The 72089-nt window shown below is 45.7% G+C and overlaps 1 protein-coding gene across 1 annotated transcript; it reads left to right on the top strand.

Moving 5' to 3' along the window:
• The first annotated feature begins 25323 nt into the window (after window positions 1–25323).
• Window positions 25324–56276, top strand: LOC144508627 (src-like-adapter 2). Its single transcript, XM_078236830.1, has 8 exons — window positions 25324–25603; window positions 38239–38365; window positions 40082–40184; window positions 43013–43099; window positions 45073–45176; window positions 51538–51687; window positions 53464–53593; window positions 55726–56276. The coding sequence occupies exons 2-8, from the start codon at window positions 38287–38289 to the stop codon at window positions 55961–55963; spliced, it is 891 nt and encodes a 296-aa protein (XP_078092956.1). The 5' UTR covers window positions 25324–25603; window positions 38239–38286; the 3' UTR covers window positions 55964–56276.
• Window positions 56277–72089: the final 15813 nt, after the last annotated feature.

Here is a 72089-nt window from a genome sequence, read left to right as displayed (position 1 = left end):
CGTGTTCATCTTTTTTTAATTCATTTGTGGGACATGGGTGTCGCTGGCTGGGCCATCATTTATTGCCCATCCCTAGTTGCCCTTGGAGGGCAGTTGAGAGTCAACCACATTGCTGTGGCTCTGGAGTCACATGTAGGCCAGACCAGGTAAGGATGGCAGATTTCCTTCCCTAAAGGACATTAGTGAACCAGATGGGTTTTTCCAACAATCGACAATGGTTTCATGGTCATTGGTAGATTCTTAATTCCAGATATTTTTTATTGAACTCAAATTCCACCAGCTGTCGTGACGGGATTCGAACCCGGGTCCCCGGAACATTAGAGTTTCTGAGTTTCTGGATTAATAGTCTGGTGATAATACCACTGGGCCATCGCCTCCCCTTGCCTGCCCTGCTGCCCAGCAGGAATCACGCCAACTTTGCCACCTGCCACTGCACTTAGCCTCCAGAATGGAAAATTCTGCCCTTGGGAAACCAAGAGGTGGAGAAGGGGCAGGAAAATGGAATCGATGATCAGCTGGAATCTTATGGAATAGTGGAGCTGATCCTGGGGCCATGAGGCCTGTTTCTGCTCCGATTTTATTCCACTCATGATCAAATCCAATGTGGAATTCAGGGGGAGTGTCTTTACACCAGAGAATGGCTGGAACATTGGACTTGTTTCCACGTGGAACAGTTGAGACAAAATAATACATTGAAGGGGAAGCTGGATAAACACATTGAGATTGAGAGGAATATGTTGATGAGGTATATAAGATGATAAAAGGTCTGGATAAAGTAGACGTGGAGCCGATGCTTCCCCTTGTGGGACATTCCAGGACGAGAGGTCTTAGGATAAGGGGTAACAAATTTAAAACACAGTTGAGGAGAAACTACTTCTCCCAAAGGGTTGTGAATCTGTGAATTCGCTACCCCATACTGCGGTGGATGCTGGGACAGTGAGTAAATTTAAGGAGGAGTTAGACAGATTTTTAATTGGTAATGGGTTGAAGGGTTACGGGGTGAAGGCAGGAAACTGGGGATGAGGAGCATATCAGCCATGATCGAATGGCGGAGCGGACTCGATGGGCCAAATGTCCTAATTCTGCTCCTATATCTTATGAACTTATGAAGTGAATTGTGGAGCATAAACACTGTTCTCTGGGGCTGAGTGATAATACAGGTGATATGTTATATTCTGCACAAAAAACGAAACTGATAACCATAACTAATGATAATATTTCCCTTGTCCATTTTGCACACCAGCCCCTGTGGTGTTTAACAGTTATGAAAGGCGGACAATGTGGGCTGCCATTCTAGATCCACCCAGGCATGGACAAGAGGGTGGGAGAGAGAAAGGCAGAGTGACCCTATGGGCTGAATCCCCCATTGACCTGGTAATGACCTCATTGAGGCCCATGAGGTTGGCCTCTTAGAGTACGAGCTCCCTGATTGAAGTCATAATTGCCTATCCAATCAGGGAGCCTCACCTGTGTATATATATTGAGGAGGGTCAGGTCCACAGGCACTTCAGATTCTGACTTTGTACCTGAAGCATTGTAGAAGTGGATTAGAGTTTGTAAATAAAGGGAATCTGGTGAAGGGACACCGGCCGCTTGAGGAATCATTTCAGACTGAAGTTACGGGATAAAGTGCTTGCTGTTCTTTTATCTTTTCCTGCTAATAACAGGTGTGCGCTCAAAATATTAATTTCTCTTTTCTCTTTAAAGATGTAGGGTTTGAAAGTTCTTCCACTTCTGGTCACATTTTTGGTGGGCATAAACCAAGCGAGGCCGGGTCCCAGTCTATAGCAGGCTTTCCTGAATGGGTCTTGTTGGACCATGAGGCCATTAGATGTAGGAGCAGAAGTAGGCCATTCAGCCCATCGAATCTGCTCTGCCATTCAATGAGACCATGACTGATCTGATGTGATAATCCTCAACTCCATTTTCCTGCCCTATTGCCATAACCCTTGATTCCCTTATTGATTAAAAATCTGTCTATTTCAGCCTTGAACATCCTAAAAGACCCAGCCTCTGCAGCTCTCTGCGGGAAAGAATTCCACAGATTCACTCCCCTCTGAGAGAAGAAATTCTTCCTCATCTGTCTCTTATGAACTTATGAAACTCTGAGCTTCTCTGGCCTCTGGTCCTAGACTCTCCCACAAGTGGAAACAACCTCGCAGCATCTACGCTGCCAAGCCCCCTGAGATTTCAATATGTCTCAATAAGGTGTGGTGCCTCTGCCAGTCCCTTGCAGGGACATTGACCTGACGAGTGCGATGGGTTTGGGGGGGGAACCAGTGGCACAGTAGTTAGCGCTGTTGCCTCACAGCACCAGGGACCCGGCTTCAATTCCGGCCTCGGGTCACTGTCTGTACAGAGTTTGCACATCCTGCCCGTGTCTGCGTGGGTTTCCTCTGAGTGCTCCAGCTTCCTCCCACAGTCCAAAGATGTGCGGGTTAGGTGCATTGACCATAGTAAATTTCCCCTTAGTGTCCAAAGATGTGCACGTTGGGGAGATTAACAGGGTAAATGCGTGGGTTTAAGGGAATGAGTAAGGGTGGGCCTGAGTAAGATGTCAGAGAGTTGGTGCAGGCTCGTGGGCTGAATTGCCTCCTTCTGCACTGTAGGGATTCTATGATTCGTTGACTGAGGCTGCACTGGGGGAGATAGCAGTCAAAGTAGAAATAAAAGCAGTGTTTTGTCAGGCTGATATGGTTAAAGCACTCACCCAGTGTTTATAGTTGGAAGACATACCTGAAACTAGTATCTCACAGCTAGAGGTAGTAAAACCTCAGTTGCAAATGAAGCAGCTTAGAGAGAGATAGGGAGAGGCAGAAACTTGAACCAGAGCTTAAAAAAAAGAGAAATGAGAAATCAAGAGAAAGAAAAGTATAGATTAAAAGAAATATAAATAAAAAAGATTGTATAGGTGATGCGCGTTATCAAACACGAGGCTAGATGCTCGGGAAATAAAGGCTTTTATTTACTGTAATGAAGCAGCCAATAATTATATACACGATCCCAGACTGAGGGGTCCCAGCCAGAGCAGGGACTTTTATACCTCTCCCAGGAGGCGGAGCCCGACTGGGATGTACCACAACACTACAGTACAAAGGTGTAACAACACCACCCTAACCCCAACAGCAACAAGTAGCACAACCCAACAGTAACATATGTACATCCTTGTAGTACTGGCCAGACCCTGGCTCAGTACTATCCAGTGGGAACCAACGATGGTTCACCACAATAGGAAAAGGAGAAGAAAAGGTTTCAAGAGATAGAAATGTGAAAGCTGGAACTTGAACTTCAGAGGGAGAGAGAAAGTTAGTGATCAAAGAGAGGGATATGGAAAGAGAGAGAGAGGTTCAGGGAGCGAATGAGGCCAGACAGCCTGAAATGTCCAAAGTGAAACGCAAAACAAAGGAAAAAAGGATAGATAGTGGCCGAAAATTTCCAGCCATTCCTGCCAAAGAGATCTTCCAGTCCCGCCGGCAGCGAACCCCCACCATGGGTTTCCTGGTGGCAGGGTGGCATACAACAGGAAGGCCAGTTAATGGTGGCCGGACCAGAAGATCACACCACCGGCCAATGGGAGGCTGCCTCCGCCGTGGCGAGACAGACCGCGAGGGCGTGCGGAAAATCCCGCATTGATTCGGATAGTGACATCGATCCCGGTGAGGAATTTGATTTGACGAAGAATCTTTGATTGGTGTTTAATTATGCAGAGGGTGGAGTTGAAAGATATTTCACCTCATTTGGAAAGATAACTATGAAATTGCATTGGACAACAAGGGCGGCACGGTGGCACAGTGGGCGGCACGGTGGCACAGTGGGCGGCACGGTGGCACAGTGGGCGGCACGGTGGCACAGTGGGCGGCACGGTGGCACAGTGGGCGGCATGGTGGCACAGTGGTTAGCACTGCTGCCTCACAGATCGTACGGTCAAAACTACGCAAGTGATTGTGATTGAGGCATTCCATTGATGTTGTTTGCGATTCAAAACGTCCCTAATACATCAACAGGTACAATTCCTTTGAGTTAATTCATGGTCATGGAGTAAGGGGACCACCCAAATTGAGAAATTAGTGAGTCGAAGTTCTGGAACTACTTTCCTGGATTATGTGACAAAATTCAGAGAAAGACCAAGCAGGCATGTAGTTACCGTATACTTAAAGATATCACAACAAGTGATAAAAGCCAGGGGAGATAAGAGGGAAAAGAGTGTAAGAGTGTGAAAACTCATGTGGTATACCATTACTAAAGTGACAGCAGTTTTGCTTTGGGTAATATTAAGGCATTCTTTAGATTTAAAAATCTATAAGGGAGTGTTGATAAGAAGGTGTTTGTTTGTGTGTTCTGACCAAGTGGGTTCTTTTGGGGGTGTTTTGTAAGACTGTTTTAACTGTGTAACTTTAATTGTGTGTGCTTAAGTTTTCTTTTCTTCTTGTTAATAATTTTTTTTTTTAAAGTCCCAGAAAGTGTGACTGGAATTCTATATTTTGGGATCTGTTGCTTTTTTCCTTGTTTTCAAAAATAGAAAAAAAAAGGTTATGATCTGGAAGACAGGTTTCCCTCTGGGATTTAATTTTCTCAGCAAGTAACATCCACTGTAGTCATAATAACATACATTGCAACTCACATTGCCATTAGCACACACTGTACCTCACACTGTCATTAGTACACACTGTAACCTCACACTGTCATTAGCACACACTGTAACCTCACACTGCCATTAGTACACATTGTACCTCACACTGCCATTAGTACACACTGTAACCTCACACTGTCATTATTATACACTGTAACTTCACACTGTCATTATTATACACTGTAACCTCACACTGTCATTAGTACACACTGTAACCTCACACTGTCATTAGTACACACTGTAACTTCACACTGCCATTAGTACACACTGTAACCTCACACTGTCATTAGTACACACTGTAACCTCACACTGTCATTAGTACACACTGTAACTTCACACTGTCATTAGTACACACTGTAACCTCACACTGTCATTAGTACACACTGTAACCTCACACTGCCATTAGTACACATTGTACCTCACACTGCCATTAGTACACACTGTAACCTCACACTGCCATTAGTACACACTGTAACCTCACACTGCCATTAGTACACACTGTAACCTCACACTGTCATTATTATACACTGTAACCTCACACTGTCATTAGTACACACTGTAACCTCACGCTGTCATTAGTACACACTGTAACCTCACGCTGTCATTAGTACACACTGTAACCTCACACTGTCATTAGTACACACTGTAACCTCACACTGCCATTAGTACACACTGTAACCTCACACTGCCATTAGTACACACTGTAACCTCACACTGCCATTAGTACACACTGTAACCTCACACTGTCATTAGTACAGACTGTACCTCACACTGCCATTAGTACACACTGTAACCTCACACTGTCATTAGTACACACTGTAACCTCACACTGTCATTAGTACACACTGTAACCTCACACTGTCATTAGTACACATTGTACCTCACACTGCCATTAGTACACACTGTAACCTCACACTGTCATTAGTACAGACTGTACCTCACACTGCCATTAGTACACACTGTAACCTCACACTGTCATTAGTACACACTGTAACCTCACACTGTCATTAGTACACATTGTACCTCACACTGCCATTAGTACACACTGTAACCTCACACTGTCATTAGTACACACTGTAACCTCACACTGTCATTAGTACACACTGTAACCTCACACTGTCATTAGTACAGACTGTACCTCACACTGCCATTAGTACACACTGTAACCTCACACTGTCATTAGTACAGACTGTACCTCACACTGCCATTAGTACACACTGTAACCTCACACTGTCATTAGTACACACTGTAACCTCACACTGTCATTAGTACACACTGTAACCTCACACTGCCATTAGTACACACTGTAACCTCACACTGTCATTAGCACACACTGTAACCTCACACTGTCATTAGCACACACTGTAACCTCACACTGCCATTAGTACACACTGTAACCTCACACTGTCATTAGTACACACTGTAACCTCACACTGCCATTAGTACACATTGTACCTCACACTGCCATTAGTACACACTGTAACCTCACACTGTCATTAGTACACACTGTAACCTCACACTGTCATTAGTACACACTGTAACCTCACACTGTCATTAGTACACACTGTAACCTCACACTGTCATTAGTACACACTGTAACTTCACACTGCCATTAGTACACATTGTACCTCACACTGCCATTAGTACACACTGTAACCTCACACTGTCATTAGTACACACTGTAACCTCACACTGCCATTAGTACACATTGTACCTCACACTGCCATTAGTACACACTGTAACCTCACACTGTCATTAGTACACACTGTAACCTCACACTGTCATTAGTACACACTGTAACCTCACACTGTCATTAGTACACACTGTAACTTCACACTGCCATTAGTACACATTGTACCTCACACTGCCATTAGTACACACTGTAACCTCACACTGCCATTAGTACACACTGTAACCTCACACTGCCATTAGTACACATTGTACCTCACACTGCCATTAGTACACACTGTAACCTCACACTGCCATTAGTACACACTGTAACCTCACACTGCCATTCGTACACACTGTAACCTCACACTGTCATTAGTACACACTGTAACCTCACACTGCCATTAGTACACACTGTAACCTCACACTGTCATTAGTACACACTGTAACCTCACACTGTCATTAGTACACACTGTAACCTCACACTGTCATTAGCACACACTGTAACCTCACACTGCCATTAGTACACACTGTAACCTCACACTGCCATTAGTACACACTGTAACCTCACACTGTCATTAGTACACACTGTAACCTCACACTGTCATTAGTGCACACTGTAACCTCACACTGCCATTAGTACACACTGTAACCTCACACTGTCATTAGTACACACTGTAACCTCACACTGCCATTAGTACACACTGTAACCTCACACTGCCATTAGTACACACTGTAACCTCACACTGTCATTATTATACACTGTAACCTCACACTGTCATTCGTACACACTGTAACCTCACACTGTCATTAGTACACACTGTAACCTCACACTGTCATTAGTACACACTGTAACTTCACACTGCCATTAGTACACACTGTAACTTCACACTGTCATTAGTACACACTGTAACTTCACACTGTCATTAGTACACACTGTACCTCATACTGCCATTAGTACACACTGTAACCTCACACTGTCATTAGTACACACTGTAACCTCACGCTGCCATTAGTACACACTGTAACCTCACACTGTCATTAGTACACACTGTAACCTCACACTGTCATTAGTACACATTGTACCTCACACTGCCATTAGTACACACTGTACCTCACACTGCCATTAGTACACACTGTAACCTCACACTGTCATTAGTACACACTGTAACCTCACACTGTCATTAGTACACACTGTAACCTCACACTGCCATTAGTACACACTGTAACTTCACACTGCCATTAGTACACACTGTAACTTCACACTGTCATTAGTACACACTGTACCTCACACTGCCATTAGTACACACTGTAACCTCACGCTGCCATTAGTACACACTGTAACCTCACACTGCCATTAGTACACACTGTAACCTCACACTGTTATTAGTACACACTGTAACCTCACACGGTCATTAGCACACACTGTAACTTCACACTGTCATTAGTACACACTGTAACCTCACACTGTCATTAGTACACACTGTAACCTCACACTGCCATTAGTACACACTGTACCTCACACTGCCATTAGTACACACTGTAACCTCACACTGTCATTATTATACACTGTAACCTCACACTGTCATTAGTACACACTGTAACCTCACACTGTCATTAGTACACACTGTAACCTCACACTGTCATTAGTACACACTGTAACTTCACACTGTCATTAGTACACACTGTAACCTCACACTGTCATTAGTACACACTGTACCTCACACTGCCATTAGTACACACTGTAACCTCACATTGCCATTAGTACACACTGTACCTCACACTGCCATTAGTACACACTGTAACCTCACACTGTCATTAGTACACACTGTAACTTCACACTGTCATTAGTACACACTGTACCTCACACTGCCATTAGTACACACTGTAACCTCACACTGTCATTAGTACACACTGTAACCTCACACTGTCATTAGTACACACTGTAACCTCACACTGCCATTAGTACACACTGTAACGTCACGCTGCCATTAGTACACACTGTAACCTCACACTGTCATTAGTACACACTGTAACCTCACACTGTCATTATTATACACTGTAACTTCACACTGTCATTATTATACACTGTAACCTCACACTGTCATTATTATACACTGTAACCTCACACTGCCATTATTATACACTGTAACCTCACACTGTCATTATTATACACTGTAACTTCACACTGTCATTATTATACACTGTAACCTCACACTGTCATTATTATACACTGTAACCTCACACTGCCATTAGTACACACTGTAACCTCACACTGCCATTAGTACACACTGTAACCTCACACTGCCATTAGTACACACTGTAACCTCACACTGTCATTAGTACACACTGTAACCTCACACTGTCATTAGTACACACTGTAACCTCACACTGTCATTAGTACAGACTGTACCTCACACTGCCATTAGTACAGACTGTAACCTCACACTGTCATTAGTACACACTGTAACCTCACACTGTCATTAGTACACACTGTAACTTCACACTGTCATTAGTACACACTGTAACCTCACACTGTCATTAGTACACACTGTAACCTCACACTGTCATTAGTACACACTGTAACTTCACACTGCCATTAGTGCACACTGTAACCTCACTCTGTCATTAGTACACACTGTAACCTCACACTGTCATTAGTACACACTGTAACCTCACACTGTCATTAGTACACACTGTAACCTCACACTGTCATTAGTACACACTGTAACTTCACACTGCCATTAGTGCACACTGTAACCTCACTCTGTCATTAGTACACACTGTAACCTCACACTGTCATTAGTACACACTGTAACCTCACACTGTCATTAGTACACACTGTACCTCACACTGCCATTAGTACACACTGTAACCTCACACTGTCATTAGTACACACTGTACCTCACACTGCCATTAGTACACACTGTAACCTCACACTGTCATTAGTACACACTGTAACCTCACACTGTCATTAGTACACACTGTAACTTCACACTGCCATTAGTACACACTGTAACCTCACACTGTCATTAGTACACACTGTAACCTCACTCTGTCATTAGTACACACTGTAACCTCACACTGCCATTAGTACACACTGTAACGTCACGCTGCCATTAGTACACACTGTAACCTCACACTGCCATTAGTACACACTGTAACCTCACACTGTTATTAGTACACACTGTAACCTCACACGGTCATTAGCACACACTGTAACCTCACACGGTCATTAGCACACACTGTAACCTCACACTGCCATTAGTACACACTGTAACCTCACACTGTCATTAGTACACACTGTAACCTCACACTGTCATTAGTACACACTGTAACCTCACACTGTCATTATTATACACTGTAACCTCACACTGTCATTAGTACACACTGTAACCTCACACTGTCATTATTATACACTGTAACCTCACACTGTCATTAGTACAGACTGTACCTCACACTGCCATTAGTACACACTGTAACCTCACACTGTCATTAGTACACACTGTAACCTCACACTGTCATTAGTACACACTGTAACTTCACACTGCCATTAGTGCACACTGTAACCTCACTCTGTCATTAGTACACACTGTAACCTCACACTGTCATTAGTACACACTGTAACCTCACACTGTCATTAGTACACACTGTACCTCACACTGCCATTAGTACACACTGTAACCTCACACTGTCATTAGTACACACTGTACCTCACACTGCCATTAGTACACACTGTAACCTCACACTGTCATTAGTACACACTGTAACCTCACACTGTCATTAGTACACACTGTAACTTCACACTGCCATTAGTACACACTGTAACCTCACACTGTCATTAGTACACACTGTAACCTCACTCTGTCATTAGTACACACTGTAACCTCACACTGCCATTAGTACACACTGTAACGTCACGCTGCCATTAGTACACACTGTAACCTCACACTGCCATTAGTACACACTGTAACCTCACACTGTTATTAGTACACACTGTAACCTCACACGGTCATTAGCACACACTGTAACCTCACACGGTCATTAGCACACACTGTAACCTCACACTGCCATTAGTACACACTGTAACCTCACACTGTCATTAGCACACACTGTAACCTCACACTGTCATTAGTACACACTGTAACCTCACACTGCCATTAGTACACACTGTAACCTCACACTGCCATTAGTACACACTGTAACCTCACACTGTCATTAGTACACACTGTAACCTCACACTGTCATTAGTACACACTGTACCTCACACTGCCATTAGTACACACTGTACCTCACACTGCCATTAGTACACACTGTAACCTCACACTGTCATTAGTACACACTGTAACCTCACACTGTCATTAATACACACTGTACCTCACACTGCCATTCGTACACACTGTAACCTCACACTGTCATTAGTACACAGTGTAACCTCACACTGCCATTAGTACACACTGTAACCTCACACTGCCATTAGTACACACTGTACCTCACACTGCCATTAGTACACACTGTAACCTCACACTGCCATTAGTACACACTGTAACCTCACACTGTCATTAGTACACACTGTAACCTCACACTGTCATTAGTACACACTGTAACCTCACACTGCCATTAGTACACACTGTACCTCACACTGCCATTAGTACACACTGTAACCTCACACTGTCATTAGTACACACTGTAACCTCACACTGCCATTAGTACACACTGTAACCTCACACTGTCATTAGTACACACTGTAACCTCACACTGTCATTAGCACACACTGTAACCTCACACTGTCATTATTATAGACTATAACCTCACACTGTCATTAGTACACACTGTAACCTCACACTGCCATTAGTACACACTGTAACCTCACACTGTCATTAGCACACACTGTAACCTCACACTGTCATTAGTACACACTGTAACCTCACACTGCCATTCGTACACACTGTAACCTCACACTGTCATTAGCACACACTGTAACCTCACACTGTCATTATTATACACTATAACCTCACACTGTCATTAGTACACACTGTAACCTCACACTGCCATTAGTACACACTGTAACCTCACACTGCCATTAGTACACACTGTAACCTCACACTGCCATTAGTACACACTGTAACCTCACACTGCCATTAGTACACACTGTAACCTCACACTGCCATTAGTACACACTGTGACCTCACACTGCCATTAGTACACACTGTAACCTCACACTGCCATTAGTACACACTGTAACCTCACACTGCCATTAGTACACACTGTAACCTCACACTGCCATTAGTGCACACATTGCAATCTCACATTGCCATTAATACGTGCACTATACCATCACCCTCCCACTAAAACACACAATGGAACTCATAAACCATTGACATAGTTGGGGTAATCTCACACTATCATTGAGTTACCTATTCCTGTATATTCCGTGCATGCATCATGGAACCCAAATTTGCCAATATATTATCTTCAAAAAGGTAAACTAAAAGTTTATTTATTCGTCACAAGTAGTCTTACGTTAACACTGCAATGAAGTTACTGTGAAACCCCTCTAGTCGTCACACTCCAGCGCCAGTTCGGGTACACTGAGGGAGAATTTAGTATGGCCAATGCATCTAACCAGCACGTCTTTAGGACTGTGGGAGGAAACCGGAGCACCCGGAGGAAACCCACACAGACACGGGGAGAATGTGCAAACTCCACACAGACAGTGACCCAAAGCCGGGAATCGAACCCAGGTCCCTGGCGCTGTGAGGCAGCAGTGCTAACCGCTGTGCCACCCCTCACATAAATAGGTAGTATGGAAGTATTATTGTTTGCCTGTTGATGTTGTTCAGTTATTTTCTCCTTATCTTCAGTGTAATGATTGATCTCGTTGCATATGAAAACAGAAAATGTGGCTTAAACGTGTGAATCCATTCACGCATCAAAAGCAGCTGGAAACTCCAGCCAGCGCTCTGATCTGTCTGCCTGTCCAGTATTGTTGTCTGTGGTTCGGCAGCCGGTCCCAGCTCAGGGTCATGTAACACTGGATGATATTCTTGTCAACACAACAAGCCGTTTTTTTGATAGCGTTGTGGTTTCCTCATTTTGCATAAAAACCTACTCCCAGCTCTCCCTCTTAACGAGCGGGTGAAGCAATGAGACAGAAGCTGAGGTCATTGCTTGTGACCTGATGTTTTAGGAACTGTCTGTGCATTGGCTTCTGCGGTAAGTTGTGAGCCCTGACGTCCTCAGACAGCATTACGGGGTTAGAGACATTACATTTGTGGACAGGGTGTTAGCATTAATAGTTTGACTGGTCCAGTTGATACAGATCTGAACGACCTACGGAGAGTTTCCTCCCAACCCCCTCTTAAAAAAATGCAAACTAATACGCTGTGTTCATTTTTAACAGGATTGAGAAACACTTTTGCTGAACTTACATCAGTTAGAACACACTTAGGACACCGTGTACTGTTCTGACGCATGTCTCAAATAATGCCCTATAAAGGGAGGAAATCTGCCGTCCTTACCCGGTCTGGCCTACATGTGACCCCCAGAGCCACAGCAATGGGGATGACTCTCAACTGACCTCCAAGGGCAACTAGGGATGGGCAATAACTGCTGGCCATCCAGTGACGCCCATGTCCCACGCATGAATAAATAAAAGGAAATACAGAACATGCTGGGATTCTGTGACCTAATAAAGGTCTTTAAAATTTTGAAGGGGTTTAATGGGGTCAATGTGGAGAAGGTGTTTCCACTTCTGGGAGAGTCCAACATTGGGGACAAAGATAGTCGCCAAAAAATCCAACAGTGAATCTAGGAAAAACATTTCTAACCAGAGGGTGGTAAGAAGAATAGGAATACTTAAGGGGATGCTGGATAACTACATTTGGGAGGAAGGAATTGAAGGACATGCAGATAAGGTGAGATGAATTTTGATTTGATTTATTATTGTCACATGTATTAGTATACAGTGAAAAGTATTGTTTCTTGCACGCTATACAGACAAAGCATACCGTTCATGGAGAAGGAAAGGAGAGGGTGCAGAATGTAGCGTTACAGTCATAGCTAGGTTGTAGAGAAAGATCAACTTCAGGAAGGAAACCTGCTTGGGGTGGCATGGTGGCACAGTGGTTAGCACTGCTGCCTCACAGCGTTGATCTTGGGTTTCAACTCCATTTTCCCGCTGGCTCTCCCTACCCCTTAATTCCCTCAGAGAACAAAAATCCGTGAATCTCAGCCTTAAATGTATTTAACGATGAAGCACCCACAATCCTCTGGGGCAGAGAATTCCAATGATTCACAACCCTTTGAATGAAGAGATTTCTCCTCATCTCATCACCCGAACGATAGGCCCCTTGTCCTGAGACTGTGCCCCCATATCTTTGGGTTTTGGAGCAGTACAGTGGCACAGTGGTTAGCACTGCTGCCTTACAGTGCCAGGGACCCGGGTTCAATTCCCTGCTCGGGTCACTGTCTGTGTGGAGTTTGCACATTCTCCCCATGTCTACGTGGGTTTCCTCCGGGTGCTCCGGTTTCCTTCCACAGTCCAAAGATGTGCGGGTTAGGTTGATTAGCCATGCTAAAATTGACCCTAGTGTCCGGGGATTAGCAGGATAAATATATGGGGTTACGGGAATAGGGTCTGGGTGGGATTGTGGTCAGTGCAGACTCGACGGGCCGAGTGGCCTCCTTCTGCACTGTAGGGATTCTGTGATTCTATGATTAATGCGAGGTAGATCCATTCAAAAGTCTGATGGCAGATGAAGTAGGGTAGAAAGGGAATCACGTGGAGCATAAACACACACAAACGTTTCGGGCCGAAGGGCCTGTTTTTGCACAGTGGATGCTGTAATTCTGTGTAAACATATGAACCTGCAGTTTCTTGTTTAGTCAGAATGAAAGAAAAGTGGTGGCAGAATGAGCTAGTTTAGAATTGGAAAATGCAGGTGCAGCTGATCCTCTCGAGCTGCTGGCTATGACCCTGTGAATTCTCCACTGCACGGTATTTTGATGCTGACTCTATGGGCAATTACTGTAACTAATTGGGCGGGAGTTTCCGTCTGCACTCGCCCTGAAATCGGAAAATTCCGCCCGAGGTCAACGGACTTTTCCACGGTCCGCCCCTCTCCCAATACGATTCCCGTGGCGGGCGGAGCGGGAAAATGCGCTCCATTGTCTAAGGTTTTTATCCATCAATGGGATGTGGGGTCACGGGCAAGGCCAGCATTTATTGCCCTTCCCTAATTACCCTTGAGAAGGTGGTGGTGAGTCACTTTCCTGAACATCCAAAGTGCTTTCAGACGGGAGTTTGGCCCAGAATAACAATGGTGCAGTGATGTAGTTTCAAGCCAAGATGATGTGTGGCTCGGAAGGGGGCTTGCAGGTGGTCCTTTGATTCTGCCGTTTTTGTTGATCTACTCACTTGTTGCTACCCTTGATGTCTACAGCTTGAACATCACAAGAAGAAGGTACAAAGAAGTCTTTCTCCCCGTTACTGAACTATGTACATATTTACAGGGAGGGTAAATGTATGGAGAGGAAACCATACCCGGTCCTTACATATTGCTACCTATCTCTAGGCTACCCTTAGCTCTTGGTCATGTGCCTTCTTGCATCATCATGTGGGCAGTACTGTACTCAGTCCCATGTTAGCCCTTTAAGTACCAGATCCTTCTCCAATACCACCCCCAAATTCTTTATCCCCTGATATGGACTGACATTAGTTTGCTTAAAATTTTCTTCGATTCTTACATTGCTACAAGTCTTTTGTACTCAGCTCTGGTGTTGCAACTATAAATAATTCAAACTCTAAACTGCTTAATGATTAACATTACCACATCAACAGCATGCATTAACAATGTTCTTATTACCCCATCTCTCCCTTTCAAATCTTTGAAATTAGAATCATATCATAAAATCGACAGTGCAGAAGGAGGCCACTTGGCCCATCGAGCCTGCACCGACAACAATCCCACCCACACCCCATCCCGTAACTCCACATATTTACAGTCCTAATCTCCCTGAGACTAAGAGGCAACTTAGCATGGCCAATCAACCTAACCCACACATCTTTGGACTGTGGGAGGAAACTGGAGCACTCGGAGGAAACCCACGCAGACACGGGGAGAATGTGCAGACTCCGCACAGACAGTGACCCGAGGCCGGAATTGAACCCGGGTCCCTGGCGCTGTGAGGCAGCAGTGCTAACCCACTGTGCCACCGTGCCCCCCAAGATTTGGTGGTCTGGAGATCTTGTACCCCTGACACGTCTCGTTTGCAGTCCGGTGGGGCGGGGGGGGGGGGGGGGGGGGGAGTGGGAGGCGCTTGATCTTGGTGATGGTTCGGAGGTTGTATCTGTTTGTAGATATGGCTTCATGTAATTTTTCTATTGAGGGATGCTGCACCATGCCTGGTTGGTCTGATCGATGTGACAGTGACTTGTGATAGTGACTGGTGATTGCTTCTTTCTGGGTGGACAAGAGCGACGTTCATCAAGTTGTGAGTCTTGTTTCTTCTTCTTCCGGCATCCGGAAGCTCTCTGCAGTCGAGAGAGAGGAGTCCAGTCGGTGGAAGAATAGTGGGGAGGTGGCTCACCTTTGTGTGGTTGTGTTTGTGTGAGGTTGCTATCTGGTTCCTGTTGATGCAGTGGTTTCGCCGTGTTCATTGGCAGTTGTTGGTATCTCTACCGTCTGCACTCTGGTCGCTGGTGGAGAGAGAGGCTTCTTGGGAGATTCTTCCAGCTCTGGCATCACCTCCACAGGAAGGTGCTGTGGTAAATTCCCGCAGGGTAATTTGGACTGGCCCTTGGATTGGCTTGAGAAGCTGCAATGAAGAAGGACAGATGTATTCTGCAAACACAGAAGAGTGGTTACCAATAAAGCAATCATTTGAATGGTGGCTTCTGGTAGCGGCAAGTTGCTGTGGCTTGGACCTGAAATACTTGGCAAAATGATTCCACTTACCACAAACGTTGCAACATTTATTAAATGGGAAACACGCGGTTATTTTTTGTGGGTGCTGCAGTGCAGGCTGGGTGTGTTCTGCACCGAAAAACCTTCTGTTTATCTCTTTAGTTCACTGGTGCTTCTCTCCGACTCCTCACTTAGCAGCAGATACTAATGGCGGACTCTAATGTGAGGTTTTTTTTCACTGCTTGCACACATCATCACTGTGTATCCCACAGACTATACGGTCTCTTATGAGTTCATCAGTGAGAGCACCGAATATGCACGTGGTCGTGCAGGGGAGAACACCCCTGACATTTCCTGTGCACAGGTCATCACAGTACACACATGAACCCTCACTCTACTGTGGATCATCTGTCCTAACATCTCTTTACGTGACTCTGTATCAATTTTTATTCTCTGAGAACTCCTGTGAACGCTCCTCGATCAGCCATGGTCCGATTGAATGGCGGAGCAGATGCGAAGGACTGAATTTGCCTACTTCTGCTCCTAATTCCTATGTTCCTATAAAGCACCTTTGGATGTTCTACCATGTCAAAGGTGCTAGATAAATGCAGGTTATTTTTGTTTCTACCATGTGGTTACGTGCTGCTCAGGTTAGGACTAGCACGGTGGCACAGTGGGTTAGCACTGCTGCCTCACAGCGCCGGGGACCAGGGTTCAATTCCCGGCATTGGGTCACTGTCTGTGCGGAGTTTGCACGTTCTCCCCGTGTCTCCGTGGGTTTCCTCCCGGGTGCTCCGGTTTCCTCCCACAGTCTGAAAGGCATGCTGGTTAGGTATATTGACCCGAACAGGCACTGGAGTGTGGCGACTAGGGGAAATTTCACAGTAACTTCATTGCAGTGTTAATGTAAGCCTTACCTGTGACTAATAAATAAATAAACTGAATAAATAGGTTAATGAAATGAAAATAAGCCACATCTGTTGTTCCTGAGCTCCAGGCAGTGGAAGTATGCACGAGAACCAATTGAGGCTGTGATGCCCCCATGGTCGGATAGCCAAAGGCACTCGCTATCAAGGTAGGCCCATGGACAGTGATGCGCTGGCAATGTTGTAAAGGGACCCCTGGCCACTCAGGGTAGTCAATGCTTTCAGGAGAGGAAGGATGGAAGTAAATTGGGCATTTGAACAAAAGCTATCGCATATAATTCAATAATGAGGTTTATCAGGTTTATTTAACATGTAATGATGGAAGGTGCCTATTCAGCACGACATCATTGGATGAACCATTTGACTTCAGGGATAATCCCTGTGAAGGGTGCAGATGTGGGGGATGTTCTATCCTGTTACAGCACTGTCCATTCATCCCACACAGAGCGAGAGGATGGTTTCTTTCTCTGCTGGTTATAAAAGTCTGGCAGTGTGGGAACTCCTCCTGAAGCCCAGTACCAATTGGTGAATACATTACCTGTCTCTTTTGGAGTGGCCACAATGTGTGGCTGACTGAATCTTTCTACATCCCGCACCGTAGCAGCGCACTGCACAGATATTCCCTAATGTGCCCAGGAAGCAGAGTGGCACAGTGCTTAACACCGCTGCCTCACAGCGCCAGGGACCTGGGTTCGATTCCCGGCTTGGGTCACTGCCTGTGCGGAGTCTGGCGTTCTTCCCACGTCTGCGTGGGTTTCCTCCGGGTGCTCCTGTTTCCTCCCACAGTCCAAAAGACTGTGCTGGTTAGGTGCATAGGCCATGCTAAATTCTCCCTCAGTGTGCCTGAACAGGCGCCGGAGTGTGGCGACTAGGGGATTTTCACAATAACTTAATTAATGTAAACCTACTTGTGACACTAATTTAAAAAACTCAGGGTATAAAAGACATTGTGAGATTGATTAAGAGACCCATAATTCTGAACTGGATCTGCAGGCAGGATTGATAAATTCTGAGATATATCATAGAATCCCTACAGTGCAGATGAGGCTATTCGGCCCATCGAGTCTGCACCGACTCACTGACAGAGCATCTTACCCAGGCTCTCTCTTCCACCCTATGCCTGTAACCCCACATGTTTGGCATGGCTAATCCATCTAACCTACACATCTTGGGACTGTAAGGGACAATTTGGAAACATAGCAACATAGAAAAACTACAGCACAAAACAGGCCCTTCGGCCCCACAAGTTGTGCCGAACATATCCCTACCTTCTAGGCCTACCTATAACCCTCCATCCTATTAAGTCCCATGTACTCATCCAGGAGTCTCTTAAAAAACCCGATTGAGTTTGCCTCCACAACCACTGACGGCAGCCAATTCCACTCGCCCACCACCCTCTGTGTGAAAAACTTCCCCCAAACATTTCCCCTGTACCTACCCCCCAGCACCTTAAACCTGTGTCCTCTCGTAGCAGCCATTTCCACCCTGGGAAAAAGCCTCAGAGTCCACCCGATCTATGCCTCTCAACATCTTCTATACCTCTATCAGGTCTCCTCTCATCCTACGTCTCTCCAAGGAGAAAAGACGGAGCTCCCTCAGCCTATCCTCATAAGGCATGCCACTCAATCCAGGCAACATCCTTGTAAATCTCCTCTGCACCCTTTTAATCTTTTCCACATCCTTCCTGTAATGATGCGACCAGAACTGAGCACAGTACTACAAGTGGGGTCTGACGAGGGTCTTATATAGCTGCATCATTATCCACGGACTCCTACACTCAATCCCTCGATTGATAAAGGCCAGCACATTTAGCAATTTAGCGTGGCCAATCCACCGAACCTGCACATTGTTGGACTGTGGGAGGAAGTCCACAGTCCCACTATCTCACCTCATCTCACAATCAATTTATCTGCAAATTCCTCTCCAACTCTTTGCTCGAATCTCCTGATGTGACCCCCTCCCCTCAATGCCTCCCATTCATTTACCATCCCCTACATCAAGTTTATAAATTCTCCCCCTCCCTAGCTTGAGGCTCTGCTCGCGTGTTGTGGAGTCTGTCAGCATGTTAACCACACCTGTTCTAAATTTCCACATTGTACACTCCTGGCTTGGGCATTCAGCCATGGCACAACTGATAGCGTGGGAGCCTACAGCCCAGCAGGAGGCCATTCGGCCCATTGCACCCGTGCTGGATCTTTGAAACGGAATGTTTAGTCCCACACCTCAGTTTTACTCGTAACCCTATCGTTTCCTTACCTTCTAGTATCTGTTTGTAATAACTCCAGGAGTCGGCTGTAAAGAAACGATGCTTTATTGCACAAAGTAAAGGAAAACCACAAGCCTGTGGTGAATACAAACAGGTCTCAACTGGGACAATACAATAACAGACCCACTCGGGGGCCTGCTTTATACAGGACTCGGGGTATGAGTACCACCTGTTTAGGTAATTACAAATCACCCGGGAACTCATATTCTATGTGTCCCACTCGGAGTCAATCAGGGATTCCCCTGTGCAAGTCATGGGGGTGATCATAGTATTCAACTCTTTTTAAAAAAAATAATTATGGCATTAGTTTTGGTGGCCTTGTTATAGAAAAGATGTTATTAAACTGGAGAGAGTGCAGAAGAGATTTACAAGGATATTGCCAGGACTCAAGGGACTGAGTTATAGGGAGAGATTGGACAGGCTAGGACTTTTTTCTTTGGAGTGTGGGAGATTGAGGTGTAGTAGATCATGAGAGGCATGGATAGGGTGAATGCACTCAGTCTTTTTTCCCAGGGTTGGGGAATCAAGAACTAGAGGACGTAAGTTAAGAAGGGAAAGAATGAATGGGAACCTGAGGAGTAACTTTTACCACACGGAGGGTGGTGCGTGTGTGGAATGAGCTGCCGGAGGAAGTGGTTGAGGCGGGGACATCGACAACATTTAAAAAGGCATTTGGACAGATACATGGATAGGAAAGGGTTAGAGGGATTTGGGCCAAATGCAGGCAAATGGGGTTAGCTTTTGGTCGGCCTGGACCAGTTTGGGCTAAAGGGTCTGTCTCCGTGCCCTAGATTCTGTGATTCTATGATCTCGCAATTCAGCAAGTTTCAGTTAAGTTAACTCTTAATCTTATCAGTTCCAAGGACAAAAAAATCTGTTCCAAGAAAAGTTGTTCCAAGGACTGTAGGGATTCTATTATTCTAAGATTCTGCGGCCTCTCCCCAAGACTGAAGTCCCTCGTTCCCCGCTCTGAGGCAGAAGCTTCTGTGTTCTCATTGCAATTTAGTCTCACCTCTCCTGAAGGAGGTGCCATCTTTAAATTGAAGCCTAGTTTGCCCCATCAAGTAAAGTCAGTTGAAGTAAGAATGGAGAGAGATATAGATTGGGCTGTCGATTTGCTATCACTTGGGTTACAGTAGTGTTTCAATTCAAAATCGATGTCACTGTTTGTTACTAAATTAGTAACACATTTTCTGCTATTTAAAGATGTGTTAGCCCGCATAATTTAAATTTGCTACATGCCAGTTACTCATATTTCATACCAAGATTTCAATCTCAAGGTTCTGGTGTAATGTTCAAGCCACATTCCCACTTAAATTAATTTATTTCCAATTGCTAACCACAATTTAATTCAGACGTATGATTCAGAAGTATTGGTGCCTCTACCAGTATCTGGGTGCGACACATGACAGATTCTATACGAGCACAAATGGTTCTTCCCCTGATAACCATGCGGCCAAAACTCGTTTCTTCCATTACATCATTCTATAGATTATATACTCATCCTGAAATGTGTCTATTGCTAACGAGTCTTTGCTCGTAAAGATTAATTTTGATTAATCTTTTCCACTGCGTTAGTTAATTGAACTCTTTAGTTAATACCAGTGGTAATCAGCACACTCGTTGTGGCTGCTTTGGTTAGGTTCACATGGTTTTGGCTGAATTTTATTTTATTGTTCATTCATGGCATGTTGGCCTTGCTGGCTAGGACAACATTCATTGTCCATCCATAGTTGCCTAAGAGAAGGTGGTGGTGAGCTGCCTTATTGAACCACTGCAGTCCATGTCATGCGTAGGTACACCCGCTGTGCTGTTAGGGAGGGGGTTCCAGGATTTTGACCCAATGATCATCTTTACCTGGTCAGGCCTACATGGATGTCCTATTTACTGCAAAAACTCCCCATGTTTACTTCCACAGCACCTACCAGTTGCATGACCTGCATATTAGAAAAGGCAAGAACAACAACATGATGAGAACACCATAACCTGCCTGTACTTCTCTAGAACATTCCGAAAATAGGTGAGACAAAAATGCAGAGTTGTCAGGTGAGATTTTCTGGTCCCCCCCCCCTCCACAGTGTGTTACTGGTGTGACAATACTGTGCCTTTAAGACATGCATTTGCGTCATGTTTCTGGTGCAGGATTTCTTTAGGCAGCAAGCTCTATTATCAAAGAACATAGAACATTACAGCGCAGTACAGGCCCTTCGGCCCTCGATGCTGCGCCGACCAGTGGAACCAATCTAAAGCCCCTCTAATCTACACTATTCCAATATCATCCATATGTTTATCCAATAACCATTTGAATGCTCTTAATGTTGATGAGTCCACTACTGCTGCAGGCAGGGCATTCCACGCCCTTACTACTCTCTGAGTAAAAAACATCTGTCCTATATCTCTCACCCCTCAATTTAAAGCTATGTCCCCTCGTGCTAGCCATCACCATCCGAGGAAAAAGGCTCTCACTGTCCACCCTATCTAATCCTCTGATCATCTTGTATGCCTCTATTAAGTCACCTCTTAACCTTCTTCTCTCTAACGAAAACAACCTCAAGCCCCTCAGCCTTTCCTCATATGATTTTCCCACCATACCAGCTTTGTCTGTAACTGGCAGCCTCTGTTTTTACTGCAGCAGCAAAATTGATCTTAATTGCTAAAAGATTTTTTAAAATCTGGACTAATGCAGGGTTGTTAATTTAGTATTTTCCCCTGGGGCTTTTCAGAATGAGGCTTGAATAGGTTGATTGATGGGAAAAAATATGTGGCGTAACTAGGCTTATACAGAGAAACCTAGTCAGTTGCTACTTGGAATTGTTAGAGAGAAGTGCCTCTCTTTCTCTCTCTTTTATTAAAACAAATGTTTGTTTTACTAAAAGCTTCCTTGTGGGTCAATCAAATCATACCTTTATGCGCACCCTAATGCCAAAATCAAATAAAGTCGGGGTCTGGGCTCACTTGGAGGCTGTGATCTGGTCTATGATACTGGCAGCGGACCTGGTTAGCCACTGGGCTCTGGTGAGTTCTTCTGCTCCTGCCAATGTCTCGGGCGTTTTGCGTGGTTTGCCTGTCCTGCTGCCAGAGAAAGCACCAAGAACGGGATTGTCTTTGGTGGGACCATAAGATCCCGCTGATAGGAAGGGCTGGAAAATCCTGCCTTTGAGCAAATCCCAAGTAAAGTTTATTTATCGGTGTCACAAGTCGGCTTACATTAACACTGCAATGAAGTTACTGCGAAAATCCCCTTGTCGCCACACTCCGGCACCTGTTCGGGTACACTGAGGGAGAATTTAGCACGGCCAATGCACCTAAACAGCACGTCTTTCGGACTGTGGGAGGAAACCGGAGCACCCGGAGGAAACCCACGCAGACACTGGGAGAACGTGCAGACTCCGCACAGACAGTGACCTAAGCCGGGAATCGAACCTGGGTCTTTGGCGCTGTGAGGCAGCAGTGCTAACCACTGTGCCACCATGCCGCCCTAGTCAGTATACTAAACTTTATTTATGTTCTTAGAATGTGGCCATTCTTGACATAGCCAATATTTATTGCCGAACCTTAGAAGGTGGTGGTGAACTGACATCTGGAACCCATGCGATGACGATGCTCCTACAGTGCTGTTAGGTAGAGAATTTCAGAATCCTGACCCAGTATCAATGAAGTGATGGTAATATGAAGGAACCCTTGCCTTTGCTGCCTCTAGATTCCACACTCTCCTGGCCAGCTTCCCATCTTCCATCAACTTAAACTCTTCCAAATCTCTGCTGCCCTCAAGAAGGCAGCTCACCATCACCTTCTCAAGGGGCAACTAGGGATGGGTAATAAATGCTGGCCTGGCCAGCGACGCCCATGTCCCACGAATAAATAAAAAGCAAATTGCAGCCTTTCCTGCAACTATGGTGGGAATGTCAGATGCCGAGTATTGACCATGATCGCAGTATCCATTGAGGTATCTGCCTACACTCGCAGCCAGGATGTGATACAAATTGGTTTTTAAAAAGCTGGATTAAAAACTTGTTACATTTCAGCTGTGTATTGATATTGAGACAAGCAAGCCACATTTGATCTATCGTCGCAAACAGACTGACAGAGAGGTGCTACCTTTTCCCTGGTTGGAACCATCCCCAGGATCAGCCCCTTTTCCTGCTCCTAATAGTTCATAGAATCATCGAATCCCAACAGTACAGAAGGAGGCCATTTGGCCCATCAAGTCTGCACCGACCGCCACCCCACCCAGGCCCTATTCCCGTAACCCCACACATTTACCCTGCTAATCCCCCTGACACTCGGGTCAGTTTAGCCTGGCCAATCCACCTAGTTCTTCAGTTAGTCCTGCTGGAATTCTGATCAAGCCTTGGGTCAAACCCAAGGAGGGACGCAGTGCCTTATCTTGTCAGCTTGGATCTTGTTTGTCTTCCTTGTGAGGACAGACCAAGAATTGGAATCAATTTGAATTTGGTTTTTTGGAGCAAGCAAGGAGATGGATTCGAATCTGCCCAGTTCCACTCTGAGTGCTGGCTTTGTAACTTTAAATTTTAAAAAAATAATTCCGATGAGAATTGCTAAGAACAAGTGTAGGAACAAACCCGAGAATAGGTGTAATGCCTGTTCTTGTGAGCTTAGATCTGGTATGCCTCTCGTCTGTGAGGTTCATGAATTAGACTGAATTTGAATTGATTTTTGGAGCAAGCTAGGAACTGGATTAAGGGATTATCCTTTCCAATCTGCACATTGGCCTTGTCAGTCTGAGAAAGGAATACATTTTTTAAAAAATTCTGATGAGAATGGGATTGGGCTTGGCAATGATGCCTCTGCAGCTGAATAGCTGGAATTTCCAAATCAGTGTGAATGAGGGCGGCACAGTGGCACAGTGTTCAGTACTGTTGCTTCACAGTGCCAGGGACCCGGGTTCAATTCCAGCCTTGGGTGATTATCTGTGTGGAGTTTGCACATTCTCCCCGTGTCTGCGTGGGTTTCCTCCAGGTGCTCCGGTTTCCTCTCATACTCCAAAGATGTGCAGGTTTAGGTGGCTTGGCCATGCTAAATTATCCCTTAGTGTCTCAAGATGTGTAGGTTAGGGGGATTAGTGGCGTAAATAGGGGTCACAGGAATAGGGCCCAGATAAGATGTTCTTTTGAAGAGTTGGTGCAGACTTTAAGGGCGGCACGGTGGCACAGTGGTTAGCACTGCTGCCTCACAGCGCCAGGGACCCGGGTTCGATTCCCGGCTTGGGTCACTGTCTGTGCGGAGTTTGCACGTTCTCCCACACTCCGAAGATGTGTGCATTAGGTGGATTGGCCATGCTAAATTGTCCCTTAGTGTTAGGGGGGACTAGCTAGGGTAAATGCATGGGGCTATGGGGATAGGGCCTGGGCGGGATTGTGGTCGGTGCAGACTCGATGGGCCGAATGGCCTCCTGCTGCACCGCGGGGATTCTAAAGATTCCAAAATAAATTTAATTTCAGTATGTATATTAAAATAATGCTGATGGAGCTTCCTCTCAGGAGTCACACATTAATCCCAGTGCATCAGAACCCTTAGCAACAGCCAATACCTTCAGGGAAAAGGAGCAACTTCATTGCGGTGTTAATATAAGCCTACTTGTGACATTGATAAATAAACTTTAGCAAAGAATAGAATAGTGGGGGACAATATTCATGAGGGTAAAGTATTAAATTCCCCCTCCCGCGATATCATTAATTGCATTGTCCAATCTGTTTACGCTAGGTAGATGAGGCTCGTGACGAGGAGTAAACATTCCATTACACAGCCAGAAAAAGTTGTTGTGCAAGATGCAAACGCAAACAGGAACCATTTATTCGACAGGCCGATGGTAGGACGTCACAGGAAACACTTAACAGAGAGAGCCAGGCAGATGCCAGTCATATAAATGTTGGGACTCTAGCCCAGAGCGTCATCATACAGCAGTGTACACTCTGGAGACACCCTGAGCAACAGCTGCATACTGACTCACTCCCCTTAACTCTTCGCGCAACACACTGTTCGCGCTCTTACACGAAGGTTCAGACTTTAAGATTCAGGAATACATCAACGCTCTGCCTACATCGCTCCCGGGAGAGGCTTTGTTGGATTAACCGGGCTGGAGGGTGTTGTGTGCACCAACTGACGAGGCAGGCGCAATCTTCGGGAGAGAATTATCCGGGTAGAGAAGAGATCACTTGCCTCGGGAAAGTGGAGAGACAATGCTGTAAGTACTCAACATTCCGTATTCTACCTGGAATGAGAAAAGAATAGCATCACAGAATCCCGACAGTGCAGAAGGAGGCCATTCGGCCCATCGAGTCTGCACCGACAACAGTCCCACCCAGGCCCTGTCCCCGTAGCCCCACGTATTTACCCTGCTAATCCCCCGACACTGAGGGAGAATTTAACACGGCCAATCAACCTAACCTGCACATTTTTGGAGCATGCGAGGAAACCGGAGCACCCGGAGGAAACCCACGCAGTCCAAAGATTAGGTTGATTGGCCATACTAAAAATTGCCCCTTAGTGTCCTGAAATGCGTAGGTTAAAGGGATTAGCGGGTAAATATGTAGGGATATGGAGGTAGGGCCTGGGTGGGATTGTCGTCGGTGCAGACTCGATGGGCCGAATGGCCTCCTTCTGCACTGTAGGGTTTCTATGATTTCTATGACTCGGGGAGAACATGCAGACTCCGCACAGGCAGCGACCCAAGCCAGGAATTGAACCCGGGTTTCTGGCGCTGCGAGGCAGCAGTGCCAACCACTGTGTCGCCCCAGGGAAGGCAGGGGTGTAGAAAATGTATTAAGTTCCTTTTTTCATCATGTATCTCTGATATCAGAGATATTTTTTTTGTGCGTGTGTAAAGTTTATGTCCATCAGCAAGAGTGAGTGATGGCGGATTCCATTTCACACATGCCTACCCCAGGCCCGATGTGGCGTGCGTAGACACAGAGCGAAGCCCTCCTCTACTCTGTCCCGATTGTCTGCTCAGCCCTAACCTTCCATGTAACGTGTTGTGTGCCACAGGAGGTTTCCAGAGAGGGTTGGTGGGGAAGTGGTGCTGATAAAGGGGAAACAGACTTTATTCATGATACACTGATCATTGCCCGAGGTTACATAATTTAGCAACGATGTACTTTATTACCGGGTATTTTTGTAACAGCCTTTACAAAGCTCTTACAGTGTGTGATAGAGTGTCGGAGTTCAGTGGCGTCCACGTTTTAAGCTCTTCAAACAGCTTGACGTTGTTATCCACTCTCCACTATTTCAATTGACAAAAATTGCCTTTTTATGGATCACGGGACATATAAAATGAGACTGACCACAATGATGTGATAACCAGGCATCTGGCTACTATGATGACTTTACCTTAAAGGGGTTGGTATTGTGAGTTCAATAAATGAAGGAATCTGAGGTTGAGCATATTGTGCGCTATTCCCTCGAAATCCCTGGGTTCAAGAATAACTGTAAGGAGGAAGGGAACAGAATCTCTAACAGGTGGGAAACTCCATCTTGTCGTATCAGCTCTGGCCTCGATAGATCCTCTGGAATTTCCACCCCAAACCACTCCAATTCTCTTTCTTAAAGATGCTCGTCAAAGCCTACCCCATCGATGAAGATTTTGGTCACTTCACAGCAGAGTAAATGCATGGGGTTACAGGGGATAGGGCTTGGGTGGGATTGTGGTCAGTGCAGGCTCGATGGGCCAAATGGCCACCTTCAGCACTGTAGGGATTCTATGAATAGGGCTTGGGTGGGATTGTGGTCGGTGCAGGCTCGATGGGCCAAATGGCCTCCTTTTGCACCGTTGGGATCCCATGATGGGCAGTTCTGGCTCAAGGGGGTTGGAGTGCAATGAAGGCAAATGGTTAAGAATAAGTTAGAGAATTCCAGAGGTGTCTCCTCACGTCTCTTACGGAATGAGGAGGAAGTTGCTGTTTTCGATCTTGTTGGTCCTTGAGAGTTGAGTCACTTTAGCAAGCATAAATATTGAGAAACTTGGACAGAGTCCAGCGCACCGAGGCATTGCCCGGACTAAGCTGTCAGGCAAGGTGTGTCTCATACTAAAAAACATTATCTAGGTTTAGCATGTGAAATGGAAACAGAACGGGGCAGAGCACTTTGTGTTTTCAGAACTGCTGTAAAAATATATTCTGAACCCAAGAATCTGGCTCATTCTCTCCAGGCTAACTAATTAGAAACTCTAACTCTCTGCATTATTCTAAATCCCAATTAACGAACTTATCAGAAACATTTTCTTTCGTTCATTCATGGGACATGGGCGTTGCTGGTTGGCCAGCATTTATTGCCCATCCCCAGTTGCCCTTGGAGGGCAGTTGAGAGTCAACCACATTGCTATGGCTCTGAAGTGACATGTAGGCCAGACCAGATTAAAATGGCAGATTTCCTTCTCTAAAGAACACGAGTGAACCAGATGGGTTTTTACGACAATTGACAATGGTTTCATGGTCATTGGTAGATTCTTAATTCTAGATTTTTAAATTGAATTCAAATTCCTCCATCTGCCGTGGCGGGACTTGAACCCGGAGTCCCCAGAACATTAGCTGAGTTTCTGCATTAACGGTCTAGCAATAATACCACTAGGCCACCACCTCCTGCGGGGAACTTTGGAATGTTATGTAACTGCAAAGGGCTGTGGTATTTGGAAAAGCAACATTTTCTTTCAGGCACTCAAAGGGTTAACCTGTCCACTTAAAGGCAGGTCAGAAAGACAAGGGGATGTCTTAGGTGACGACCACTTGGGGCTGTGATTCTTTCTTATCCAAGTGCATCATTGCTAAGGTGCGCTCTTACTTTCCTCAATGTTCGGAATCCCATGGCACAAGTTGAAGAGGAGTAGGAGGGTTCCCCCAAATGCTCCCCCATTGAAACAAGCTCCAAATCACCCTGCTTCATTCCCCTCAACTACATTCTGCATGGTCCACTTCCTCATTAAATGAGAAACATGCTTGTCGAGCTTGTTCACTTGTACACAGTTCCACTCCAGAAAGCCAATTGGTGAAGGACAGAACTAGAGCCAATCTTCATACATTTTTGTATTTATTTACAGAGCTGCACATTACAAGTGCACACCTCCTAACCCAACGGCCAGTGTTTGAGTCTGTGTCTAACCACAGAGACCCAAGTGAATCCCCAGTTAATGCCTACTACCTGCATACAATTAATGTTCAATTAACACACATTTCAGAAACTCATCCTCCTCTTACGCACAGGCACAATGGGCTGAATGGCCTCATTCTGTGCTATAGGATTCACATAAAGTTTGACAGCAAGTAGAAGGGTTTTTCTTCACACAATCATGATTTTTCTTCGCACAATCCCCCCATTTTCTATTTATTATTACTTTAAACAATTCAACATATGAACCAACATTGCCAACTTGATATGAGTAGGATTGATGTCACTTTATAGTTGTGTCGGGTATATTTCATTGTGAAGTGGATAGTTGAACGTCTGTGCTACAAGTTTGCATTGTCTTTTACCTTGCTGCCAGCTAAAAGACAATGTGAATTTGTAACACAGACATTCAACATTCAGCGGGTACCTAAACACTGACATACAAGCATCACTTGCCAACATATTCCCCCTTGCGTGTACTCTGCAGCAACACTGTGGCTGTCTCAAACACTAACACACAGAGCCTTTCCTGACCTGGTTAGAATGTGAGCTGATTTGTACTTCGAACTGCAGCATTGTCATATTCTTCAATTATCACCCACACCAGACATTCTGACTGAAAATTTTTAGCATTCAGCAAAGAAAATCCTGCTCACTTGATAAGATGCGTGCAAATGCTTGAAGGCTCCTTTGTTGAATAAGGCCAGAATGGCGCATGCGTGACTGTAAGGCAGAGGCAGCTACACTATAGTAGATGCCGCACTCCCCTCTGGCACGGCACCAAGTCCGCTATTGATACCAGGAGAGTTAGACTGAGGGGCTTTCATGCGTGGGTTTGCTGATGTAGGGTGAGGGGAAGACCCTCAGCAAGTTGAGACCAGAGTTTATCCGTCTGGTTGCCAATGCTGCATCTGCACTGAGAGCTGATCATGCAGCTCACTGCGGTTGGAAACTTGGTTTGGGTTGTACAATAAGCTGTGGTTAGGTACATCCTCCCAAACATATATTGCGCTTACTCAAGAAGGCCGAGAGAAGATAGAGAAAAAGAAAGTCACTTTTCTGTTCAAAGTGCTTTTACTTACCATGCACGATTGATTTTTGTTTTTCTGAACTCCTAAAGAGTGATAAGTTGACAATGCGAGTTTGATGATAACAATTAAATGTTAGGATTCTCATCCACTAGCTGCTTAGGTATTTTCATTACTTGCTGTGACGAGACTGGAATAAGTAGCATGACATATAATGTACAGCCAAAAAACAGGTCATTGTGTTCAACTGGCCCCATAGCAGTGATTATACTCCACGTGGATCTCCTTCTACTTTACTTTATCCAACCCTATCAGTGTAACCCATTCTTCCTCTTGTACCTATCCAGTTTCCATGTCAATGGTAGATGCTGTTTGCTTTGATTTTGTTGCACGTCTATGGCAAGTTCCACTTTCTAACCACACTCTGGGTAAAGACTTTTCTCCTGACTTCCCTGTTGGATTTATTCGTGACTATCTGATATCTGTGTACAGTTCTGGTCACCCTATTATAGAAAGGATATTATTAAACTAGAAAGATTGCAGAAAAGATTTGCTAGGATGCTACTGGGACTTGATAGTTTGAGTTAAAAGGAGAGGCTGGATAGACTCAGACTTTTTTCCCTGGAGCATAGAAGGCTGAGGGATGATCTTCCAGAGGTCTACAAAATAGAGGGGCATAGATCATTTAGATAGTCAATATCTTTTCCCAAAGGTAGGGGAGTCTTAAACTAGAGGGCATAGGTTTAAGGTGAGAGGGGAGAGATACAAAAGGGCCCAGAGGGGCAATTTTTTCACACAGAGGGTGGTGAGTGTCTGGAACAAGCTGCCAGAGGCAGTAGTAGAGGCGGGTACAATTTTGTCTTTTAAAAAGCGTTTAGACAGTTACATGGGTCAGATGGGTATAGAGGGATATGGGCCAAATGCGGGCAATTGGGACTAGCTTAGGGGTTTAAAAAGAAAGGGCGGCATGGACAAGTTGGGCCGAAGGGCCTGTTTCCATGCTGTAAACCTCTATGACTCTGACTCTATGACTATCTATAACTCTTAATTTTGGATTCTCTCCATTTAGTGAAATGGTCTCAGGGTGGCATCAAAAGATATTTAAATTTCTAGCTTTGGGAGGGTAAGTACTCTCTCGTTTTCTCCTGAGCCAAACTGACCAGGACAAATCCTAAACTCGGTTCCCAGGCTTTGACTGAGACCGTTGATCACAGCTGGAGCTGTAATTAGTGCTGTACCATTGGCTTCAAGATCTATTGGCTGTGGTGAGTCGGGGGCGGGGGGGGGGCGGGGGGGGGCTGGGGGGAGGGGGGGGGAGCAGGGGGGAAGGGTGTCATGTGCCCAGTGGGGAAGGGAATCAGCCAGGGGTCTTGTTACTGTGATTCATGTTCCAAAGTGTCAATGTAAAGGACCTCGGTTCACAATGGGGTCGGCAGCATTCTGCTCAAGAATTCAAGTGGCCTTTCAGAACTTCCTGTTTAGTTTATGCATTGTGAACGGCCATGTGTAAAGCACCAGAAGGCAACAGATAATTCTAGAACATGAGTCAATGCTTTTAGGGGTGGGGGGGGGTGGATCTAGGGTGGGGGGTGGTGGGGGAGCCCTCGAGGAGCCTGAAGGTTTACCACATGGTCCTAATGGACCAGAATTTAAGGTTTTGATGCTGAAACTCTCATCCATTCCTTGGTTGCCTCTAGACTTGACCATTCCAATCCCTTCCACATTCTATCCTCTGTAAGCTGGAGGTAACCTAAAACCATGCCGCCCATGTCCTTAGTCACTCCAAGTCCTGTCCACGCGTCTCCTCTGTGCTCCCTGACCTACATTCTGGCCAATCAAAAATTTTGATCCTAAAATTCTGATCTTTGTTTTCAAATCCTCCCGAGGGCCCGACCCCTCCCTATCTCAATATTCTCCTCCAACCCCACAACCTTCTGAGGTATGTGCACTCCTCCAATTCCGGCCTCTTCAGCATCTTTAGTTGCCTCAGTTCCAAACCACAGGAGTGTCCTCCCTACACCCCTCAGCCTCGCTAACTCTCTCACCTCACTCCTTAAAACGTACCTCGTTGACCAAGCTTTTGGTCATCAGACCTAACATTTGCTTTGTGCCTCAGTGGCATATTTATTTTATAATGTTTTATTTTGTTTTATGAAGTTTTTTGGAATGTTTTATCGGATTAATGTCCCTATATAAATATGTGGTTGCAGTAACCCTATTATATCCACTTTGGTTTAATGAATGACTCAATTTTGAAGTGCTGTATTCACTATTTTGTCTCATAAAATCATAGAATCTACAGTGCAGAAGGAGGCCATTCAGCCCATCGAACCTGCGCCGACAAGCATCCCACCCAAGCCCTATCCCCGTAACCCCACGTATTTACCCTGCTAGTCCCCCAACACTAAGGGTCAATTTAGCATGGCCAATCAACCTAACCCGCACATATTTGCAGTGTGGGAGGAAACCGGAGCACCCCCACGCAGAAAGAATGTGCAAACTCCGCACAAACGGTCACGCGAGGCCGGAACCGAACCCGGGACCCCGGAGCTGTGAGGCAGCAGTGCTAACCACTGTGCCACCATGCCGTCCATAGCTATTATTTATCCAAATCTTGCAGATTAAGTATTAATTATTGCGCGGTTAATGTTGCAGAGCTTACAATCCTTTCTGGGGTATGTTATTTTACCATCCTGAGACGGTAAAGGTTTCAGTCCTGTGTTCTCCCTCCCCCTCATTCTGTACTTCACTAGCTGCCGACCCACACGTCCGTACCGATCAGCCTCCTTGCATCTGTTTACGTCAGTCCGTACATGGGTGCCTGGTACAGGTCAGTCTGTGATGTGTGTGCCTCCATTTGTGTGTGCATGTGTGGAACAACGTGGTTGCGTGCACTTGGGCACACTTGTCTTTTTTGTGTGACTTCTAGTCATGTAATGGCTGCCTCTCTACGTACCTGTAGTGGTCCTTATTTGTGTAACAATCTACTTGTGAGACTGCAATTGTACTTCACTTCACATGCCCCAGTGTATGCACATGATGATATTCATGTAAATGTAATATATCAGCCCCTTGCATCTTAATTTTTATTTTTATCCATTCTGTGACTCTCCACTGTCTGTCTGCAGTGCTTGGGACTGGCTTCATGTGGTTGGCAAGTTGTTTTATTATACTTTACATGAGCCGATTAAATTACTCGCTAAGCACGAGAGATAACTTGCACTTCGAGAGTACATTTCACAACCTCAAAGGAATTTATAGCCAATAAAGTATTTCTTGAAGCATGATCATGATTGTAAGGTAGGAGACAGAGCAGCCAATGTGTGCACGGCAAGATCACACAAACACCCTGTGATAATAGTCAGATAAAGTATTCTATATTGATGTTGGTTGAGGGATAAATATTGACCAAGAGACTTGGGGGTGCAACACCCCTGCTCTTTTTCGGAATGGTGCCTTTATGTCTGGGTGAGAGAACCCTCGGTTTAGTATCTCACCTGAAATATGGAACTTCTGACAATGCAGCCCTCCCTGCACTGTGTGTGTCTAAGACAGTTCCAATAAAACTCTGTTTCAGTTCACGTAATTTTCAAAATAATTTAAGGACAAAACAACCAACATCACAAAGTAACCTCACCTACAGAAAGCAGCATACAAGCACCCAGGAAAGTCTGAATTCACTTTTACAAAGAGTTACCGCTTTACACATTCTTTACTTAATGATTTCAATGTAATTAAAAAATAGATAATGATGGCTGTGAATTTCTAAATCTGTCACCTGGTAGGATGAGTTGACCACACTGTTTACAAGATGTTTGCGCTCAGTTGAGACTGAGAAAAGGTGTATGGAAAACCACACACACATACACACACATACACTAGTCAGCCACGTGACCCTAGTGTTTGGTGTGGGTCCATTCAGCCCAGTTTCCAAGGATAGCCGGTGAGCATCATTGGGCACAATGCCGTGTGTTAACATAAACTGTAACAAAATCACAAGAGTATGTTTGTAAAAAAAATTATCATAAAAATCCATCTAGAACATAGAACATAGAACATAGAACATTACAGCGCAGAACAGGCCCTTCGGCCCACGATGTTGCACCGACCAGTTAAAAAAAAAAAAAAATCTGGTTCATTAATGCCCTTCAAGGGAGGAAATCTTCCATCCTTACCCAATCTGGCTCATGTGTAACTCCAGAAGCACAGAAATGTTGCTGACTTAAAGTTTATTTATTAGTGTCACGAGTAGGCTTACATTAACACTGCAATGAAGATACTGTGAGAATCCCCTAGTCGCCACACTCAGGTACCTGTTCGGGTACACTGAGGGAGAATTTAGCACGGCCAATGCACCCTAACCAACACGGTCTTTTGGACTGTGGGAGGAAACCGGAGCACCCGGAGGAAACCCACGCAGACACGGGGGAGAACGTGCAAACTCCGCACAGACAGTGACCCAAGCCGGGAATCGAACCCGGGTCCCTGGCGCTGTGAGACAGCAGTGCTAACCACTGTGCCACCGTGCCGCCCCCTATAACTGCCTTCTGAAGTTGACTAGCAAGCCACTTAGTTGTATCAAACCAAGAGTAGATGTGAGCGTTGGCAGATCTCCTTTGTCATCCCTCCCTCAGGGATAAGTAAGTGGACTGCACCACAAGAAGTGGGTGCAATCTATTACTCTGCTGCTGCCATTGCATTGAAAGCGACCACTTTCTTCGAGGCCACAACATTCTTTTAAGAAGGACATTGAAGTCCATTGGCAGTGCAGTTAATAAAGAAATCCTCCTGGCCTCATGTCACATTGAACCAGCCTTAAGATGAACACAGGCCTGACTGAGTAAGGACGGAAAATGTCCTCCCTTATAGGGCATTAATGAACCAGATGGACTTTTAATAACAAACTGGAATTTTCGTGATTATTTTTTACAAACATATGAATTAGGAGCTGGAGAAGGCCATTCGGCCCGTCGAGCCTGCTCCACCATTCAATAAGATCATGTCTGATCTGGTTTTAACCTCAACTTCACATTCCCGCCTACCCCCACTAACCTTTTACCCACCCGCTTACCAAGAATCTATCTCGCTCTGCCTTGAAGATATTCAAACTCTGCCTCAGCCACGGTTTGAGGTAGGGAATTACAAAGTCTCACAGCCCTCTGCATTTCCTCATCTCTATCTTAAATGGTCAACCCCTTATTTTGAAACAGTGTCCATTAGTTCTAGATTCTTCCACAAGACAAAACCGCCCCCCTGCACTTTCACCCTGTCAAGTTCCGTCAAGATCTTTTGCTGCAGTCAAGTCACCTCTTACTCTTCTAAACACCAACAGATACAAGCCCAGCTTGTCCAGCCTTTCCGCATCAGACAACCGACCATTCCATAAGAATAGCAATTTGTTCCAGATTTATTAATGGAATTGTGCCGTATTTAAGTTCCCCCGGTTGCCAAGGTAGGATTTGAATTCATGCCTGCAGAACATTGTCTGGGCCTCTGAATTACTAGTCCAGGAATTTTTCCTTTATTCATTTGTGGGACATGGGCGTCGCTAGTTGGCAGCACGGTGGCTAGCACTGCTGCCTCACAGCACCAGGGATCCAGGTTCAATTCCAGCCTCGGGTCATTGTCTGTGTGGAGTTTGCACTTTCTCCCCGTGTCTGCGTGGGTTTCCTCCGGGTGCTCTGGTTTCCTACCACAATCCAAAGGTGTGCGGGATAGGTTGATTGGCCATGCTAAGTTGTCCCTTAATGTCAGGGGATTAGCGGGGTAAATGAGGGTTGTGGACACGGGGCCTGGGTGGGATTGTGGCCGGTGCAGACTCAATGGGCCAAGTGGTCTCCTTCTGCGCTGTAGGGATTCTATGATTTATTGCCCATCCCTTGTTGCCTTTGACTTACTGGGTCATTTCAGAGGGCAGTTGAGAGTCAACCACATTGCTGTGGCTCTGGAGTCTCATGTAGGCCAGACCAGGTAAGGGTGGCAGATTTCCTCCCCTAAAGAACATTAGTGAACCAGATGGCGTTTTCTCGATAATGGTTTCATGGTCATCAGTAGATTCTTAATTCCAGATATTTTTTTATTGAATTCAAATTCTGCCATCTCCCGTGGCGGGATTCGAACCCGGATCCGCAGAACATTAGCTGAGTTTCTGGATTAATAGTCCAGCGATAATACCACTAGGCCACCGTCTCTCCTTATTGTTACCGTTATGCTACCGTTATGTCGATAGGTATATATGCAAATTTAAATTCATAAACATAGTTTGTTTATAGTGTGCGAGTGTGACTAAATGTTTCCTATAAGTTAGCAAATTACACATTTTAAAATCGCTTTTAAAATCAAAACTGCCAATGGAATTAAACAATTGAACTTGCGAGTGAATTTAATTCCACTAGCAGAAAGATTCAAGAGAGAAAGAGACAGCTTAAACTCGGAGTTATTGGGAGCAGAAATCAGCTTTGTGTAAAAGCTGCAAATAAGTTAATAGCAAGATATTAAAATGAATCCTTCACCTAATACTTGTCACAGGTCCTTTCCCATGCTGGTTCTGAGAAAGACCCGTGCTTGAGATAAACAGTATCTCAGAACAGGACAGCAGTATGAAGCTTAGGGACAAATTAGTGAGCAGCACTGTCACCAAGGATACATGATGTGGAGATGCCGGCTTTGGACTGGGGTGAACACAGTAAGAAGTTTAACAACACCAGGTTAAAGCTTGTGTGGCTTTTGCTACCAAATAAACCTGTTGGACTTTAACCTGGTGGTTGTTAAACTTCTTACCAAGGATTCAGTCATAGAATCATAGAATCCCTACAGTGCAGAAGGAGGCCATTTGGCCCATCGAGACTGCACCGATCACAATCTCACCCAAGGCCTCTCCCCGTAACCCAACATATGTACCTCACTAATCCCCCTGACACTAAGGGGAAATTTAGCACAGCCAATCCGCCTAACCCACACATCTTTTGACTGTGGGAGGAAACCGGAGCACCCGGAGGAAACCCACGCAGACAAGGGGGAGAATGCGCAAACTCCACACAGACAGTGAACCGAGCTGGAATTGAACCCGGGTCCCTGGCGCTGTGAGAAAGCATTGCTAACCACTGTGCCATCGTCCGCCTGGTCTGTAGCATAAAGAGGGTCAAGGAAACAAACGGTACCATTTTGAAAATGGGTGACTTTATCAATCAAACATCACCGTGACTTACCGCCACTCTTTCACTTGTTTGGAACACTTCAAGTTACATTTCTCTCATACTTAGCATGCTAATGCCTATAGGTCAGAGATTTGGTTATGCACGGTGGCATAGTGGCTAGCACTGCTGTCTCACAGTGCCAGGGACCTGGGTTCAATTCCGGCCTTGGGTCACTGTCTGTGCGGAGTTTGTACATTCTCCCCGTGTCTGCGTGGGTTTCCTCCGGGTGCTCCAGTTTCCTCCCACACTCCAGATATGTGTGGGTTAGGTTTATTGGCCATGCTAAATTGCCCCTTAGTGTCAGGGGGACTAGCGGGATAAATACATGTGGTTATGGGGATAGGACCTGGGTCGAATTGTTGTCAGTGCACGCTCGATAGGCCGAATGGCCTCCTTCTGCACTGTAAGGATTGTATGAAATTCTATAAAACTATGCGACTGAGCTTGTGTGATAGTGTGTGATAGTGTGTGATAGTGTGACAGTGTGTGACAGTGTGTGATAGTGTGTGATAGTGTGTGATAGTGTGACAGTGTGTGATAGTGTGTGGTAGTGTGACAGTGTGTAGTAGTGTGACAGTGTGTGATAGTGTGTGACAGTGTGTGATAGTGTGACAGTGTGTGATAGTGTGTGACAGTGTGTGATAGTGTGACAGTGTGTGATAGTGTGACAGTGTGTGATAGTGTGTGGTAGTGTGACAGTGTGTGATAGTGTGACAGTGTGTGACAGTGTGTGGTAGTGTGACAGTGTGTAGTAGTGTGACAGTGTGTGATAGTGTGGTAGTGTGACAGTGTGTGACAGTGTGTGACAGTGTGTAGTAGTGTGACAGTGTGTGACAGTGTGTGACAGTGTGTGATAGTGTGTGATAGTGTGTGACAGTGTGTGATAGTGTGTGATAGTGTGTGACAGTGTGTGATAGTGTGACAGTGTGTGACAGTGTGTGGTAGTGTGATAGTGTGTGGTAGTGTGACAGTGTGTGATAGTGTGTGGTAGGGTGACAGTGTGTGATAGTGTGTGACAGTGTGTGATAGTGTGACAGTGTGTGACAGTGTGTGGTAGTGTGATAGTGTGTGGTAGTGTGACAGTGTGTGATAGTGTGACAGTGTGTAGTAGTGTGACAGTGTGTGGCAGTGTGACAGTGTGTGGTAGTGTGTGGTAGTGTGTGACAGTGTGTGATAGTGTGACAGTGTGTGGTAGTGTGACAGTGTGTGGTAGTGTGACAGTGTGTGGTAGTGTGTGGTAGTGTGTGACAGTGTGTGATAGTGTGACAGTGTGTGGTAGTGTGACAGTGTGTGGTAGTGTGACAGTGTGTGGTAGTGTGTGGTAGTGTGCAGCAAGTGCTTTGTGCACCCTGCAGGATTGCTAAACTCCGCAAACGGACATCGCTGATTATATCAGGGAAAATAGTCCAAAGACAGGATGGTCCATACATGTGCATTTTACATGGATCCTTCTCGCTGAATCAAAGCACTGATCTGCTCTTCCTTTGTTTTTGCAGCCTCTCCTATTTAATACATTGAAAAACAGTTGATTGGCCTGAAAGGCAATGGGCAGCCGACCGAGCAAGTCCCGACGTCAAACCATGACCACGATTCCATCGAACCCAGTCAACCAGGTCTCCACAGGTAAGGTGTACTTCCTGTTGTCAGAGAATCCCGACAGTGCAGAAGGAGGCCATTCGGCCCATCGGGTCTGCACCGACCACAATCCCATCCAGGCCCTATCCCCATGAACCCACGTATTTACCCTGCTAATGCCACTGACGCTAGGGTCAATTTATCACGGCCAATCCACTAACCTGTACATCTTTGGACTGTGTGAGGAAACCAGAGCACCCGGAGGAAACCCACGCAGAGAATGTGCAGACTCCACACAGACAGCGACCCGAGGCCGGAATTGAACCCGGGTCCCTGGCGCTGTGAGGCAGCAGTGCTAACCACTGTGCCACCGTGCCATCCTTGTTGGCAGGGACAAGGAAGGGGATGTGGCGGATGGGGGAGGGGTTCTAAACTTCCCACCAGGGTACCCCGTCCTGACTCCTGTTGTGTCAGCTTTGCTGGAAGATTTTACATAGAAGTGCATTGAAAGTGCAATGGGTTCTTCGTGGCAGGGTGATCTGGGGACACAATTGAATGGTCAGATACCACTCTGGCTGGGAAGAATGGTGTCACCATGTGCTATTTAACATCAAGAGCATTGCCATCAGGTTTTCCTGTAACAGCCGGCATCACCCTTCACACCCTTGCCGGTCAGCTCTGAAACATTGCTGATATAGTTATCAATCACCTCTTAGACCCGGTGTGAGATCTGGACCAAGAACCCTAAAATACTCTAACCGCAACTAACAGATATCAAACAGCCAGTGGAAAAAGCTGACGCATATCGTTCTTTTTTTAAACAGTAGCCCATAGTTCTTGAAATTTTCCATCACACTCCAGTGAGCAAAGACACGCTCCTGTGTGGCGAAGACAACCTGAGCTGTGCCAGCCTGGCCCCTTCATTTCGTCCATTTATTAGGTAAAATGGCTATTGAAGATGGATGGTTCAAACAAGCCAATGAAATTGCATAGAAACTTCTCAAACTGATGAAGCTGTTTAAAAAAAAGCATACGGTGCTAAAAGTAGAGGTGGCACAGTGGTTAGCACTGCTGCCTCAGAGCGCCAGGGTCCCAGGTTCGATTCTCACCTTGGGTCACTGTCTGTGCAAAGTCCGCACGTTGTCTGCGTGGGTTTACTCCGGGTGCTCCAGTTTCCTCCCACAGTCCGAAAGACGTGCTGGTTAGATGAATTGGCCATGCTAAATTTTCCCTCAGTGTACCCGAACAGGCATCGGAGTGTGACGACTAGGGGATTTTCACAGTAACTTCATTGCAGTGTTCATAGAATCAGAGAATCCCTACAGCACAGAAAGAGGCCATTCGGCCCATCGAGTCTGCACCGACCACAATCCCACCCAGGCCCTACCCCCGTATCCCTACATATTTTACCCACTAATCCCTCTAACCCACGCATCTCAGGACACTAAGGGGCAATTTTTTAGCACGGCCAATCAACCTAACCCGCACATCTTTGGACTGTGGGAGGAAACCGGAGCACCCGGAGGAAACCCACGCAGACACGAGGAGAATGTGCAAACTCCACACAGACAGTGACCCGAGCCGGGAATCGAACCCAGGTCCCTGGAGCTGTGAAGCAGCAGTGCTCACCACTGTGCTACCGTGCCGCCCTAATGTAATGTAATGGGATGGCCACTTTGTGTGGTGGTTAACACCTTTACATGAATCCTGGCTGTTAGAAAAAAGGGTTTCTAATGTTTTCAAAAATATGTTTTCTTTTTCCAGATATTAGCAAAGTTATGATGGTGGTGGCACTGTATAATTATCCGTCGTCATCTGATTCTGAACCTGTTATTAGTGTGGGCGAGAGGCTGAACGTTGTTAGCGAGTAAGTGTTACTATGTGTGAAGCTGCCGTGGACCTGCTTTCACCGTGGGTTCAGCTTTAGAACGTAGCTGGATGTTGGTCGATTTTCCGGTGCACGGAGTGAAATCCCAACTGTGTACCCAGGCAGGACAGGCCTCCATGCAGAGGGGCAGGAGCCTACACGCCTGGGCCGCTCACTGATAGAGTCTGTGGTGTCAGCGCCAAAGGCCTCCCCGCGCCTTTCTGTTTTCTGCCTCTGACTGCACTAATGAATTCACCTGGGAATCCTGCCAATCTGACCTTCCTGAGCTGATCAGACTGAGAGTGCTGTGTGGGAGTATAAGCAGCAAATATAGTTACCACCTTCGAGGACCCTCTTGGAGGAACACTGGGGAAATGTCTTGGGAGTATTAAATAATTTCTGGGCCTTTCCTCCCCCATTTTCATTAAACACTTGCCTTTATTGACTATAGAAACATTGGCGATGGGGGAGTTGTGGGGTGTGGGGGAGGCTAATTGACCAATGAGAATAATCCAGTTGGGATGATTAAGAATCCGTTTGCTTTACCATTGGCCTGGGAAGGTGTGTACCACCAGGATGGATACATACAGCAACCAATGGCGAGAGCCTGGCGGTGGGGCTCTTGGCAGTGGGAAGTCATGTGGCAACAGCTCCAGAAATGCCCCCAACCTGAGTTGGCAACAAGGCCTCAATGCATTCCCTTGTTGGCTATTTTGAGTGATAATATTAACTTGGGGGTTTGCTCGGGATCAGAGAGATGTAATGATTATGTAACTATTTATTACTGTAATGTCACTTTGTGTAATCGCAACTTTAATATTGTCTGTGAAGTTATTTTGTTCTTTGATTTGATTTATAATTATCACATGTATTGGGATACAGTGAAAAGTATTGTTTCTTGCGCGCTATACAGATAAAGCATATTGTTCATAGAGTACATAGGGGAGAAGGAAAGGAGAGGGTGCAGAATGTAATGTTACAGTCATAGCTAGGGTGTCGAGAAATTTGATTTGATTTATTATTGTCGCATGTATTAGTAATACAGTGAAAAGTATTGTTTCTTGCGCGCTATACAGACAGAGCATACCGTTCATAGTGAAGGAAAGGAGAGGGTGCAGAATGTAGTGTTACAGTCACAGCTAGGGTGTAGAGAAAGATCAACTTAGTGTGAAATAGGTCCATTCAAAAGTCTGACAGCAGCAGTGAAGAAGCTGTTCTTGAGTCAGTTGGTACGTGACCTCAGACTTTTGTATCTTTTTCCCGACGGAAGAAGGTGGAAGAGAGTATGTCTGGGGTGCGTGGAGTCCTTAGTTATACTGGTTACTTTTCCAAGGCAGCAGGAAGTGTAGACAGAGTCAATGGATGGGAGGCTGGTTTGTGTGATGGACTGGGCTTCATTCATGGCTCTTTGTAGTTCCTTGCGGTCTTGGGCAGAGCAGGAGCCAGACCAAGCTGTGATACATCCAGAAAGGATGCTTTCTATGGCCCATCTATGAAAGTTGGTAAGAGTCGTAGCGGTCGATCCGTTCAAAAGTCCGAGGGCAGCAGGGAAGATGTTCTTGAGATGGTTGATGTGCAATCTCAGACTTCTGTGCCTCTGTGAGAAGTGGATTTGCAAACATGGGTTCAATCCACAAGTACTAAATCTTCCCTGTTTGATCATTACCGGAATGGCATTCTGAAATTATACTGCAGAGTATTTCAGAAAGTATTCCGGCCGTGTACTTGTACAATTAAAGCAACTAGCCAGTTGCGTTATAAATGATTAATGCACTCCCTATATTCACAGTAAAATCTGCAAGAGATAAAATGCAAGCGCTGGTTGGAATCTCACTCACAGGCAAGCAGTTTCTGTATTTGCAGATCCAGAATGTCCCCTTTTAGTATTTGGAATTTGTCAGAAGCCAGCTTGTGGCTGGAGGAAGTCTTCAGTATTTTTGTCAAATCTATGCAGCTTTAGTAAATTGTTTACAGCGGTTTCCGTTATTGGCTGTGGAAAATGAGCAGCGCTGAGACAGGGGAAATCTGCAGCTGTAAAGGCTTTGACCTCCCACTTCAAAAAACAGGCTGATTAAAACATCAGTATTGTGTGCAGTTTTGGTGTCCTTGTCTGAGGAAGTATGTCCTTGCTGTAGAGGGAGTACAGCGAAGGTTTACCAGGCTGATTCCAGGTCTGTCATATGAGGAGAAACTAAATCGGTTAGGATTATATTCACTGGAGTTTAAAAGAGTGAGAGGGGATCTCATAGAAACTTATAAAATTCTGACAGGGTTAGGACAGGGTAGATTCAGAAAGAATGTTCCCAATGGTGGGGGAGTCCAGAACTAGGGGTCATAGTTTGAGGATAAGGGCTAAACCTTTTAGCACTGATTTGATTTGATTTTGGTTTTGATTTATTATTGTCACGTGTATTAACATACAGTGAAAAGTATTGTTTCTTGAGCGCTTTACAGACAAAACGTACCATTCATAGAGAAGGAAATGAGAGAGTGCAGAATGTAGTGTTACAGTCATAGCTAGGGTGTAGAGAAAGATCAACTGCGGTGAGGAGAAATATCTTCACCTAGAGGGTGGTGAATGTGTGGAATTCACTACCACAGAATGTAGTTGAGGCCAAAACGTTGTCTGATTTCAGGAAGAAATGAGCTATAGCTCTTGGGGCTAAAGGGATATGGAGGAAAGGGGGGATCAGGATATTGAATTTGATGATCAGCCATGATCAAAATGAATGGCGGAGCAGGTTTGAAGGGCCGAATGGCCTCCTCCTGCTTCTAGTTTCTATGTTTCTATGTCCTTTTGAATGAATTTCCCTTCTGTTTGATTGTAGGGAAGGTGATTGGTGGAAAGTAGTGTCCATGGCAACCGGCAAAGAATGTCACATCCCTTGCAACTACGTGGCAAAGGTGTACCACAGGTAAAGAGGATCCCTCGCCTTTAATATATTCTAGGCTGCAGTTAGCTTTGTACCTTGTGCGGTGACAAGAGGCAGTTTCTGGAATGCAAGGTTCCATTTTCTGTTTCCAGTTTCCACCTGTGGTTGAGGTAGGAGTGCGAGTCACAGCCATCAGCGATTCCACTCCGTTTTCCACTGTCGAATCCAGTACTCAGCATTCTTTTCTGTCTTCTCAAACTTTCACTTTCAAAATGTCAGCCTTGGCTCACTGGGTAGTATCCTCGAATCAGAGTTGGCAGGTGATGCACTCTATGGATGTGAGCCTGTAATGTAGGCTGACGCTCGGTGCGGTACTGCTGGACGTGCTGGCTTTTGGATAAGATGTAAATCTTATCCCTGGTGACCCTGGACGTACAAACTTCTATGGGGCTGAAGAACAGAGAAAAGTACAGCACAGGAACAGGCCCTTCGGCCCTCTGAGCCTGTGCCAATCATGATGCCGTAACTAAACTAAAAAAAAATCCTTTTCTCTTACTCGGTCCGTATCCCTCTATTCCCTCCCTATTCATGGACCCATCCAGATGCCTCTCAAATGTTGCTAATGTGCCTGCTTCCACCACCTCCTCTGGCAGCGCGTTCCAGGCACCCACCACACTCTGCGTGAAAAACTCCCCCGCACATCTCTCTTAAACTTTCCCCCGATCGCATTGAAGATAGTTTGCCAACTCTTGTACTCAATGCCCCAGCCAATGAAGGCAAGCATTTTTAATCACCTGGGTTGCCATTTTTAGGGAACTGTGTACTTCAAGGGAACCTGTAGCCCAGATCCCTCTGCATGTTAATGTGCCTAAGGGTTCTGCCATTTATATAGTGTAACTCACACCTAAATTTTATCCTCCAAAATGCATCACCTTGCATTTGTCTAGATTGAACTCCGTCTGCCATTTCTGTGCCCAAGTCTCCAATCTATCTACATCTGTGTTGTATCAGTGAACAGCAAGGGAGTTCTCCCTGGTGTCCCGGCCAATATTTAGCTTGCAACCTTCTTCACTCAAAGCAGGTTATCTGGCCATTACCACATTGCTGGTTGAGAGAACCGGGCGCACATTGGCTGCTGCATCTCTTAGCCTCATTAGTGAAACTTCGCAAATGTTTAATCCACAGTAAAGTACTTTGAGATGTCCTGAAGTCATGAAAGGCACTAAAATAAATGCAAGTTTCTCTATGTTACCACTTGCTCACTCTGTGCCTTCTCTCACTAAGGTGATTGGGTGTGACAGGACATTCTGTAGTGAGGGCTAATACATCGTGCTTTTGATTTGATTTGATTTATTATTGTCACATGTATTAACATACAGTGAAAAGTATTGTTTCTTGCGCCTTATACAGACAAAGCATACCGTTCATAGAGAAGGAAAGAAGCGAGTGCAGAATGTAGTGTTACAGTCATAGCTAGGGTTTAGAGAAAGATCAACTTAATGCAAGGTATGTCCATTCAAAAGTCTGACAGCAGCAGGGAAGAAGCTGTTCTTGAGTCGGTTGATACGTGTCCTCAGACTTTTGTCTCTTTTTCCCGACGGAAGAAGATGGAAGAGAGAATGTCCAGAGTGCGTGAGGCCCTTGATTATGCTGGCTGCTTTGCCGAGGCAGCGGGAAGTGTAGACATGTGTCAATGGATGGGAGGCTGTGATGGACTGGGCTTCGTTCATGACCCTTTGTAGTTCCTTGCGGTCTTGGGCAGAGCAGGAGCCATAGCAAGCTGTGAGACAACCAGAAAGGACGCTTTCTATGGTGCACCTGTAAAAGTTGGTGAGAGTCGTAGTGGTCATGCCAAGTTTCCTTAATCTTTGGTGTGCAGGATATACAGTGTGTACGAGTACCAGGAAGTTACAGAGTTGGTGAGGGCTGAATTAAACTGACTGCCATCTCACTTTCTTTGTTCTTTCTTCCCCCCCCCCCCCCCTCACCTTCCTCCCCCTCCCCGTCCTCCACAGGTGGCTGTTTGAAGGCATCAGCAGAGAGAAGGCGGAGGAGCTGCTTTTGTTGCCCAACAACCATTCTGGGGCCTTCATGATCAGAGAAAGCCAGACCAGGAAAGGTAAGCAATGGGATGCAATCTTCAATTCCATTCAATCTTAAATCCCAGGGGACATAAGACGCAGGAAATAGGAGGAATGGCCACACAGTAGCTGGTACCTGCTCCGCCAATAATAATAGGATCATGACTGATCCTTGACTGCAACTCTATTTACTTACCTAATCGCTAAGAGGCTGTTTCTGCTGGTCGGGGAATCTAAAGTTTATTTGTTCGTCACAAGTAGGCTTACATCAACACTTCAATGAAGTTACTGTGAAAATCCCCTAGTCGCCACACTCCGGCCCCCGTTTGGGTACACTGAGGGAGAATTTAACATGGCCAATGCACCTAATCTTTCAAACTGTGGGAGGAAACCAGAATCCGTAGAATCCCTACAGTGCAGAGGGAGGCCATTTGGCCCATCGAGTCTGCACCAACAACAATCCCACCCAGGCCTTATTCCAGTAACCCCACGTATTTATCCTGCTAATCCCTCTGTCACTAAGGGGCAATTTAGCACAGCCAATCAACCTAACCCGCACATCTTTGGACTGTGGGAGGAAACCCGAGCACCCAGAGGAAACCCATGCAGACATGGGGAGAATGTGCAAACTCCACACAGACAGTGACCCGAGCCGGGAATTGAACCCGCGTCCCTGGCGCTGTGAGGCAGCAGTGCTAACCACTGTGCTGCCGTACTGCTCCAAACCCCAAAGATATGGGGGCACAGTCTCAGGACAAGGGGCCTTTCGTTTGGGTGATGAGATGAGGCGAAATCTCTTCACTCAAAGGCTTGTGAATCATTGGAATTCTCTGCCCCAGAGGGTTGTGGGTGCTTCATCGTTGAATACATTTAAGGCTGAGATTGACAGATTCTTGGTCTCTGAGAGAATTAAGGGGTAGGGAGAGCCAGCCGGAAAATGGAGTTGAAACCCAAGATCAACCATGATCCAATGGACTGGCAGATCAGGCTCAATGGGCCGAGTGGTCTACTCCTGCTCGTATTTCTTGTGTTCCACTCTCAGGGGTAGGGAGAGGAGGCAGATCTCGATTCCATCTCAGCAGGAACCAAAGTTAATCTAAATAAAACACTAGCCAAGTGAGCTAACTGGCACCCGTGCTGTTTATGGCACGTGGAAATATTAAACCTAAATTAAGGGAAAGGATGCCAACGGCAACAAGGTGGAGAGTATTTACCATCAAGGCGGAAGTCTCACATTTAGAGTGAAGTTTTGTGGTAGAGGTCGAAATGTGGAGTCACTGATGTCTCTGTTAATACGGTTCAATGGCCTATGTGGAGAAACACATCTGTAAGCTCTGACATGCTGATGCAATCGCCAGCCTCAACTTCAGAAGATTGCAATCTGTAAAGAAATGAAGATGGAGGAAGGGGGGAGGGTGGTGGGGGGGGGGGGGGGGGGGGGGGGAACCATTTATTTTCTGACATGTAAGAAAGATTTGCAAAGTGACTGCCAGAGGAACATTTTCAAAGGTCTACTTTTAATTTGAAAGGGCAGCACGGTGGCACAGTGGTCAGCACTGCTGCCTCACCCTGAGGCCACCAGGGACCCGGGTTCGATTCCCGGCCTTGGGTCACTGTCTGTGCCAAGTCTGCATGTTCTCCCCGTGTCTGCGTGGGGTTTCCTCCGGGTGCTCCGGTTTCCTCCCACAGTCCGAAAGACGTGCTGGTTAGGGTGCATTGGCCGTGCTAAATTCTCCCTCAATGTACCCGAACAGGCGCCGAAGTGTGGCGGCTAGGGGATTTTCACAGTAACTTCATTGCAGTGTTAATGTAAGCCTACTTGTGACACTAATGACTAAATAAACTTTAAACTTTTACTTATTTATTCCTCGCTTATGTTTCCTACCAATTGCATTTTTAAAAAAAAAACCCCAGGCACCAAACAGATCAGACCTAGAAAGGTAGTAGATACCAAATCGTAAAAGTGAACAAGTATTATCATGACACCGATAAAATGTTTAAAACCACATGTTAAAAGTGTCCCTATTTGATTATTTCCTGCTTCTAAAGTCTCACAAGTTAACATCTAGAGCTGGATTTTCCAGTCACGCTCACCCCCAAGACCGGAAAATTCCACCCTAGGTCAATGGACCTTTACAGCGTCCTGTCCCCACCCATTACTATTCCCATGGTGGGCGGGACAGGAAATTTCCACCCTTAGCCTTTAGTATTCTTTTACACTTTCTGTCTGTTTCATCAACGAATCGATCAGTGAGACCCTTAGTAATAATCAGAACAAAGTTTGTCAGCTGTGGTTCAGTTGGTCTTTGTGCTAGAAGATTCTGGGTTCAATTCTCATCATCAGAACTCGAGCAGAAAAATCAAGTCTGTCAGAGTAGTTGATTTGATTTATTATTGACACATGTATTAGTATACAGTGAAAAGTATTGTTTCTTGCGCAATATACAGACAAAGCATACCGTTCATAAAGAAGGAAAGGAGAGAGTGCAGAATGTAGTTCCTTGCGGTCTTGGGCAGAGCAGGAGCCCATACCAAGCTGTGATACACAACCAGAAAGAATGCCTTCTATGGTGCACCTGTAAAAGTTGGTGAGGGTCAGTTCAGCACAGGTACTGCGTTATCACAGGTGTCGGCTTTTGGGAGAGATTTAAAGTGAAGCCCCATCTTCCTTCCGTGGTGGAATATATAAGATGCTCTGATAACTATTGCAAAGAAGAACAAGGGAGCTAGAACCATATAAAAGTTACAGCACAGAAGGAGGCCATTCGGCCCATCTTGTTCAAGCCAGCCTGAGGACACCCAGGTGCCTTTCTAATCCCACCTTCCTGCCCCCAGCCCTGTCGCTTACTTACAACACTTGTTCTTGGTGTCATATTGATCCCTCAATCAATATCAGAAAAAAACGATTATCTGGTTGTTACCGCTCCGCTGTTTGTCGGAGGTTGCTGTACATAAACGAACTGCTGCATTTCTTGTATAAAACAGTGACTGTCCATCAAAAATACTACTGTAATGTGCTGTGAGCATACTGTGGTTGTGAAAGGAACTGGACAAATGCAAGTCTTTCTTTCTTAAGAGTTGGACCAAACCTCAATAATTAGAACATGACACTACTCTTTCAAAATAGAATGACAGATAGAAATGTATACCACTTGCAGGGTTCTCTTTCAGGTCTCAATCCTTAGTAATAATACATAAATTATCTCTTCGATAATGCCCTGAATAAATAGCAAAGGCCAAGTCAGCAGTAAGATGAGCAAATAGAGATAACCTGCAAGTGAAGCGGGCTGTGAGTTAATCAAGTTAAGCTGCTGCTGTTGACAGCCTCACTGTGAAGGTATTTATCACATTTCACTATTAACTGTGAACAAGTATGCTACTGCAATGGCTACAAATTAGTTGAAACTGTTACTCTGCTGAAATGAAGAACTCCATTCTTACCCTGCCTGAATACACACTCACACACTGAGCAATCTTTACCCTGCTGAATACACAGTTACACACTGAGCAATCTTTACCCTGCTGAATACACACTCACACACTGAGCAATCTTTACCCTGCTGAATACACACTCACACACTGAACAATCCTTACCCTGCTGAATACACAGTTGCACACAGAGCAATCTTTACCCTGCTGAATACACAGTTGCACACTGAACAATCCTTACCCTGCTGAATATACAGTTACACACTGAGCAATCCTTACCCTGCTGAATACACACTCACACACTGAACAATCCTTACCCTGCTGAATATACAGTTACACACTGAGCAATCCTTACCCTGCTGAATACACACTCACACACTGAACAATCCTTACCCTGCTGCATATACAGTTACACACTGAGCAATCCTTACCCTGCTGAATACACAGTTACACACTGAACAATCCTTACCCTGCTGAATACACAGTTGCACACAGAGCAATCTTTACCCTGCTGAATACACAGTTGCACACTGAACAATCCTTACCCTGCTGAATATACAGTTACACACTGAGCAATCTTTACCCTGCTGAATATACAGTTACACACTGAGCAATCCTTACCCTGCTGAATACACACTCACACACTGAACAATCCTTACCCTGCTGAATATACAGTTACACACTGAGCAATCCTTACCCTGCTGAATACACACTCACACACTGAACAATCCTTACCCTGCTGCATATACAGTTACACACTGAGCAATCCTTACCCTGCTGAATACACAGTTACACACTGAGCAATCCTCACCCTGCTGAATACACAGCTAGGTGCACAGTGAGTAGCTGGCTGTAACCTGCTGAATGAACGGTGCCATTCTTTAATAATGAAGTGGGTAACCAAACGAATGCTGCAACTCCTCTGTGAAAGAGACTGGCATCCTAATTCACTGCTTAACTTTACAAAGCTTCAATTTATTCAGCAATGTGTCAGGGTTAACAATTGTCTGAGCCTTCGTTCGAATAATTCAACCCAGTTACAGTTGTTACTCCAGGAAGCATTGTCACAACATTACTGCAATCCTATTAAAAGATTTTAAATGAAGTAATTTAATTAGGCATCAACAAAATAAAACTCAGGAAGTCTTTAAACCTCACCTGCAAATTGAAGTATGAAGATGTCTCCCCTCCCCCACCCCCCCCGCCCGAGATGATAAAGAAAGGAAGCCAGATAAAAGTTATTTTCTTTAAAAGCCGGTCGCTAGGTGCTTATCAGTATTGAGTGCCTGCTGCACCTGTGAGACCTCACACCACCAAACAGGTGGCTTGTGTGCGCACATCATGAAACACCGAGTTGGTGACAGGAAGCCCCTTCTTCAGACCACCTTCTGTAGTCAGCCCCTCTCGGCTTTCGATGCAGGCTTTGGAGTGGCACAGTATATTTACCCTCTCAAAGCGTCAAACAGAAACCCATTAACCCTTCGATTGCTGCAGCAGGGTAACCGCCATCATTTCAATGTCTGGGGAGCGAGGGAAGATTATTGAAAATGAGTCACGTGCAAATAAAAATCTTGCATTTGTATTGCAAATGAAGTAATTAGGCGTCAACAAAATAAAACAAAATGGTGTGTGTGTTCAAGGCTGGGATACAATAAATAGCCTCAGCTGTGCAGTACTGATGCAGTGCTGCATTGTTGGAAGTGCAGCCTTTTGGAGAGAGTTGTTGCCAACGTTCCTAAACATAAGCAGAAAGTGCCAGGTAAACTCAGCAGGCCGTAGGTGGCACAGTGGTCACCACTTTGGCTTCACAGCACCAGAGAACCAGGTTCAATTCCGGCTTCGGGTCATTGCCCGTGAGGAGTTTGCACGTTCGCCCCAAGTGCCTGCGTGGGTTTCCTCCGGGTGCTCCAGTTTCCTCCCACCGCCCAAAGGTGTGTGGCTTAGGTGGATTGACCACGCTAAATTGTCCCTTCGTGTCAGAGGGGGATTAGCAGGGTAAATACCTGGGCTGACAGGAATAGGGGCCTGGGTGGGAGTGTTGTTGCTTCAGGCTCGATGGGCCGAATGGCCTCTTTCTGCACTGTAGGGAGTTTAGGGCAGCATCTGTGGGGAGAGAAACAGAGCTAACATTTTGCGTCCAATATGACCCTGTTTCTCTCTACAGATACTGCCAGACCTGCTGAGATTTCCAGCATTTTTATTTTAGAGTCCCAGCATCTGCAGTATTTTGTTTTTATTTGCCCTGAAATGCTTGTTCGGTGGGAATAACAGACAGGAGAGAACCCTGCCCAAGATTTATCCTTTAACCAGTCCCACCCTTAAAACAAATCAGACAACAAAGGAGGCCATTCAGCCCAGCGAGCCTTTGAAAGAAATATCCAAACGGGCCACTGTCCTGTCTGGAGACAATACACTTCTCTTTAACCTGTGCTTAACCCTCTCTCCACTCACATTGTCTGTACCTTTAAGACTTGATTACCTGTAAAGACTCGCATTCCAACCATTATTTTGTAAATTGAGTTTGTGTCTTTATATGCCCTGTTTGTGAACTGAAATCCCGCTCACCTGACGAAGGAGCAGCGCTCCGAAAGCTTGTGTGGCTTTTGCTACCAAATAAACCTGTTGGACTTTAACCTGGTGTTGTGAGACTTCTTACTGTGTTTACCCCAGTCCAACGCCGGCATCTCCACATCACAGCATTTATTGCCCATCCCTAGTTGTCCTTGAAAATGTGAGCTGCCTTCTTGAATCGCTGCAGTCCATGTTCTGTGGGTTGACCCACAATGCCGTTAGGGAGGGAATTCCAGGATTTTGACCCAGCGACTGCAAAGGAACGGCGATATATTTCCAAGTCAGGATAGTGAGTGGCTTGGAGGGGAACTTGCAGGTGGTGGTGCTCCTATTTATCATTCCGCTACGCATGCCTTTCCCACAGCTCTAACTGCTCACGTTTTCCTCTGCTTTCCACAGGTTCCTATTCGCTGTCCATTCGACGGTCCAACAATGCATCATGGGATTCCATCAAACACTACCGCATCAATCGCTTGCCCAATGGCTGGTTCTACATTTCCCCGCGGCTCACTGTCCCATCTCTGCATGACATGGTGGATTATTACTCAGGTACATCTGACAACAGCTCCCTGCCGCCTACATTGCGTCGCTCAAGAGTTTTTCCATCAGGCTAGCTTCAACTGACAACAGGAAAAACGACAGAAAACCTTAACAGGCCTTTTAAATCAGCGCCTGAACTTTCACCTTCATTCCTTATTTTATTCATGGGTGGCACGGTGGTTAGCACTGCAGCCTCACAGCACCAGGGACACGGGCTCAATTCCAGCCTCAGGTCACTGTCTGTGTGGAGTTTGCACATTCTCCCCGTGTCTGCGTGGATTTCCTCCAGGTTCTCCGGTTTTCCTCCCACAATCCAAAGATGTGCGGGTTAGGTTGATTGGCCATGCTAAATTGCCCCTTAGTGTCAGGGGGATTAGCTAGGGTAAATATGTAGGGTTAAGGGGATAGGGCCTGGGTGGAATTGTGGTTGGTGCAGACTCGATGGGCTGAATGGCCTCCATCTGCGCTGTAGGGATTCTATTCCTGCTTAATAGAGGGCAAAGAGTAACAAGTTTGCAACAACACCATCAGTTTCAAAGTTTATTTATTAATGTCACAAGTAGGCTTACATTAACACTGCAATGAAGTTACTGTGAAAATCCCCTAGTCGCCACACTCCGGCGCCTGTTCGGGTACACTGAGGGAGAATTTAGCATGGCCAGTGCACCTAACCAGTAGATGTTTCAGACTGTGGGAGGAAACCGGAGAGCCTGGAGGAAACCCATGCAGACACGGGGAGAATGTGCAGACTCCGCACAGACAGTGACCCAAGCCGGAAATTGAACCCGGATCCCTGGCGCTGTGAGGCAGCAGTGCTAACCACTGTGCCACCGTGCCGCCCATAAGATCCAACTTGATTCCAATTCACATACCAGAATATTATTTCTTCTTCTGCAGTGTCTTTTGCTTTCTCCTTTTCTGTTGCAAATGAACGGCATAAAAGAGCGCGCTAAATTATTCAAATCATTGGGGTTCCTTTCTTTGAATGTTAGAGACAGTTTGGTGTCATTAAGAAGGAGAAGTGTCACCACTGGAGAAGGACCATGTTTGACTTATTGTCTCACATGTGGAATTCCAGCCTTCGAGGGCAGATCCAGCAGTGATGAGGTCTTGGCTTTGACTTCACTAACTGCTTGGATCCTCTTAACAATGGGGCTGCAGAAGGTGCCAGATAAAGGGAGGAGCAAGTCTACAGAGTGATCTGAAAGCAGAATAATATATCCTTTAATTGAGATGTTACTGGACCAGGTGCCAATGTAGATCAGTGAGCGTAAGGGGGGGTGGTTGGACAGGATTTGCATGTCCATGTCTCTCCACCCCGTTCTCCTTCTGTGAGACATTCTTTAAAATTGCCCCTTTGACCAAGCTTTTGGCCGTTTGCCTCCTTGTGTGGCTTGCCGTCAAATTTCTTATAATATTCCTGCCTGTATTGAGTGTAGGCAGCAGAGTTCTGAATGACCTGGAGTTCCAGAAGAGTTCAAGCCGGGAGGCTGGGAAGGAAAATATGAAAATGTCTGTTCATTGGACAGAACATTATGGGCGGGATTCTCCGATCTTGATCATCCCGCCCCCTGCTGCCGGCGAGAATGGAGAATTCGGCGCTCAGCCAAAACTCCATTCACTGCAGCGGCACTGGAGAATCCCAGCCGCGGGCGAGATCGGAGGTTTCCAACGTATTTGTTTAGTCTTCCTTCAGACAGACTGGAAAGTCACATGGATTTGTATCTGAAGTTGGCCATGCCTCTCTGCTCCCCGCTGACCCTCCATTCTCTCTCCCCTCTGCAGAATCGGGTGAGGGGCTGTGCTGCACCTTGAAGGAACCCTGTCACATTCAGGGGCCCCCCATCGCCCGGGGACAGCACCCGGACCCGGTGGTGGTGCAGAAGCCTCAGCTGAACTGGAACGAGATGGACAGGTAGGAAGCACGCCAACTGTTTACATCCACGACATCAGTCTCAGAGCGCATTACAGGAAAGGAAAGCTCGGAAAGTGAGCTAGTAAGCAACTGGGATGAAGGGGAAAGGGAAATGCGGCCTAAGAGTTTCTCAGAAACTTTCAAAAACATGCTGGAGCAAGAGCTGGGAGTGAAATCCTAAAGTACTAAGGTGATCGAAGGGAGGTGAAAAAGGGACAAAAGTTTTGTGTGTGAGGCGATGGCCTAGTGACATTATTGCTAGACTATTAATCTGGAAACTCAGCTAATGTTCTGGGGACCCGGGTTTGAATCCCGCAATGGCAAATGGTGGAATTTGAATTCAATAAAACAAAACTGGAATTAAGAATCCACCGACAACCATGGAACCATTGTTGTTTGTCAGAAAAACCCATCTGGTTCACAAATGTCCTTTAGGGAAGGAAATCTGCCACCCTTACCCGGTCTGGCCTACATGTGACTCCAGAGCCACAACAATGTGGTTGACTCTCAACTACCCTCCAAGGGTAACCAGGGATGGGCAATAAATGCTGGTCAGCCAGTGACACCCATGTCCCATGAATGAATAAAAAAAGAATAAGAAAATTTATGGGTAAGGGGTGGATGAAGTGGAAACTCAATCCTCAGGTGATGAAGATTTGAACTTTTCCAATGCTAAAAGAGAGCTTTCCTTATCAAACTAGCCCCCGGTCCCATGGTCAAAGTGCCCCTTATTTTATGCCTTAAGAGTTGGTCACCCCAGTGGAAAGTGCCCATATATTTCGAAAAGGTACAAGGCTCCAGAACCTATTATTCCATTACTTCTTCCCTGGAGCCCCAAAACCTCCGTTTGATTTGATTTGATTTGATTTATTATTGTCACAAAGATGTGTGAGTTAGGTTGATTGGCCATGCTCAATTGCCCCTTAATGTCAGGGAGATTAGTAGGGTAAATATGTCCGGTTATGGAGATAGGGCTTGGGCAGGACTGTTGTCGGTGCAGGTTTGGTGGGCCGAATGGCCTCTTTCTGCACTGTAAGGATTCTGTTTCTATGTAATGGGATACAGTGAAAAGTATTGTTTCTGCACTATACAGATAAAAACATACTGTTCATAGAGTACACAGAGGAGAAGGAAAGGAGAGGGCGTAGAATATAGTGTTACAGTCATAGCCAGGGTGATTTTTTATTTTTTTTAAATTTGATTTATTATTGTCACATGTAGTGAAAAGCATTGTTTCTTGCATGCTATACAGACAAGGCATACTGTTCATAGAGAAGGAAAGGAGAGAGTGCAGAATGCAGTGTTACAGTCATAGTTAGGGTGTAGAGAGAGATCAACTTTGTGCGAGGTAGGTCCATTCAAAAGACTGATGCCAGCAGGGAAGAAGCTGTTCTTGAGTCGATTGGTACATGTCCTCAGACTTTTGTATCCTTCTCCCAATGGAAGAAGGTGGAAGAGAGAATGTTCGGGGTGGGTGGGGTCCTTAATTATGCCGGCTGCTTTGCTGAGGCAGTGGGAAGTGTAGACAGAGTCAATGGATGGGAGGCTGGTTTGCGTGATGGATTGGGCTACATTCATGACCTTTTGTAGTTCCTTGCGGCCTTGGGCAGAGCAGGAGCCATACCAAGCTGTGATACAACCAGAAATAATATTTTCTATGGTGCATCTGTAAAAGTTGGTGCAAGTCGTGGCTGACATGCCAAATTTCCTTAGTCTTCTGAGAAAGTAGGGGCATTGGTGGGGCTTTCTTAACTATAGTGTTGGCATGGGGGGACCAGGACAGGTTGTTGATGATCTGGACACCTAAGAACCTGAAGCTCTCGACCCTTTCTACTTCGTCCCCATTGATGTAGACAGGGGCATGTTCTCCAATACCTGAATACTTTCCTGAAGTCGATGATAATCTCTTTCATTTTGTTGACATTGAGAGAGAGAGAGGTTGTTGGTGATCCGGACACTTAAAAACTTGAAGCTTGTGGAGAAAGATCAGAGACAGTTTAAAGGAGCTAGAGTTAAGTTTTGGGAGCGTAGAACGAGAGTAAAAGATCGAATGAGAGGGTGTGCTGGGTGTAATTCTGTGATCTTCTTACCCTGCTGGAGAGCTCATCGTTCAAATCCCTTCCCTCTTGCAGCTCCGTCTTGATCAACGACAACAAGGATTCAGGAGAGGAGTCGCCCGTCAGCACAGGCCTGCGGGAAGCCATCAACTCTTACCTGTTCATGACGGAGGAAATGGGGCTGGGCCAGATGAAAGACAAAAAGACTCGTTTGAAAATGCTGCAAACCCGATTACAAAATAGCCAGCGACACGCTAACCTCAACGTGGTGGGGACCCTCGGCAGTCTTAACTTCAACTCAGCCGGACTTTAACCCCCAAGCCAAGGAACGGAGGGAGCGCTAGCTGTGGACTTCACTGTATTTTCTAAGTTATTTACTGCGGTTATGGTTGTGGTGCAGTTGAGTTGCACTTTGTTAATCTCTCTTTTATTATATTTTTGAATGAATGGGACACGCGGGTCTGCTCTCAGGCAGGGTGGAGGAAGAAAGAGGGTTGCCAGCTCTGGTTAGACATATTCCTGGGCATTTCGTCGCAAGACCCTAATAAAAGCAAATTACTGCGGATGCTGGAATCTGAAACCTAAAGAGAAAACGCTGGAAAATCTCAGCAGGTCTGGCGGCATCTGTAAGGAGAGAAAAGAGCTGACCCTTCGAGTCCAGATGACCCTTCGTCAAAGCTTTGACTCGAAACGTCAGCTCTTTTCTCTCCTTACAGATGCTGCCAGACCTGCTGAGATTTTCCAGCATTTTCTATTTTCATCCTGGCCTGATTCACTCAAACAGTTTTTTTCCCCCTCATCTCCAATCATTTTTAAAAATCATTTTAGCCAACAAAAATGTTCAAGGAATTGGAAAAGAAAAAAGAACACCTATTTTTACTGGCACTGTAGTTTCCAACCGGGCTGTTGCCAGCAGCAACATTGAGGCAATTAATTTCCAATTCCTGGTGACTGCAAGACAATCTTGGAGAATCTAACTCTTGATCTCGTTGTGCTCCACTGAGTTGAGGGAAAGATCAACTTTTATTTGAGAATGATCTTACCGTGGTTTCAGCTTGCCGTGAGGTCTTGGAGTCATAGAGATATACAGCACAGAAACAGGCCCTTCGGCCCAACTTGTCCATGCCGACCAGGTTTTCTACATTGAACTAGTCCAATTTGCCTGCGTTTGGGTGATTACCCTAGCTAAAGCTTTCCCACCCATGTACCTGTGCAAATGTCTTTTAAATGTTGTGAAAGAGTCGTAGAGATCTACAGCACAGAGGCTACCTCACAGCGCCAGGTACCCGGGTTCAATTCGGGCCTCGGGTCACAGTCTGTGCGGAGCCTGCACATTCTCCCCATGTCTGCGTGGGTTTCCTCCACATGCTCCGGTTTCCCCCAACACTCCAAAGATGTGTGGGTTAGGTGGATTGGCCATGCTAAATTGCCCCTTAGTATCCAAAGATGTGTAGATTAGGTGGATTGGCCATGCTAAATTAACCCTTAGTGTCCAAAGATGTGTAGGTTAGGTGGATTGGCCATGCTAAATTGCCCCTTAAGTGTCCAAAGATGTGCGGGTCGGTGGATTGGCCATGCTAAATTGCCCTTATTATGCAAAGATATGTAGATTAGTGGATAGCCATGCTAAATTGCCCTTATTGTCCAAGGATGTGTTGGTTAGGTGGAATAGCCATGGGAAATGTGTGGGCTTATGGGGATAGGGCCATCAGAGAGTTGTTGTAGATTTGAAGGGCTGAATGGCCTTTTCTATGATGATTCTCTGAATTGCCATATCACCAGTTCTTTGTAACTAATTTCATTTAGTGGTAACAGAATTAGGAAATATAGTTGTGTGTCAGGCCCTCGGATCAAGTTATAGTTTCATAACAAAACTGCAAAGTAAGCCAGCAGCAGCTTCAGTTTTTTCAGTGAGACACACCTCACCCCCTGTAGAACTAGCAGGATCTAGTTCACAAGAACCCACAGGACTCGTGAGGCCAGTCACGGAACGGAAGGTTCCATCAGCACTGGCCTTTCACAATATTCCATTCTGCCTGTGGAAACGGCATGAACTTTCACATGAAATCATTGCCGCGACACTGATAGTGAAACAATCCCACAACGGCTAATCAGGGCTTGAAATCAAATACTAATGAAGATTGTAACGCAGTCTGAATCAGGCGTTGTGAGAAAGAGTTGAATAATCTCCAACTTGCTGAATGCGTAATCCAGAGGCTTCGATCTATCGTCTGAGATTGGGAAGAGTTGCCAAGGATCTGGACTCCCATTTAGAGTTGCCAACTCCGATTCGATGTATTCCTGGATCGTGAAAGGTGCTATATAAATGCAATACCTTTCTACCTTTGTGTAAAGATTTAGATATTTTAGGGTGGCACAGTGGTTAGCATTGCTGCCTCACAGCGCCAGAGACCCGGGTTCGATTCCAGCCTCGGAGTTTGCACATTCTCCCCGTGTCGGCGTGGGTTTCCTCTGGGTTTCCCTGGAGGTCTCGTCACATACCTTCAGCGGCAGACACCCCACTCAGTCAAACACGCGTTTTCTTTCGAATCCAACACTTTTTATAGCTGAGAAACAACAACAAAAATTTTAATGCCTAAATCGTAGAATTTCTACAGTGCAGATGGGGGCCATTCGGCCCATGGAGTCTGCATCGACCACAATCCCACCCAGGCCCTACCCCCAGACATTTACCCTAGCTAGTCCCCCTGACACTAAGGGAGAATTTAGCGTGGCCAATCCACCTAGCCCGCACGTCTTTGACCGTGGGAGGAAACTGGAGCACCCGGAGGAAACCCACGCAGAGACGGGGAGAACGTGCAAACTCCACACAGACCGTGACCCAAGCCAGAAATTGAACCCGGGTCCCTGACACTGTGGGGCAGCAGTGCTAACCACTGTGCTACCGTGCCGCCCCAAACTATCGAAAGGTATCTTTAGGTATTTTTCACCAGGGTTGTACACAGCGGCTATCCAGGAGACCATTCCTGATTTGTAGAGACTCCAGGACAATCCTAGAGTGTTGGCAACCCTAAATCCACGGGTGTCCTATGCTTTGACTGGGAGTTCCAGGTAATCAGAAGCAGTAAGGAATGCCGGTCATTTGGCATAATGCGGGGATATTGGGATGGCTCTCCCAGGGAACGCTGTGGGAGAATTTGCAGCTCACAATATGTGTAGTCCTGTCTTCTTGAGTGGTCCCTGTGAACGGTACTCTACACTGGGAGTGTCCTATCTAGAAGCAACTCTTCTATCCAAGACTGAGGAAGGACAAGTGGTTTCACACGCTGGAAGTGCTGTCGTCCGTTGGGACGGCATGCGAGTGGAATGACGGGCAAACGGTTGAGTCCATTGGAATTTTATTTGGTGGGAATGAAGAGGAACAAGGTTTGTTTTCCTGGAATTCTACGCTCGGAACAGGAATGTGTGTGCTGCTTCCATGGAACAAGCAATCAAAATGTGGAAACTTTGCCTGATTTGCAGTGTGGAGCAATACAGTGTTTAAGATGGTTCTGTATAATTTATTTGACAAATTCCGAAGTCACATTGTAAAGATATTTTTTGACTTGTTATTATTGCTATTGTGAATAAATCAAACTTTGTAATAAAGTCGGTGCATCGCATGTCATTTACTGTTCCACAGTTTCAATGAGGAACTGTACACCATTCTTAAAGGGCCAGTGAATACATGATTAAATATAAGATTTTTTTGCAATCATTTGCCTGTAAATCAACCCTTTCATTCGCTCAATTACAATCTTCTTTGATTTGATTTGATTTATTATTGTCGCATGTATTAGTATACAGTGAAAAGTATTGTTTCTTGTGCGCTATACAGAGCATACCATTCATAGAGAAGGAAACGAGAGAGTGCAGAATGTAGTGTTACAGTCATAGCAATCTCCATTTCGCTTTGTAACGTCTATTAAATTCCATGTCTATTTGATTGAAAAATAGAATCATAGAATCCCGACAGTGCAGGAAGAGTCCATTCGGCCCATTGAGTCTGCACTGACTCTCCGACAGAGCATCCCACCCAGACCCAATCCCCGTAACCCCACATATTTACGCCGCTAGTTCCCCTAACATCTTGGGACACGAAGGGGCAATTTGGCATGACCAATAAACCTAACCCACACAACCTAACCCACAGACCCCACTTGGAGTACTGTGCTCAGTTCTGGTCGCCTCATTACAGGAAGGATGTGGAAAAGATTGAAAGGGTGCAGAGGAGATTTACAAGGATGTTGCCTGGATTGAGTGGCATGCCTTATGAGGATAGGCTGAGGGAGCTCCGTCTTTTCTCCTTGGAGAGACGTAGGATGAGAGGAGACCTAATAGAGGTATATAAGATGTTGAGAGGCATAGATCGGGTGGACTCTCAGAGGCTTTTTCCCAGGGTGGAAATGGCTGCTACGAGAGGACACAGGTTTAAGGTGGGGGGGGGCGGGGTTGGTACAGGGAAAATATTAGGGGGAAGTTTTTCACACAGAGGGTGGTGGGCGAGTGGAATCGGCTGCCATCAGTGGTGGTGGAGGCAAACTCAATCGGGTCTTTTAAGAGACTCCTGGATGAGTACATGGGACTTAATAGGATGGAGGGTTATAGGTAGGCCTAAAAGGTAGGGATATATTCGGCACAACCTGTGGGGCCGAAGGACCTGTTTTGTACTGTAGTTTTTCTATGAGTTTCTATGTAACTTTAGACTGGGAGGAAACCGGAGCACCCAGAGGAAACCCACGCCGACACGGGGAGAACGTGCAAACTCCAAGGCGGGAATGGAACCCGGGTCTCTGGCGCTGTGAGGCAGCAGTGCTAACCACTGCGCCACCCTAAAATATCTAAATCTTTATGCAAAGGTAGAGAGGAATTGCATTTACACAGCACCTTTCATGATCTTGGCATGTCCCCAAAGTGCTTTACAATCAGTAAAATACGTTTGAAGTGCAGTCGCTGCAATGTAGGAAATGCTGCAGTTGTGGTGCACTGACGCACAGCAAGATCCCTGAAATAATAACTTAATGAAGATCAGATCATCTGTGTTTGAGTGATGTTGGTTGAGGGGTAAATAATGGTCAGAACACGAGCCGGAACTGCCCTGCCTTTCTTCGAAATAGTGCCATGGGATCTTTTGAGTCACCTAAGGAAGAGGATGGGGCTCACAATTCAACACCTCATCCAAAAAGGCTGGAATTTTACTGTCCCGCCCGCCATGGGCATCGAAACGGGCGAGGGGCGGACCATGGAAAGGTCTGTTAATGCCTGTTCGTGGCTAATTTTATTTGTGCTGTTCCCCAGTAAAAGCTATGTGCTTGTGAGAAAGTCAGTGAACCTGGCACCTTTGATATTATTCAGAGTTTACAGCTGTGATAGAGGCTGTGAAATGCCACCCATGATGTCCAACAGTGCAGTGTTCTCTCAGTGCTGGGACTGGGGTGCCAGCTGAGATTCATAGCACCATACAGTCCCTGCAGTCTAAGTGATGGTCCTTTGGTGCTGAGCAGAGCTGCCTTCCAAGCAGTTGACCCAGGTTCAATTCCTGCTAATCGCAATCTGTCGGTTTTTCAGGGCCATGATGTGGAGATGCCGGCGATAGACTGGGGTGGGCACAGTAAGTAGTCTCACAACACCAGGTTCATTTGGTAGCACGAGCTTTCGGAGCGTTGCCCCTTCATCAGGGTGGCACGGTGGCACAGTGGGTTAGCACCGCTGCCTCACAGCGCCAGGGACCCGGGTTCGATTCCCAGCTCGGGTCACTGTCTGTGTGGAGTCTGCATGTTCTCCCCGTGTCTGCGTGGGTTTTCTCCGGGTGCTCCGGTTTCCCCCCACCGTCCAAAAGATGTGCTGGTTAGGTGAATTGGCCGTGCTAAATTCTCCCTCAGTGTACCCGAACAGGCGCTGGAGTGTGGCGACTCGGGGATTTTCACAGTAACTTCATTGCATTGTTGATGCAAGCCTACTTGTGACACTAATAAATAAACTAAACTAAACTGAACTAAATAGTGCAGAAGGAGGCCATTCAGCCCAATGAGTCTGCACCGACAACAACCCCACCCAGACCTTATCCCCATAACCCCACATATTTACCCCACTAATCTCTCTAACCTACGCATCCTGGGACACTAATGGGCAATTTAGCAAGGCCAATCCACCTAACCAGCATGTCTTTTGGACTGTGGGAGGAAACCGGAGCACCCAGAGGAAACCCACGCAGACATGGGGAGAACGTGCAGACTCCACACAGACAGTGACCTAAGCCGGGAATTGAACTCGGGTCCCTCCTAACCACTGTGCCACCATGCCATCCCTACAGAGCAGTGGAGGCTGGGTCATTGAATGAAGTTTTAAAGTTTATTTATTAGTCACAAGTAGGCTTACATTAACACTGCAATGAAGTCACGGTGAAAATCCCCTAGTCGCCACACTCCGGCGCCTGTTCGGGTACACTGAGGGAGAATTTAGCACGGCCAATGGACCTAACCAGCACGTCTTCCGGACTGTGGGAGGAAACTGGAGCACTCGGAGGAAACCCACGCAGACACGGGGAGAGTGTGGAAACGCCACACAGACAGTGACCCAAGTTGGGAATCGAACTCGGGTCCCTGGCGCTTTGAGGCAGCAGTGCTAACCACTGTGCCACCGTGCCGACCCTTGGAAATATATTCAAGGCTGAGTTAGACAGATTTTCGATTGACAAGGAAATCAAGGGTTATGGGAGGGCGGGTGGTGGGGGCGGAGGGGGAGACAGACAGCAAAGTGGCATTAAGGCCACAATCAGATCAACCATGGCCCTGTCATGTGGCAGAGCAAGCTTGAGGATCCAAAAGGCACACTCCAGCTTCTGATTCTTGTGTAGTCAACCTTCAGGGCCACTTATCCATTTCGTGCGGTCAATGCCAGGCGGCTGGTGGAAATTGAAATCAGGATAAAATTTCAGAGTGGATAAATGAGAGCTCAAGGACATTAGAATCATAGAATCACACGGCGCAGAAGAGGTCCTTTGGCCCATCGAGTTCGCACTGACACATTAGAAACACCTGAACTCCCACCTAATCCCATCTGCCAGCTCTTGGCCCATAACCCTGAATGTTATGGCGTGCCAAGTGCTCATCCAGGTATTTTTTAAAGGATGTGAGGTGACCCGCCTCCACCACCATCCCAGGCAATGCATCCCATACCCTCACCATCCTTTGAGTAAAAAGGTTTTTTTCGCATCGCTCCTGAACCCACTGCCTCTCACCTTGAACCTACTTCCCCTGGTAATTTTGACAACTGCAATTTACATTTCCTTCTGATGTAGCAAAACGCCCTCTGCCATTTCTCTTTAACTTTAGCTCAGGCTTCGTCAGGGATCTTGCCAGTTCTTCCACCTGAGCGTGCAATATTTTGCTCACCAGACGTCATTCCCTCACATGCACAACACATCTTTTGTAATTGCCTGACAGATCCTGCGTCGAGGAGGACCTGATAGTTTTATCGTAAGTGTGGAAATACGGTATAGGAAATGTTTCCACCATTGCAAGCACCCCACACGTGTGACGAACCTGAGCTTTCATAAGACAGATGATTCTGTGATTTCTCCCCGTCTCCTACAAAGCGTTTGCTCTTGAATCAGACTGGGTGTTGAAAGGTTACAGCCACAAGCAGAACCCGTGGGTGGAAATTTGTGAAACGCAACAAGAATAGATGATTAATCAGCACTTAAAGGAGAATATCACTTCGAATGTTCCACCCAACAGTTTGAAGGGCATCACTGATAGTGAATGAAATACTTCCAGTATCAACATGAAAATCTACTAAGTCAGGTCAAATGTTCAGACACTTCACATGGCGTGGAACTGTAGTGGTCATGTTGATGAACTAGCAATAAGAACATAAGAACTAGGAGCCTGCTCCGCCTTTCAATAATATCATGCCTGATCTTTTCGTGGACTCAGCTCCACTTACCCGCCCGCTCACCATAACCCTTAATTCCTTTAATGTTCAAAAATCTATCTATTTTTGCCTTTAAAAACATTCAATGAGGTAGCCTCAACTGCTTCACTGGGCAGGGAATTCCACAGATTCACAACCCTTTGGATGAAGAAGTTCCTCCTCAACTCAGTCCTAAATCTGCTCCCCCTTATTTTGAGGTCATGGCCCCCTAGTTCTAGTTTCAGTGGAATCCTGAGACCTGGGTTAATAACCTTGGCTTGGCAGTTTGAGAACTTCAATTCCAGTTGAGAATAAATCTGGGCATTAAAAAAATCTGAAACAATTAAGTGACCAAAGAAACACAAACAGAAAATGCTGGAAAACCTCAGTAGGTCTGACAGCATCTGTTGAGAGAGAATAGAGCCAACGTTTTGAGTCTGGATGACCCTCCCTTGCCTGATCTGGAAATGCACTGACGATTTTATTTCTATTAATTTATTTTCATTTCTTCCATTGATTCATTGTTTTTTCATCTCCTGCTTCCTATTTTTTCCCTCTCCACTGCCTCCCCTCCCCCCACTCCGCCCCACTGGGGCCATCTGTTACTTGTCTCAGGTTGCCCTTTGGCACACTGCTCACCTTTGTTCTGCCATTCACACATTCTGTTTAAAAAAGGAAATAGACAAAAGGCGGGTAACTACAGGCCGGTTAGCTTAACGTCTGTAGTTGGGAAAATGCTGGAATCCATCATTAAAGAAGAAATAGCAGGCCATCTGGATAAGAATGGTTCGATTAAGCAGACGCAGCATGGATTCATGAGGGGAAAGTCGTGCTTGACGAACTTGTTGGATTTTTATGAAGATGTGACTAGAGCGGTTGATGGAGGGGAACCGGTGGATGCGGTGTTTTTGGATTTCCAAAAGGCGTTTGATAAGGTGCCTCACAAAAGGTTGCTGAAGGAGTTTGGGTGACACGGAGTTGGGGGTAGGGTGTTAACGTGGATTGGGGATTGGCTATCCGACAGGAAGCAGAGAGTCGGAATAAATGGGTGCTTTTCTGATTGGCGGATGGTAACTAGTGGCATGCCGCAGGGATCGGTACTGGCGCCTCAACTATTTACCATTTATATAGACGATCTGGAGGAGGGGACTGAGTGTAGGGTAACAAAGTTTGCAGACGACACAAAGATAAGTGGAAAAGTGAATCGTGTGGAGGGCGTAGAAGGTCTGCAGAGAGATTTGGACAGGCTGAGTGAGTGGGCGAGGATCTGGCAGATGGAGTATAACGTTGACAAATGTGAGGTTATTCACTTTGGAGGAAATAATAGCAAATTGGATTATTATCTAAATGGAAAAAAATTACAACATGCTACTGTGCAAAGAGACCTGGGGGTCCTTGTGCATGAGACGCAAAAACCCAGTCTGCAGGTGCAACAGATGATCAAGAAGGCAAATGGGATGTTGGCCTATATCGCAAGGGGGATAGAATATAAAAGCAGAGATGTCTTGCTGCATCTGTACAGGGCATTGGTGAGGCCGCAGCTGGAATACTGTGTGCAGTATTGGTCCCCTTATTTGCGGAAGGATATATTGGCCTTGGAGGGAGTGCAGAGAAGGTTCACCAGGTTGATACCAGAGATGAGGGGTGCTGATTATGAGGGGAGACTGAGCAGATTGGGTTTGTACTCGTTGGAATTTAGAAGGCTGAGGGGGGATCTTATAGAGACCTATAAGATAATGAAGGGGCTGGATAGGGTAGAGGTGGACAGATTCTTTCCACTTAGAAAGGAAGCTAGAACTAGAGGGCACAGCCTCAAAATAAAGGGGGGTCAGTTTAGGACAGAGTTGAGGAGGAACTTCTTCTCTCAGAGGGCGGTGAATCTCTGGAATTCTCTGCCCACTGAAGTGGTGGAGGCTACCTCGTTGAATATGTTTAAATCATGGATACCTGATCGGTAAGGGAATTAGGGGTGATGGGGATCAGGTGGGTAAGTGGAACTGATCCACTTCAGATCAGCCATGATCTTATTGAATGGCGGGGCAGGCTCGAGGGGCTAGATGGCCTACTCCTGCTCCTATTTCTTATGTTCTTATGTTCTGATGATCTCTTAATGTGCCTCTATCTGCACCCTTCCTCGCCACGATCACCACCATTTACATTCCCTTTGTCCTTTGGTCCATGATTTTTTGTTAATCTCTCCCTAGCCTCCATCCAGCCCCCACTGCTCCACCCTACCCCTGCACAACAGTATAAATCGCACCCTATTTCAAATTGTCTTCTGCTCTGATGAGGAATCATCCAGACTCGAAACGTTGGCTCTATTCTCTCTCCACAGATGCTGTCAGACCTGATGAGTTTTTCCAGCACTTGTCGTTTTGGGCATTTACACAGAGTCTTTAATTGCTGACAGGGCATCTTGAAGCGAGCCTGGAACTCCCTTCCTAACAGCGTAATGGGTGTACCTACCCCACATGGACTGCAGCGGTTCAAGAAGGCAGCTCACCACCACCTTCTCAAGGGCAACTAGGGATGGGCATAAAAAGTGCCGGTCTAGCCAGTGACTTGACCTGAGGAAGGAGCTGCGCTCCGAAAACTTGTGATTCCAAATAAACCTGTTGGAATATAACCGGGTGTCGTGCAACCTCTCATCTGGTCCGCCCCAGTCCAACGCCGGCATCTCCACAGCATGGCTAAATCGAGATGCTGTGTGGCCTGGAGGAGAATGAGGAAGTGATGGTGCCCACATGCCCTTAGCCTTCTAGACGGCGGTGGTTGCAGGTGTGAGAGGTACTGTCGAAGAAGACACTATTTTTCACAACCATTCTTGTGTTTCCAGTTATCATTCAACACGACCGTGAAAGTGTTTCCTCTTTTTGTGTAACTTTGCCAGACTGAGAACCACAGAGAATAATATTTTGTGGTGTTCTGATAGAGTGGGCAGGACAGTGCAATGAGTAGACCGCTCCTGTCATAACTGTGAATCCCCACTGTGCTAAAGTGCACTCAGTGCCAGTGATCACTAACGCTGGAACAATAAGGCGCAACAAGAGCATTGTTGGAGCTGAATTTCAGTATTCCTAATTTTGTCGCAACAAAATACATAACCATTCACTCAAAATAAATGAATCTTTCGATTTAGCAGGCTGCCGTTCCATGTGGGCTCCTCAGGTGACTTATCCACACCTGATAGCAAATAATCAAAAACAATCTGAACCTTTGGTGTTCTCTGTTTCTGTATCTGTGATTCTCTCTGTTTCTGTATCTGCGATTCTCTCTGTTTCTGTATCTGCGATTCTCTCTGTTTCTGTATCTGTGATTCTCTCTGTTTCTGTGATTCTCTCTGTTTCTGTATCCGTGATTCACTGTTTCTGTATCCGTGATTCTCTCTGTTTCTGTATCTGTGATTCTCTGTTTCTGTATCTGTGATTCTCTCTGTTTCTGTATCTGCGATTCTCTCTGTTTCTGTGATTCTCTCTGTTTCTGTATCCGTGATTCTCTCTGTTTCTGTATCTGCGATTCTCTCTGTTTCTGTATCTGCGATTCTCTCTGTCTGTTTCTGTATCTGTGATTCTCTCTGTTTCTGTATCTGCGATTCTCTCTGTTTCTGTGATTCTCTCTGTTTCTGTATCCGTGATTCACTGTTTCTGTATCCGTGATTCTCTCTGTTTCTGTATCTGCGATTCTCTGTTTCTGTATCTGCGATTCTCTCTGTTTCTGTGATTCTCTCTGTTTCTGTATCCGTGATCCACTGTTTCTGTATCCGTGATTCTCTCTGTTTCTGTATCTGTGATTCTCTGTTTCTGTATCTGTGATTCTCTGTTTCTGTATCTGTGATTCTCTCTGTTTCTGTATCTGTGATTCTCTGTTTCTGTATCTGTGATTCTCTGTTTCTGTATCTGTGATTCTCTGTTTCTGTATCTGTGATTCTCTCTGTTTCTGTATCTGTGATTCTCTGTTTCTGTATCTGCGATTCTCTCTGTTTCTGTATCTGTGATTCTCTCTGTTTCTGTATCTGTGATTCTCTGTTTCTGTATCTGTGACTCTCTCTGTTTCTGTATCTGTGATTCTCTGTTTCTGTATCTGTGATTCTCTCTGTTTCTGTATCTGTGATTCTCTCTGTTTCTGTATCCGTGATTCTCTCTGTTTCTGTATCTGTGATTCTCTCTGTTTCCGAATCTGTGATTCTCTCTGTTTCCGAATCTGTGATTCTCTCTGTTTCTGTATCTGTGATTCTCTGTTTCTGTATCTGTGATTCTCTCTGTTTCTGTATCTGTGATTCTCTGTTTCTCTGGCTATAATTCTCTGTTTCTGTACCTGTTTTGGCTCTGTCATTGTTTCTCTGGTTCCCTTTGTCTCTCTATCTGCGTTTCTCTGTTCTATTTCATCCATCTGCTTTGCTCTGTAGAAAAACAACACCTGCCTTTATCGCAAAACACTTGGCAGCTATCTTCATCTCAAACTTGCGTCACTGTAATTTGTGAGGTATTTCTCAGGGACTGTCCCTTTTGAGAATCTCATCCTGTAATTATGTTTGGAGTTGTGTTTGAAGATTGGTTGCTGAGCTGCTGCAGTTTTTCTCTTTCACTGTGAGGCTTAATGTTTTACTTACAGTTAGCCTTCATTCGAGACCTATTGGCCGATGGGTAAAGTGTTGCCCAGGAGTGCTGATGTGCAATGCACAGGCCATGCAGTTAGTTTGTTTTGAATTGTCCCATACTCCCACTGTTGTGGCTCTTATAAAGGCCTGAATTCTGTTGTTTCCTGCCTAAATTCACAAATAAATTTGTGACTCGAGTCAATGCCTGGGTCAGTGTGTATCAGAACCACACAGAACAGGAAAATTAACAGGTTCAATCCCTGCTCCATACTGAGGCAGCTGATTCCAGCTAAAATTGACATGGATGACCCTTGATTGGGGAGGGGCTACATCAAGCAGCGTCCCCACATCTAAGAGTAATTCCGCAAACAAAGTTACATGTACAGATGGGGGAGGCCTTGATTGGGGGTAATGGGGGAGGTGGAGCCTCTCTCCAGTTTCCAATGGCTTGGTGTTGATGCTAGACTCTTTGTTTTTCGAGTATGTCCATGATGTGGAGATGCCGGCGTTGGACTGGGGTGGGGCACAGCAAGAAGTCTCACAACACCAGGTTGAAGTCCAACAGGTTTATTTGGAATCACGAGCTTTTCGAGCGCTGCTCCTTCATCAGGTGAGTGATGACTGTTGGACTTTAACCTGATGTTGGGAGACCTCTTACCGAGTATATCCAAGCTGCGAGTATCTTCATTGTCTTCTGTGGTTCCTCTCATGATTGAAGAGTGCAAGTGAAATTGGCACGGACATCAATATAACTAGTAGTTTTGTTTTTTTTCATTTGTGGGACATGGGTGTCGCTGGCTGGGCCACCATTTATTGCCCATCCCTAGTTGCCCGAGGGAAGTTGAGAGTCAACCACATTGCTGTGGCTCTGTAGGCCAGACCAGATTAGGACAGCAGATTTCCTCCCCTAAAGGGACATTAGTGAACCAGATGGGTTTTTCCAACAATGGTTTCATGGTCATCAGTAGATTCTTAATTCCAGATTTTTTTATTGAATTCGAATTTCAACATCTGCCATGACAGGATTCGAACCCAGGTCCTCAGAACATTAGCTGAGTTTCTGGATTAATAGTCTTGCGACAGTACCTCTAGGCCATCGCCTCCCCTATGGTCATTGTTGGTGCTTGGGGAAACTTCTGTAGCTGTGCCACCTCCAGCCTTCCTCTGGGCAGAATGGACAGTGTAGATGGTTGTTGAAGAAAATTGAACCCATTTTCAGTGTTTGCCCCATTGGTTGGCTGCAGTATTTTCTCAAGACAGATGGTCTGCGATGCTAAAGCTCTATTTTAAGGTGTCCTTTTGTTCTTTGTGCTGACCACCTTGATTTCACTTGCTCTGTGACAGTTCCTCATTGAAGTTCTCTTGGGGATTCTGTGGTTGTCTACGTGAGAGACATTGCCTGCCCATATTTGGAGGTGGTCTCCATGCTGATTGGCCCAGCATGATGGAAATAGTTTGGTGACTTTGGGGTCAAGTGACACATGAAGAATCGAAAATGATGCAAAGCATAAATTTCCATTTTGCTTCTTTTATAACTAATTTTTGGGGTAAGACTAGCAACTTATTGATCATCCCTAGCTGCCCATTTAATTGCAGGCGGCACAATGGTTAGCACTGCTGCCTCACAGCACCAGGGGCCTGGGTTCGATTCCCAGCTTGGGTGACTGTCTGTGTGGAGTTTGCACGTTCTCCCCGTGTCTGCGTGGGTTTCCTCCGGGTGCTCCAATTTCCTCCCACACTCCAAAGATGTGCGGGTTAGGTTGATTGACCATGCCAAATTTCCCCTTAGTGACAGGGGGACTAGCAGGGCAAATATGTGGGACTACAGGGATAGGGGCTGGATGGGTGTAGACTCAATGGGCCGAATGGCCTCTTTCTGCACTGTCGGGATTCTATGACTCTGTGAATACAACAGAGTGACTTGTTGGGCTAATTCAGAGGGGAGTTAAGAGTTGATGCTCTTGATATAGTGGTGTTATCACTAGACTATTAATCCAGAAACTCAGCTAATGTTCTGGGGACCCAGATTCGAATCCCACCACAGCAGCTGGTGTACTTTGAATTCAATTTTAAAAATCCAGAATTAAGAATCTACTGCTGACCATGGAACCATTGTCAATTGTTGGAAAAACCCATCTGGTTCACTAATGTCCTTTAGGGAAGGAAATCTGCCGTCTTTACCTGGTCTGGCCTACATGTGACTCCAGAGCCACAGCAATGTGGCTGACTCTCAACTGCCCTCCAAGGGCAACTAGGGATGGACAATAAATGCTGACCAGCCAGCGACACCCATGTCCCATAAAAGAAAAAGAATCAAATATAAACCCTGACCAGGAATGGAAAGATCATTTCCTCTCTTCCTCACGTGTGAATCAGTTTTTAAAAAAATAATCCATAAGGCCACTTTTACTCGAGCTATTTTTTTTATTTCCAGATTTTTTTTCAATTGAAGTTAAATCCTCAAACTACCTTGGTGGGATTTGAACTCTTGAGTCCAGATTTTCACCAAGACAGGAAGCCTCTCGCTCATGGTGAAATCCTGGAAATGGCCGAATATTCTAAATCCCACCCTCGAACAGGGCATGTTCCGTTTTCACAGCGGCAGGACTGGAGGCGGGCTGGGGTTTGCGTTGTCTGCCAGACTTGTGGAGACAACTGGCCATTTAAATCACCAGCTGCCACCACAGAAACGGGACTTTGGTGGGTCAGCAATGTGAGACCCAGCGTGTGCAGATTAGATCAGGAAAGAGCAGCTCTGAACTTGGTGGATCGGTTTGGATCGCCAGGGTGTTCCTTTGGAGAGGTAAATTCCTGCTTCAGATATGGTCCTGGGACACCTTTGGAGGAAGGTAATGCACCCTTTGGGATTGTCAAAAGTGAAGATGATTATGCAATTTTTTAACTTACCAACCCGTTGGAGTGGTCAAGGAACTGTCCAGCTGTCAAGGAACTGTCCTGAATTCTCCCGTCTCTGCAAACCCAATCCAGGAGAGCTAATTTGCACCCTGGTCTCTGAATTATTCGCCTAAGATTTCAGATTACTAGTTCACTAACATAACCACCATACTATTGTACCATTGGGATAAATAATTTCCACCAGAGTCAGACAGCAGTGATGTTAACAATGAAAAATAATAGATGCCTCTGTCTTAAAAAAATTTCCAAGACTTTCCTACAAGACACTTTCAGATGGACTTCAAACAGGCCAACCTGGCTTTATAATTGTCCCTTTTTTGCCAGTTTACTTTGTTGCAAAGTTGGGTAGAGTAATTGTAGATTGGTGTCTGTAAATTGTAATATGCTAGGGGGGAAATCATTGCATGGTTCCTTTAAAAGGAGCATTTTCTGTGCTTATAGAGTTAAAAAAAAAATTGCAAGTACACAGAGTGCCCAAACTGAAACATTTGTATCGAAAGGCCAAGCAGCGGTTTTAACCAAGACAACAGGCTTTTGAATTTAGCCAATCAATTTGAATCCAAGAACCTATTAAATTTAAATCTGATGGTTTTGACAAACCTAGGACCAATCCTATTGTGGGAAATATTGATATGTCATCACAGGTATAAAAGGAGGACAGTGGGACAAAAAGAGAGAGCAACTGCCACCTGCCAAAGAGAACAACTCTCAATTCTTGAGAGAGAGAGAGAATCGTTGGCTCTCATAGCTTCATCTATGTCTTAGAGAAAGCGCCATCTAGATAGCAACGGTATCAAAGAAGAGAGAAGTTCCAAACAGAAGGATCAACAGAGAAGGCCCAGAATATTCTGGAAGATGTAAAACCTGGTTGTAATTTAGAGAGTGACTAAATTGTTAATGAGTGGGAATTGTATTTATTGGAACTGCATACCATTAGAATCTTGTTTTATTCGGGAATAGTAAATAGTTCGAAGGGATGTATTCGGTTTGTTAATAGTTCAGTTAATTTGTT

This window comes from Mustelus asterias, chromosome 20 (assembly GCF_964213995.1).
Source record: "Mustelus asterias chromosome 20, sMusAst1.hap1.1, whole genome shotgun sequence".
In the NCBI taxonomy this organism is placed as follows: domain Eukaryota; kingdom Metazoa; phylum Chordata; class Chondrichthyes; order Carcharhiniformes; family Triakidae; genus Mustelus; species Mustelus asterias.
Note: the sequence above shows the minus strand (reverse complement) of the source record. Positions and strands in the feature narration are given on the sequence as shown.

Bases quoted from the DNA above. Each gene is read 5' to 3' on its own strand.
- LOC144508627 (XM_078236830.1), top strand. From the start codon at position 38,287: ATGGGCAGCCGACCGAGCAAGTCCCGACGTCAAACCATGACCACGATT. The intron at 43,100-45,072 runs GTAAAGAGGATC...CGTCCTCCACAG, and splicing joins GTGGCAAAGGTGTACCACAG to GTGGCTGTTTGAAGGCATCA. The intron at 45,177-51,537 runs GTAAGCAATGGG...TGCTTTCCACAG, and splicing joins AGAAAGCCAGACCAGGAAAG to GTTCCTATTCGCTGTCCATT.